This window comes from Bufo gargarizans, chromosome 2 (genome assembly GCF_014858855.1).
Source record: "Bufo gargarizans isolate SCDJY-AF-19 chromosome 2, ASM1485885v1, whole genome shotgun sequence".
NCBI lineage: Eukaryota > Metazoa > Chordata > Amphibia > Anura > Bufonidae > Bufo > Bufo gargarizans.
In genome coordinates this window covers 431936301-432008389 of record NC_058081.1, presented here as the reverse complement: position 1 = coordinate 432008389, position 72089 = coordinate 431936301, and the positions used below count along the sequence as shown (strand labels likewise).

The window sequence follows — 72089 nt, the reverse complement described above, 5'->3', positions numbered from 1 at the left end:
ATGGTGGCACCATGAATAAACAAGTAGTAGTTTGAAATCCAAATGTGTTAAAAATGCCCTGTGAAATCCTAAAGGTGCTCTTTGGAATGTGGGCCCCTTTGCCCACCTAGGCTGCGAAAAAGTGGCACACATGTGGTAACGCCGTACTCAGAAGAAGTAGGGCAATGTGTTTTGGGGTGTATTTTTACATATACCCATGCTGGGTGAGAGAAATATCTCTCTAAAAGTCAACTTTTCCCATTTTTTTTATACAAAGTTGTCATTATAGAGAGATATTTCTCTCACCCAGCATGTGTATATGTAAAAATACACCCCAAAACACATTGCCCTACTTCTTCTGAGTATGGCGATACCACATGTGTGACACTTTTTTGCAGCCTAGATGCGCAAAGGGGCCCAAATTTCTTTTTAGGAAGGCATTTTTAGACATTTGGATCCCAGACTTCTTCTCATGCTTTAGGGCCCCTAAAATGCCAGGGCAGTATAAATACCCCACATGTGACCCCATTTTGGAAAGAAGACACCCCAAGGTATTCAATGAGGGGCATGGCGAGTTCATAGAAGATTTTTTTTTGGGCACAAGTTAGCGGAAATTGATTTTATTTATTTTTTTCTCACAAAGTCTCCCTGCGCCGACTGAAGACCGCTACGGCGCAGGCACGAGATTTGGAACGCATCTTCCTTTAAAAAAAATGCCCCCTCCTCCTGTTGATTGACAGGGCCAGCGAGCGCTCTCCTCCTTCAGCTGGCCCTGTCTGCGTTCCAAATCTCGCGCCTGCGCCGTACAGGTCTTCAGTCGACGCAGGCACACCGAGAGGAGGACCTCGCTCGGCCGCTCCTTCCTCAGTGCGCCTACGCCGATGACGACACATCTACACCCGGCGCAGGCACACTGAGGAAGGAGCGGCTGAGCGAGCGCCCTCCTCTCAGTGCGCCTGCGCCAACTGAAGACCGGTACGGCGCAGGCGCGAGATATGGAGCGCAGACAGGGCCAGCCGAAGGAGGAGAGCGCTCACTGGCTCTGTCAATCAACAGGAGGAGGGGGCGTTTTTTTTAAAGGAGGATGCGGCGGCTACCAGCAAGCAACCGCCCTACTTGCTGGTAGCCAGGTAATTTGGAAATTTTGTTGAAATTTTGAAAAATTACTTCTAAAATTCTAAGCCTTCTAACGTCTTAAAAAAATAAAATGACATTTACAAAGGGATGCCAATATAAAGTAGACATATGGGGAATGTTAAGTAATACATATTTTATGAGGTATCACTTTCTATTTTAAAAGCGGAGAAATGTAAATTTTGAATAGCAAAATTTTCCAAATTTTTTGTAAATTTTTGATTTTTTCATATATAAAAGGTGAAATATATTGACGCAAATTTTTGAATGTCATGAAGTACAATTTGTCACGAGCCATTCTCAGAATGGCTTGGATAAGTAAAAGTGTTCCAAAGTTATTACCACATAACGTGACATATGTCAGATTTTCAAAAACTCTATTTGATCTTTCAGGTTCATTATTGTTATGTTGGCCTGAAAGGCCTGTAACATACTGTTCTTCCATTATTATGTTGGCCTGAAAGGCCTGTAACATACTGTTCTTCCATTATTATGTTGGCCTGAAAGGCCTGTAACATACTGTTCTTCCATTATTATGTTGGCCTGAAAGGCCTGTCACATACTGTCCTTCCATTATTATGTTGGCCTGAAAGGCCTGTCACATACTGTCCTTCCATTATTATGTTGGCCTGAAAGGCCTGCAACATACTGTTCTTCCATTATTATGTTGGCCTGAAAGGCCTGTCACATACTGTTCTTCCATTATTATGTTGGCCTGAAAGGCCTGTAGCATACTGTCCTTCCATTGTTATGTTGGCCTGTAAGGCCTGTAACATACTGTTCTTCCATTATTATGTTGGCCTGAAAGGCCTGTAACATACTGTTCTTCCAATATTATGTTGGTCTGAAAGGCCTGTAACATACTGTTCTTCCATTGTTATGTTGGCCTGTAACATACTGTTCTATTATTATGTTGGCCTGGAAGGCCTGTAACATACTGTTCTTCCATTATTATGTTGGCCTGAAAGGCCTGTAACATACTGTTCTTCCAATATTATGTTGGTCTGAAAGGCCTGTAGCATACTGTCCTTCCATTGTTATGTTGGCCTGTAAGGCCTGTAACATACTGTTCTTCCATTATTATGTTGGCCTGAAAGGCCTGTCACATACTGTTATTCTATTATTATGTTGGCCTGAAAGGCCTGTAACATACTGTTCTTCAAATATTATGTTGGCCTGAAAGGTCTGTAACATACTGTTCCTCCATTATTATGTTGGCCTGAAAGGCCTGTAACATACTGTTCTTCCATTGTTATTTTGGCCTGGAAGGCCTGTAACATACTGTTCTTCCATTATTATGTTGGCCTGAAAGGCCTGTAACATACTGTCCTTCCATTGTTATGTTGGCCTGAAAGGCCTACTGTTCTTCCATTATTATGTTGGCCTGAAAGGCCTGTAACACACTGTTTTTACATTGTTATGTTGGCCTGAAAGGCCTGTAACATACTGTTCTTTCATTGTTATGTCGGCCTGAAAGGCCTGTAACATACTGTCCTTCCATTGTTATGTTGGCCTGAAAGGCCTGTCACATACTGTTCTCCCATTATCATGTTGGCCTGAAAGGCCTGTTAAATACTGTTCTTCCATTGTTATGTTGGCCTGAAAGGCCTGTAACATACTGTTCTATTATTATGTTGGCCTGGAAGGCCTGTAACATACTGTCCTTCCATTGTTATGTTGGCCTGGAAGGCCTGTAACATACTGTTCTTCTATTACTATGTTGGCCTGAAAGGCCTGTAACATACTGTTCTTCCAATATTATGTTGGTCTGAAAGGCCTGTAACATACTGTTCTTCCAATATTATGTTGGTCTGAAAGGCCTGTAACATACTGTTCTTCCAGTATTATGTTGGCCTGAAAGGCCTGTAACATACTGTTCTTCTATTATTATGTTGGCCTGAAAGGCCTGTCACATACTGTTATTCTATTATTTTGTTGGCCTGAAAGGCCTGTTACATACTGTTCTTCAAATATTATGTTGGCCTGAAAGGCCTGTAACATACTGTTCTTCCATTGCTATGTTGGCCTGAAAGGCCTGTAACATACTGTTCTTCCATTGTTATGTTGGTCTGAAAGGCATCTAACATACTGTTCTTCCAATATTATGTTGGTCTGAAAGGCCTGTAACATACTGTTCTTCCAGTATTATGTTGGCCTGAAAGGCCTGTAACATACTGTTCTTCTATTATTATGTTGGCCTGAAAGGCCTGTAACATACTGTTCTTCAAATATTATGTTGGCCTGAAAGGCCTGTAAACATACTGTTTTTCCATTGCTATGTTGGCCTGAAAGGCCTGTAACATACTGTTCTTCCATTGTTATGTTGGTCTGAAAGGCCTCTAACATACTGTTCTTCCAGTATTATGTTGGCCTGAAAGGCCTGTAACATACTGTTCTTCTATTATTATGTTGGCCTGAAAGGCCTGTAACATACTGTTCTTCTATTATTATGTTGGCCTAAAAGGCCTGTTACATACTGTTCTTCCATTATTATGTTGGCCTGGAAGGCCTGTAACATACTGTTATTCAAATATTATGTTGGCCTGAAAGGCCTGTCACATACTGTTCTCACATTGCTATGTTGGCCTGAAAGGCCTGTAACATACTGTTCTTCCATTGTTATGTTGGCCTGGAAGGCCTGTAACATACTGTTCTTCCATTATTATGTTGGCCTGGAAGGCCTGTAACATACTGTCCTTCCATTGGTATGTTGGCCTGAAAGGCCTACTGTTCTTCCATTATTATGTTGGCCTGAAAGGCCTGTAACATACTGTTCTTACATTGTTATGTTGGCCTGAAAGGCCTGTAACATACTGTTCTTTCATTGTTATGTTGGCCTGAAAGGCCTGTAACATACTGTTCTTCCATTACTATGTTGGCCTGAAAGGCCTGTAACATACTGTTCTTGCAATATTATGTTGGTCTGAAAGGCCTGTAACATACTGTTCTTCCATTATTATGTTGGCCTGAAAGGCCTGTAACATACTGTTCTTCTATTATTTTGTTGGCCTGAAAGGCCTGTTACAGGGGCGTAGCTATAGGGGGTGCAGAGGTAGCAGTCGCTACTGGGCCCAGGAGCCTGAAGGGGCCCAAAGACCCTTGTGCCACATAAAAATTCACTGGCATGATAGAAAGTGCATGCTGGTCAAGTTACACCTCTGGCTGGAGGGAAGGGGTTAGGCCAATAATTTGGCATGGCGGGGGTGGGGGTGAGGTTTTTGCCTCAGGCAGCACGAAGGCTATGTGCTTCCCTGCCCCTTACCACAAAGCACTGATGGAAGGGGGGGCCCAAGCTGAACTCTAGCACCAGGGCCCATGAGCCCATAGCTACGCCCCTGGCCTGTGACATACTGCTCTTCCATTGCTATGTTGGCCTGAAAGGCCTATAACATACTGTTCTTCCATTGTTATGTTGGCCTGGAAGGCCTGTAACATACTGTTCTTCCATTATTATGTTGGCCTGGAAGGCCTGTAACATACTGTCCTTCCAATGTTATGTTGGCCTGAAAGGCCTACTGTCCTTCCATTGTTATGTTGGCCTGTAAGGCTTGTAACATACTATACATACTGTTCTCCCATTATTATGTTGGCCTGGAAGGCCTGTAACATACTGTTCTTCCATTGATATGTTGGCCTGAAAGGCCTGTAGCATACTGTCCTTCCATTATTATGTTGGCTTGAAAGGCCTGTTAAATACTGTTCTTCCATTATTATGTTGGCCTGAAAGGCCTGTAACATACTGTTCTATTATTATGTTGGCCTGGAAGGCCTGTAACATACTGTCCTTCCATTGTTATGTTGGCCTGTAAGGCCTGTAACATACTGTTCTTCTATTGCTATGTTGGCCTGAAAGGCCTGTAACATACTGTTCTTCCAATATTATGTTGGTCTGAAAGCCCTGCAACATACTGTTCTTCCAATATTATGTTGGTCTGAAAGGCCTGTAACATACTGTTCTTCCAGTATTATGTTGGCCTGAAAGGCCTGTAACATACTGTTCTTCTATTATTATGTTGGCCTGAAAGGCCTGTAACATACTGTTCTTCTATTATTATGTTGGCCTGAAAGGCCTGTAACATACTGTTCTATTATTTTGTTGGCCTGAAAGGCCTGTTACATACTGTTCTTCCATTATTATGTTGGCCTGGAAGGCCTGTAACATACTGTCCTTCCATTGTTATGTTGGCCTGAAAGGCCTACTGTTCTTCCATTATTATGTTGGCCTGAAAGGCCTGTAACATACTGTTCTTACATTGTTATGTTGGCCTGAAAGGCCTGTAACATACTGTTCTTTCATTGTTATGTCGGCCTGAAAGGCCTCTAATATACTGTCCTTCCATTGTTATGTTGGCCTGGAAGGCCTGTAACATACTGTCCTTCCATTGTTATGTTGGCCTGAAAGGCCTGTAACATACTGTTCTTCCATTACTATGTTGGCCTGAAAGGCCTGTAACATACCGTTCTTCCAATATTATGTTGGTCTGAAAGGCCTGTAACATACTGTTCTTCCATTATTATGTTGGCCTGAAAGGCCTGTAACATACTGTTCTTCTATTATTATGTTGGCCTGAAAGGCCTGTAACATACTGTTCTTCTATTATTTTGTTGGCCTGAAAGGCCTGTTACAGGGGCGTAGCTATAGGGGGTGCAGAGGTAGCAGTCGTTACTGGGCCCAGGAGCCTGAAGGGGCCCAAAGACCCTTGTGCCACATACAAATTCACTGGCATGATGGAAAGTGCATGCTGGTCAAGTTACACCTCTGGCTGGAGGGAAGGGGTTAGGCCAATAATTTGGCATGGCGGGGGTGGGGGTGAGGTTTTTGCCTCAGGCAGCACGAAGGCTATGTGCTTCCCTGCCCCTTACCACAAAGCACTGATGGAAGGGGGGGCCCAAGCTGAACTCTAGCACCAGGGCCCATGAGCCCATAGCTACGCCCCTGGCCTGTTACATACTGTTCTTCCATTGCTATGTTGGCCTGAAAGGCCTATAACATACTGTTCTTTCATTGTTATGTTGGCCTGGAAGGCCTGTAACATACTGTTCTTCCATTATTATGTTGGCCTGGAAGGCCTGTAACATACTGTCCTTCCAATGTTATGTTGGCCTGAAAGGCCTACTGTCCTTCCATTGTTATGTTGGCCTGAAAGGCCTGTAACATACTGTCCTTCGATTGTTACGTTGGCCTGTAAGGCTTGTAACATACTATACATACTGTTCTCCCATTATTATGTTGGCCTGGAAGGCCTGTAACATACTGTTCTTCCATTGATATGTTGGCCTGAAAGGCCTGTAGCATACTGTCCTTCCATTATTATGTTGGCTTGAAAGGCCTGTAACATACTATTCTACCATTGTTATTTTGGCCTGAAAGGCCTGTAACATACTGTTCTTCCATTGTTTCAGCTTATTATTCAGTTTTATTATTCTTCTCCGCCCCCCCCCCCCCCCTTTTCTATACGCTACTCCTACAGTTTTGGGGTTACAAACTCCAAACTTTCCACACTTCTTCGACCTAAAGTAAGGTAAGTTGCTTGTGCTGTAATAAGTGATTCCACCCTCCTGGCCCCTGCGGCGGAGCACCGAGGACCCCTTTTTTGCCTTTGATTTTGACAGGGAAAATTTTCAAATCGCTCCCACTCGCACAGTTTTGAAGCTACACTCCCCAAACTCGGACAACATAATGTTGGTGTCAACCAGAATAAAAGGGTAAATTTAGAGGGGACACCCCAAAGTGGGTGGAGCTAGCAATGGCCAATGAAAATTTAGCTATTTTCTATACGCTACTCCTCCCACAGTTTTAGGAGTACAATTACCAAACTTTGCACACTTGTTCGAACACATACCCGAATAGGTTGCTTGTGCTTTGTTAACCGATCCCACCCTCTTAGCCCCTGGGGAGGCCCCCTGAAGACCCCACTTTTTGTCATAGACTAATTGGAAAATTGTAAACTTTTGCCACTCGTACAGCTTTGAAGTTAAACTCACAAAACTTGGGTCACTTAGTCATGGAGCCAGCCTGAAAATTTCTGTTACATTTTTTTACAAGGACTCTAAAAAGTGGGCTGGGCCACAAACAACCAATCAAATTTTCCCTATTGACTTAAAAAAGAAAATTTAAGTTGCTGTCATTCTCACAGTATTTAAGCCAGAATACCCAAACTTGGCACTGTGGGTCACTGGGTGACTGGGGTTAAAATTTATAAAAAGTGGGTGCAATCTACAACGATTTATTTAAATGGGAAAATTTAAAACTGCCGCTGCACTTAGACTGTTAATGGCAGGGTCCTTAAACTTGGCACAGTTGGTTCACTGGAGGATTGAGATTAAAATTCTGAATAGTGGGCGGGGCCAAAAAAACAGATTTAGTTGATTGATTTTAACCTCTTCAGGACACAGGGCGTACTGGTTACACCCTGATGTCATGGTACTTAAGGACACAGGGCATACGGGTACATCCTGTGTATTTACGATCACAGCCGTCTGGCGGGTGGTGATCGGGAACCGGTGCCTGCTCAAATCATTGAGCAGGCACCTTGGCTAAATGCGCGGGGGGTCCCGTGACCCCCTCCGTGTCGGCGATCGCCGCAAACCGCAGGTCAATTCAGACCTGCGGTTTCCGGCTTTACCTGCGGTTTGTGGCGGCGATCGGCGGTGCCATCAGGTCCCCATGCGGCTGTAGGGGGGACCTGGATCTCACAGGCCAGAAGCTGTATGAGTAATACACACAGTATTACTCATACAGCCAATGCATTCCAATACAGAAGTATTGGAATGCATTGTAAAGGATTAGACCCCCAATAGTTCAAGTCTTAAAGTGGGACAAAAAATAAAGTGTAAAAAAAGTTGCAAAAATAAAGTTTTCCCCTAAAAACATTAAACGTTTCAAGTAAAAATAAACAAAAAATTCATTTCCCCCAAATAAAGTTGAAAAAAATTGGTAAAAAATAGGGGAGGGGGGGGAGTATACATATTAGGTATCGCCGCGTCCGTATCGACCGGCTCTATAAAAATATCACATGACATAGCCCCTCAGATGAACACCATAAAAAAATAAAAACGGTGAAAAAAAAAGCAATTTTTTGTCACCTTACATCACAAAACGTGTAATAGCAAGCGATCAAAAAGTCACACACACCCAAAATGAGTGCCAATAAAACAGTCATCTCATCCCGCTAAAATCATACCCTAACCAAGGTAATCGCCCAAAAACTGAAAAAATTATGGCTCTCAGACTATTGAAACACTAAAACATGATTTTTTTTTGCTTCAAAAATCAAATCCTTGTGTAAAACTTACATAAATAAAAAAAAGTATACATATTAGATATCGCAGTGTCCGTAATAACTTGCTCTATAAAAATATCACATGACCTAACCCCTCAGGTGAATACCGTAAAAAATAAAAACGGTGTAAAAAAAGCAATTTTTTTTTCACCTTACATCACAAAAAGTGTAATAGCAAGCGATCAAAAAGTCACATGCACCCCAAAATAGTGCCAATAAAACCGTCATCTCATCCCTCAAAAATCATACCCTACCCAAGGTAATCAATCGCCCAAAAACTGAAAAAATTATGGCTCTCAGACTATGAAACACTAAAATATGATTTTTTTTTTGTATAAAAAAAGAAATCATTGTGTAAAACTTACATAAATAAAAAAAAGTATACATATTAGGTATTGCCTCATCCGTGACAACCTGGTCTATAAAAATATCACATGATCTAAATGATCTGGAAGGCCTGTAACATACTGTCCTTCCATTGTTATGTTGGCCTGTAAGGCCTGTAACATACTGTTCTTCTATTGCTATGTTGGCCTGAAAGGCCTGTAACATACTGTTCTTCCAATATTATGTTGGTCTGAAAGCCCTGCAACATACTGTTCTTCCAATATTATGTTGGTCTGAAAGGCCTGTAACATACTGTTCTTCCAGTATTATGTTGGCCTGAAAGGCCTGTAACATACTGTTCTTCTATTATTATGTTGGCCTGAAAGGCCTGTAACATACTGTTCTATTATTTTGTTGGCCTGAAAGGCCTGTTACATACTGTTCTTCCATTATTATGTTGGCCTGGAAGGCCTGTAACATACTGTCCTTCCATTGTTATGTTGGCCTGAAAGGCCTACTGTTCTTCCATTATTATGTTGGCCTGAAAGGCCTGTAACATACTGTTCTTACATTGTTATGTTGGCCTGAAAGGCCTGTAACATACTGTTCTTTCATTGTTATGTCGGCCTGAAAGGCCTCTAATATACTGTCCTTCCATTGTTATGTTGGCCTGGAAGGCCTGTAACATACTGTCCTTCCATTGTTATGTTGGCCTGAAAGGCCTGTAACATACTGTTCTTCCATTACTATGTTGGCCTGAAAGGCCTGTAACATACCGTTCTTCCAATATTATGTTGGTCTGAAAGGCCTGTAACATACTGTTCTTCCATTATTATGTTGGCCTGAAAGGCCTGTAACATACTGTTCTTCTATTATTATGTTGGCCTGAAAGGCCTGTAACATACTGTTCTTCTATTATTTTGTTGGCCTGAAAGGCCTGTTACAGGGGCGTAGCTATAGGGGGTGCAGAGGTAGCAGTCGTTACTGGGCCCAGGAGCCTGAAGGGGCCCAAAGACCCTTGTGCCACATACAAATTCACTGGCATGATGGAAAGTGCATGCTGGTCAAGTTACACCTCTGGCTGGAGGGAAGGGGTTAGGCCAATAATTTGGCATGGCGGGGGTGGGGGTGAGGTTTTTGCCTCAGGCAGCACGAAGGCTATGTGCTTCCCTGCCCCTTACCACAAAGCACTGATGGAAGGGGGGGCCCAAGCTGAACTCTAGCACCAGGGCCCATGAGCCCATAGCTACGCCCCTGGCCTGTTACATACTGTTCTTCCATTGCTATGTTGGCCTGAAAGGCCTATAACATACTGTTCTTTCATTGTTATGTTGGCCTGGAAGGCCTGTAACATACTGTTCTTCCATTATTATGTTGGCCTGGAAGGCCTGTAACATACTGTCCTTCCAATGTTATGTTGGCCTGAAAGGCCTACTGTCCTTCCATTGTTATGTTGGCCTGAAAGGCCTGTAACATACTGTCCTTCGATTGTTACGTTGGCCTGTAAGGCTTGTAACATACTATACATACTGTTCTCCCATTATTATGTTGGCCTGGAAGGCCTGTAACATACTGTTCTTCCATTGATATGTTGGCCTGAAAGGCCTGTAGCATACTGTCCTTCCATTATTATGTTGGCTTGAAAGGCCTGTAACATACTATTCTACCATTGTTATTTTGGCCTGAAAGGCCTGTAACATACTGTTCTTCCATTGTTTCAGCTTATTATTCAGTTTTATTATTCTTCTCCGCCCCCCCCCCCCCCCCCCTTTTCTATACGCTACTCCTACAGTTTTGGGGTTACAAACTCCAAACTTTCCACACTTCTTCGACCTAAAGTAAGGTAAGTTGCTTGTGCTGTAATAAGTGATTCCACCCTCCTGGCCCCTGCGGCGGAGCACCGAGGACCCCTTTTTTGCCTTTGATTTTGACAGGGAAAATTTTCAAATCGCTCCCACTCGCACAGTTTTGAAGCTACACTCCCCAAACTCGGACAACATAATGTTGGTGTCAACCAGAATAAAAGGGTAAATTTAGAGGGGACACCCCAAAGTGGGTGGAGCTAGCAATGGCCAATGAAAATTTAGCTATTTTCTATACGCTACTCCTCCCACAGTTTTAGGAGTACAATTACCAAACTTTGCACACTTGTTCGAACACATACCCGAATAGGTTGCTTGTGCTTTGTTAACCGATCCCACCCTCTTAGCCCCTGGGGAGGCCCCCTGAAGACCCCACTTTTTGTCATAGACTAATTGGAAAATTGTAAACTTTTGCCACTCGTACAGCTTTGAAGTTAAACTCACAAAACTTGGGTCACTTAGTCATGGAGCCAGCCTGAAAATTTCTGTTACATTTTTTTACAAGGACTCTAAAAAGTGGGCTGGGCCACAAACAACCAATCAAATTTTCCCTATTGACTTAAAAAAGAAAATTTAAGTTGCTGTCATTCTCACAGTATTTAAGCCAGAATACCCAAACTTGGCACTGTGGGTCACTGGGTGACTGGGGTTAAAATTTATAAAAAGTGGGTGCAATCTACAACGATTTATTTAAATGGGAAAATTTAAAACTGCCGCTGCACTTAGACTGTTAATGGCAGGGTCCTTAAACTTGGCACAGTTGGTTCACTGGAGGATTGAGATTAAAATTCTGAATAGTGGGCGGGGCCAAAAAAACAGATTTAGTTGATTGATTTTAACCTCTTCAGGACACAGGGCGTACTGGTTACACCCTGATGTCATGGTACTTAAGGACACAGGGCATACGGGTACATCCTGTGTATTTACGATCACAGCCGTCTGGCGGGTGGTGATCGGGAACCGGTGCCTGCTCAAATCATTGAGCAGGCACCTTGGCTAAATGCGCGGGGGGTCCCGTGACCCCCTCCGTGTCGGCGATCGCCGCAAACCGCACCGGCTTTACCTGCGGTTTGTGGCGGCGATCGGCGGTGCCATCAGGTCCCCATGCGGCTGTAGGGGGGACCTGGATCTCACAGGCCAGAAGCTGTATGAGTAATACACACAGTATTACTCATACAGCCAATGCATTCCAATACAGAAGTATTGGAATGCATTGTAAAGGATTAGACCCCCAATAGTTCAAGTCTTAAAGTGGGACAAAAAATAAAGTGTAAAAAAAGTTGCAAAAATAAAGTTTTCCCCTAAAAACATTAAACGTTTCAAGTAAAAATAAACAAAAAATTCATTTCCCCCAAATAAAGTTGAAAAAAATTGGTAAAAAATAGGGGAGGGGGGGGAGTATACATATTAGGTATCGCCGCGTCCGTATCGACCGGCTCTATAAAAATATCACATGACATAGCCCCTCAGATGAACACCATAAAAAAATAAAAACGGTGAAAAAAAAAGCAATTTTTTGTCACCTTACATCACAAAACGTGTAATAGCAAGCGATCAAAAAGTCACACACACCCAAAATGAGTGCCAATAAAACAGTCATCTCATCCCGCTAAAATCATACCCTAACCAAGGTAATCGCCCAAAAACTGAAAAAATTATGGCTCTCAGACTATTGAAACACTAAAACATGATTTTTTTTTGCTTCAAAAATCAAATCCTTGTGTAAAACTTACATAAATAAAAAAAAGTATACATATTAGATATCGCAGTGTCCGTAATAACTTGCTCTATAAAAATATCACATGACCTAACCCCTCAGGTGAATACCGTAAAAAATAAAAACGGTGTAAAAAAAGCAATTTTTTTTTCACCTTACATCACAAAAAGTGTAATAGCAAGCGATCAAAAAGTCACATGCACCCCAAAATAGTGCCAATAAAACCGTCATCTCATCCCTCAAAAATCATACCCTACCCAAGGCAATCAATCGCCCAAAAACTGAAAAAATTATGGCTCTCAGACTATGAAACACTAAAATATGATTTTTTTTTTGTATAAAAAAAGAAATCATTGTGTAAAACTTACATAAATAAAAAAAAGTATACATATTAGGTATTGCCTCATCCGTGACAACCTGGTCTATAAAAATATCACATGATCTAACCTGTCAGATGAATGTTATAAATAACAAAAAATAAAAACAGTGCAAAACAGCTATTTCTTGTTCCCTTGCCTCACAAAAAGTGTAATATAGAGCAACCAAAAATCATATGTACCCTAAACTAGTACCAACAATATTGCCACCCTATCCCGTAGTTTCTAAAATGGGGTCACTTTTTTGGAGTTTCTACTCTAGGGTTGCATCCGGGGGATCTTCAAATGGGACATGGTGTCAAAAAAAACAGCCCAGTAAAATCTGCCTTCCAAAAACCGTATGGCATTCCTTTCCTTCTGCGCCCTGACGTGTGCCCTTACAGCGGTTTACGACCACATATGGAGTGTTTCTGTAAACTACAGATTCAGGGCCATAAATGAGTTTGGTTTGGCTGTTAACCCTTGCTTTGTAACTGGAAAAAAATATATTAACCACTTCAACCCCCCTAGCTGAAACACCCTTAATGACCAGGCCACTTTTTACACTTCTGCACTACACTACTTTCACCGTTTATTGCTCGGTCATACAACTTACCACCCAAATGAATTTTACCTCATTTTCTTCTCACTAATAGAGCTTGGTGGTATTTCATTGCTGCTGACATTTTTACTTTTTTTGTTATTAATCGAAATTTAACGATTTTTTTTGCAAATACAATGACATTTTTCACTTTCAGTTGTAAAATTTTGCAAAAAAAAAACGACATCCATATATAAATTTTTATATAAAAGAAGACACCCGAAGGTATTCCGTGAGGGGCATGGCGAGTTCCTAAATTTTTTTATTTTTTGTCACAAGTTAGTGGAATATGAGACTTTGTAAGAAAAAAAATAAAAAAAAATAATCATTTTCCGCTAACTTGTGACAAAAAATAAAAAAATTCTAGAAACTCGCCATGCCCCTCACGGAATACCTTGGGGTGTCTTCTTTCCAAAATGGGGTCACTTGTGGGGTAGTTATACTGCCCTGGCATTCTAGGGGCCCTAATGTGTGGTAAGTAGTTTGAAATCAAAATGTGTAAAAAATGACCTGTGAAATCCTAAAGGTGCTCTTTGGAATGTGTGCCCCTTTGCCCACATAGGCGGCAACAAAAGTGTCACACTTGTGGTATCGCCATACTCAGAAGAAGTTGGGGAATGTGTTTTGGGGTGTCATCTTACATATACCCATGCTGGGTGAGATAAATATCTTGGTCAAATGCCAACTTTGTATAAAAAAATGGGAAAAGTTGTCTTTTGCCAAGATATTTCTCTCACCCAGCATGGGTATATGTAAAATGACACCCCAAAACACATTCCCCAACTTCTCCTGAGTACGGCGATACCACATGTGTGACACTTTTTTGCAGCCTAGATGCGCAAAGCGGGCCAAATTCCTTTTAGGAGGGCATTTTTAGACATTTGGATCCCAGACTTCTTCTCACGCTTTCGGGCCCCTAAAATGCCAGGGCAGTATAAATACCCCTCATGTGACCCCATTTTGGAAAGAAGACACCCCAAGGTATTCAATGAGGGGCATGGCGAGTTCATAGAAATTTTTTTTTTTGGGCACAAGTTAGCGGAAATTGATTTTTTTTTTGTATTTTCTCACAAAGTCTCCCTTTCCGCTAACTTGGGACAAAAATTTCAATCTTTCATGGACTCAATATGCCCCTCACGGAATACCTTGGGGTGTCTTCTTTCCGAAATGGGGTCACATGTGGGGTATTTATACTGCCCTGGCATTATAGGGGCCCTAAAGCGTGAGAAGAAGTCTGGAATATAAATGTCTAAAAAATTTTACGCATTTGTATTCCGTGAGGGGTATGGTGAGTTCATGTGAGATTTTATTTTTTTGACACAAGTTAGTGGAATATGAGACTTTGTAAGAAAAATAAATAAAAAGAAAATATCTATTTCCGCTAACTTGTGCCCAAAAAAATGTCTAAATGGAGCCTTACAGGGGGTGATCAATGACAGCGGGGTGATCAGGGAGTCTGTATGGGGTGATCACCTCCCTGTCATTGATCACCCCCCTGTAAGGCTCCATTCAGATGTCCGTATGTGTTTTGCGGATCCGATCCATGTATCCGTGGATCCGTAAAAAACATACGGACGTCTGAATGGAGCCTTACAGGGGGGTGATCAATGACAGGGGGGTGATCAGGGAGTCTATATGGGTGATCACCCCTCTGTAAGGCTCCATTCAGATGTCCATATGTGTTTTGCGGATCCGATCCATGTATCCGTGGATCCGTAAAAAACATACGGACGTCTGAATGGAGCCTTACAGGGGGGGTGATCAATGACAGGGGGGTGATCAATGACAGGGGGGTGATCATTGAATCTATATGGGTGATCACCCGCCTGTCATTGATCACCCCCCTGTAAGGCTCCATTCAGACGTCCGTATGTGTTTTGCGGATCCGATCCATGTATCCGTGGATCCGTAAAAATCATACGGACGTCTGAATGGAGCCTTACAGGGGGGTGATCAATGACAGGGGGGTGATCAGGGAGTCTATATGGGGTGATCATGGGTGATCAGGGGTTCATAAGTGACAGGGGGGTGTAGTGTAGTGGTGTTTTGTGGTACTTTACTGAGCTACCTGTGTCCTCTGGTGGTCGATCCAAGCAAAAGGGACCACCAGAGGACCAGGTAGCAGGTACATTAGATCGCCACTGGCAGGCTGGAGATCCTGTCTCTTACCTTCCGATCCTGTGAACGCGCGTGCCTGTGTGCGCGCATTCACAGGAAATCACGGCTCTCGTAAGATGACGCGTATATGCGTCACTCTGCGCAGAGCTGCCGCCTCCGGACAGCGGATCTGCGTTAGGCGGTCCGGAGGCGGTTAAAATGGAAAATCTGCCCAAAAAGTGAAATTTTTAATTGTATCTCTATTTTCCATTAATTCTTGTGGAACACCTAAAGGTTTAACAACGTTTGTAAAATCAGTTTTGAATACCTTGAGGGGTGTAGTTTCTTAGATGGGGTCACTTTTATGTAGTTTCTACTCTAGGGGTGCATCAGGGGGGCTTCAAATGGGACATGGTGTAAAAAAAAAAATCCTGCAAAACCTACTTTCCACAAACCGTATGGCATTCCTTTCCTTCTGCGCCCTGTCGTGTGCCCGTACAGCGGTTTACGCCCACATATGGGGTGTTTCTGTAAACTACAGAATCAAGGCCATAAGTATTGAGTTTGTTTTGGCTGTTAACCCTTGCTTTGTAACTGGAAAAAAATTATTAAAATGGAAAATCTGCCCAAAAAGTTAAATTTTGAAATTGTATCTCTATTTTCCATTAATTATTGTGGAACACCTAAAGGGTTAACAAAGTTTGTAAAATCAGTTTTGAATACCTTGAGGGGTTTAGTTTGTAGAATAGGGTCATTTATGGGTGGTTTCTATTATGTAAGCCTCGCAAAGTGACTTCAGACCTGAACTGGTCCTTAAAAATTGGGTTTTTGAAAATGTCAGAAAAATTTCAAGATTTGCTTCTAAACTTCTAAGCCTTGTAACATCCCCAAAAAATAAAATTTTATTCCCAAAAGGATCCATACATGAAGTAGACATATGGGGAATGTAAAGTAATAACTATTTTTAGAGGTATTACTATGTATTATAGAAGTAGAGAAATTGAAACTTGGAAATTTGCAATATTTTACAAATTTTTGGTAAATTTTGTATTTTTTTATAAATAAAAATAATTTTTTTTTTTACCAGTGTCATAAAGTACAATATGTGACGAAAAAACGTCAAAGCATTTTAAAGTTATCATCACTGAAGGTGACACTGGTCAGATTTGCAAAAAATGGCCTGGTCCTTAAGGTGAAACGAGGGGTTAAAAACGGTAAAAACTAAAAATGCTGCCATTCTCACTTTATTGATGTCATGGACCTCAAATATCACAAATGTGGTCATTGGGTGTTTCTACTTCAAAGTTAGAAAAAGTGGACGGAGCCACCAACAACCAATCAAATTTCACTCATTGATTTTCAGTACAAAAAAATTAACTGCTGCCATTTTTACACGTTAAATGCCATAATTCCCAAACCTTAAAGTGTTAGGCTACTTTCACACTAGCGCTTGATCGGATCCGTTCTGAACGGATCCGATCATATTAATGCAGATGGAGGCTCCGTTCAGTACGGATCCGTCTGCATTAATAACTTAGAAGATTTTCTAAGTGCGCAAGATGCCTGAGCGGATCCGTTCAGACTTTCAATGTAAAGTCAATGGGGGACGGATCCGCTTGAAGATTGAGCCATATGGTGACCTCTTCAAGCGGATCCGTTCCCATTGACTTACATTGTAAGTCTGAACGGATCCGTTCGCCTCCGCACGGCCAGGCGGACAGCTGAACGCTGCAAGCAGCGTTCAGCTGTCCGCCTGTCCGTGCGGAGGCGAGCGGAGCGGAGACTGAACGCCGCCAGACTGATGCAGTGTGAGCGGATCCGCATCCATTCAGACTGCATCAGGGCTGGACGGAGGCGTTCGGGTCCGCTCGTGAGCCCCTTCAAACGGAGCTCACGAGCGGACCGACGAACGCTAGTGTGAAACTAGCCTACGTCACTGGATGACTGTGGTTCACAATTAGGAGAAAAAATCTGATCAGACTTCAGCCATTGTCCTTAATGAAAAAAAGATAAACTGCTGCTATTATCACAGTTTAAAATGCCAAGTGTCCCAAACTTTGGGAAATTTGGGAAAAGCAGGTGGAGCCTAAAACAGCCAATAAGATTTTACCTATTGACTTCAATGTAAAACTTTCAAATATTGCCATTCTCAGAGTTTTAAAGCCAGAGGCCAATCTCATTTCAGCCATTCGGGAAAATTTTAATTGCCACCACTTTTAGACTGTTTTTTGTATACTAAGGTTCACACTTCAGTTATTTGGTCAGTTATTTCCATCAGTTATTATGAGCCAAAACCAGTAGTGAAGCCTACACAGAGATCAGGTGTGATTAAATTTGTACCTGTTCTGTGGTCTTGACCCGCTCCTGGTTTTGGCTCACAATAACTTTTTTTCTGTTTTGAGTCCATATCCATTCTGTTATGACACAAAACATATCCGTATGGTTTCCTTATGTGTTCCGTTTTTTGCGGATCATATACAGACGAAAGAATGAGGCAATAAAGAGTTACAATTTTTTTTCACCTTCCCTATATAAGATGGTCATGTGATTGCCTTGACAGCATTATCTTCAGCTTGTTTCAGCATTGAGAGCTTTGTTGGAATACTGTGCTTGGCTGGCATTGTTTTCTGGCTACTGCTATCTATTGGATAATGTCTGACGATTCAAAGGAAGAGGTTCTCTTGCACTGGCTTATTTCTCTGAATTTTGGACGGCAGCCAACTATGCAGACTGAGGAGGAGGCATTGGGTTCACCCAATTGTTTCTCAGTGGCGCAGGAAGGGCCACTTCCACACGCTGTACATGGATCTGCCACAGCATCCTGAGAAATGTCATGGGTTTTGTTGTATGTCTGTGAGCAGCTTTGACATTTTGTTAGCGATTCTGCATCCTGGCATCACATACACAAATATGAGGAGCTGCGTTTCACCAGAGTAACAGCTCATCATGACGTTGAGGTAAGTTTCCTACATTAGTTTGTGTATTAAATTTATGTTACCTTTTTATAGTGTTATTTTCAATATACTTCCTAATGGCTATGATATAGTCAAATGTAATTGTTTTTATGTTTAATTTTTACACTTTAAATTCCTGGCAACCGGCAATTCATTTGCTTCACTACATTTTGAGTTTCTGCTGGGCGTCACAACATGTCAAGTCATTTGGCAGCAACTCCAGGACATGGTGATGCCAGAGCCCAAGGTAGATGATTGGATGGGAATCGCTGAGGGCTTTGAACGTGATGCGCAGTTCCCAAACTGCATTGGGGCAATGGATGGCAAACACATCCATGTGAAGAAGCCGCCCCACTCAGGGTTGCGGTTCTACAATTATAAACAATATTTTTCCATAGTGCTTTTAGCTTTGGCTGACAGTACCTACAAGTTTATCATTGTTGATATCGGGGCTTATGGGAGCACTGCAGATGCCCACATTTTCGGAGCTTCTAGAATTAATTAACCCCACCAGAGCGTTTAGCTTGGGGGGAGGTATGGGGGCAATGACACCATAGGTAGTTTTAAAATTAGGGGTGTCTAGGGTCCATGTTCTTTTCCCTGTTTGTCTTTTCCCGCCCTTTTTCTATTACAGGTGAATTTACCTCAGAAAACGTCTTACCTGCAGTCTAGAAGATTCCAGCTTCTACAAGTGAAGAGCGCAGCTGATTGGTTGCTGCCTGTTGCTGGGGGAGATTTCCAGCTCCCTGATTTGTTGTTGCTTTTGTGGCGGGAATCTGTTCCCCTTTATATTTCCAGGTTCGGCAGAGCTGGCTCAGAAGTGCCTGAAGAGCTGACCAGCGTCCCACCCCCCCCCCTTCCCCTTCCCCTATTTTCGCACTGTGTCACCTGTTGCTGGGCTTTATTAGAGGGGTAGTGTCGCTCAGCTCATGCTGAGTGGATCTTGGTCTTTATATGGTTAATTTATTATTGGTCTTTTGGTATCGGTTATGATGGTATTTTAAAATGTATTTATTTATTTAACTTATGGTTGCAAAATATTTTAAGTGACCCTTTCCTCCACTATGTTGTTGGTGTCAATTATTTATTAGCGATTAAGTTAGTATTAGAGTGTGTCATTTTCCCCCATGGGTGATCGGGTTCAAGCCAACCAACTTGCCCTCCCAGAGCCCAGACGGCTGCCAGAATCTGTAGGATCACCAGCTCTGTTTGTAATAGTGGCTGATGAAAGGTTTGCTTTGACACCCCACGTCATAGGACCCTTCCCCAGATGCTACCTGGATGACAGCAAACGTATATTCAACTATTGGCTGACAAGAGCCCGTCGGTATGTTGAGTGTGCGCTCTGAATACTTACCAACAAATGAAGAGTATGATGGGGATCTGTGGATGACACTTATGTCACCCACAGATCCTCATAAGTGTCATCTACAGATCCCCCATCAGATGCATCAGTGTGGAGGGAGGAGGCGGGGACACTCATGGCGGAGCCCGGTGCAGTGACTCCACTCTAATACACCGGGCCCCGCAACTGTTAAACATTAAATCTTATCTATTTGTATAAGCTCTGTACGGTACTTACTGTAGTAAGCATTAAGACGGCGCAGACCGCCATCTCCCTCAGTCATGCGCCGCCTGCCACAGCTCCCTCCTCATGCACCGCCTGCCCCAGCTCCATCTGTCAATGCGCCACCTGCCTGCTTATCTCACTTTATGAATGAACAGGCAGGCGGCGCCGTCTTAATGCTTTACTTACGGTACTACAGTAAGTACCGTACAGAGCTTATACAAATAGATAAGATTGAATGTTTAACAGTTGCGGGGCCCGGTGTATTAGAGTAGAGTCACTGCACTGGGCCCCGCTATGAGTGTCCCCGCCTCCTCCCTCCACACTGATACTTCGCTGGCCGTGCTGTGCAGCATAGCAGCCAGCAAAGTATTCGCTTTATAAGACGCACGGCCATTCCCCCCCCCCCCCACTTTTTCAGGGAAAAAGTGCATCTTATAAAGCGAAAAATACGGTATGTGAATATATATACCCTCTAATACCTCATTAAATGTTTTAATTAAAGGGGTTGTTTGACTTCTGCAAATAACATTGATAAATACCATAAACTTCATGCAAGCCAGTTACTAAGGTATTGTTATTAACAATAGTGTTTCCTTTGATGGCAGCCTTATTTTCTACATCATATTATATGCTTGTTTCTATTGGTAACGACCAGCCACCAATCCATCAGTGGTGGTAGTACTTGAACACTAGATGAAAGAACTATGGCTCATGTGCACTCCCATGGTCCCGGCCACTAAAGACGCCTGCGCTTTATCATCTAGTGTGAAGGCACTACAAGCACTGATGGATAGCAGGGTGTTGTTTATACCTTGGAAATGAGCAATGTATAATGGTTTATAATAACCATACAGCATAGGAAGCAATAGAGCTACATACAGTCTCTTAGTAATATGCTTGTATGAACTTTATCATGTAGAAATGTTAAATTGTATACATTCTCCAGCCCCTTTAATTAGAAAAGTGTACTTATGTATGACTAATTTGTCGTATATTTTTTTTTCCAGGTCATATTGTCAGGATGCAAAGTGTATGAAGCAAACCATGGATGTCCTTGAAACCCCGGAAATGGATAGAAATATTATAATGTTTAAATGTACGATTGTATGTGCTAATAAAAGTAATGTTTTTATGTTATGAAAAGTCTCATACAATGTTTTTGTGTAAAAAAACTACTTATGTTCAATAATTACAGTAGGCAATAAAGAATTTACTGTACGCCCCTGAGGAAGCATTTGGAGTGAAACCCGGGTCGGGCATGAACAGTTGGCTGGTTTTATGTGATTTATATGCTTTTTTACATCTATGCTTGTAAGTAAAATAAATATTTATATGGTAGAGTTGCCTACAGGACTTCACTATTTGGAGCATACTTCCTTTGCAGCGGCGACTAAAGGGTGCAAAGTACAAGAGGAATAGAGAAACTGATACTCTGATTGATGTGCATGTGTTTTCTTCTACGCTTGTGAATACAACCTGTGCAAGTGTGTATGAATAGTGACCACAATACTTCACTATCAGTGCGTTTTTTTGCATTCCACAGGCCTCATAGTGTTGAAAAGACATCTGTGGGAATCAATGTTTTATCCATGTGTATAAAGTTGGATGACTCTGGGAGGAAGTGGTTACTTTTAGAGAGTGTGCGGTCCACTGAAATATATTGGCTGTTTGTGGATACGACCCACATGGCTATTGTGGGCCTGGCCTAAGAATCCACAGCACGGATCTGCAAAAAACGGATGAAATATGGTGGCGTTCCGTGTGCATTCGGTATTTTTTGCGGACCCATTGACTTGAATGGAGCCACGGACCGTGATTTGCGGACAATAATAGGACATGCACTACTTTTTTGCAGAACGGCCAAGCGGATATACGGACACGGAATGCACACTGAGTTGTTTCAGGGTTTTTTGCGGACCCATTGAAGTGAATGATTCCGCATACGGGCCGCAAAAAAAAAAAAAAAAGGAATGAAAACGGAAAGTAAATATGTTTGTGTGCATTTGCCTTTACCTACACTGTGAACAAGGTCAGAGACAGGCCAAAAGGCAACCACTGCTAAATATTCTGTGATGTTGGAAGGATAAATAAAGTGAATGAGTGTTGATTGAAGCTATATCCTTTACATAAAAAGGAGACGGATTGTGGATTACAGAGCAAAATACATTCCCAAATTCTTGTGAAATTTCTGTCATCTGCAGATACCCTACATTTTTTAGAAACCCCCTCCTGCTGATTATTGTTGCTAAACATGTGTGTATAAGGCTACATATTACACTACTGTCAGCAGTTCCATCAGATCTTATGAGAAGAATGGTGCCACATGCAGTGCTACTCTTCCCAAAAAATTAACAGACACCAGGATGGAACCTCATCTGATTCCAACAGAAGTCAATGGGTTCCATCCTGAACTGTTGGTGTCCACTGTGTGACAATCCAGCAAATGAAGCCATTATGGTAGTGTGAATACTGCCTTAATATGCGGTCATTTTTAGTTTCATGTGTGAACTGAGCCTAACTGGATACTTGGGCTGTATCCTTTAGGAACCAGCAACACTTGTATAACTTTGTTACACCAACTAAACTGATTCATGTGAAGCTAAACTGCAATATATTAACTACTTCACTGACTTAGGAAATAGTGTCCATAGATTTCTGTAAGTTTATTAGTCACGACATAGATTTCTAGGAGTTACAATTCGAGAGTAGCTACTAGATGAGTCATATTTCATACAGTCTTGCACAAGATGCAACTCCAACATGCCATCTTCAAGAGAAATCCACTACAGGCCTGTACAGTCATGGCCAAAAGTTTTGAGAATTACATAAATATTGGAAATTGGAAAAGTTGCTGCTGTTTTTATAATAGCAATTTGCATATACTCCAGAATGTTATGAAGAGTGATCAGATGAACTGCATAGTCCTTCTTTGCCATGAAAATTAACTTAATTCCAAAAAAACCTTTACACTGCATTTCATTGCTGTCATTAATGGACCAGCTGAGATCATTTCAGTAATCGTCTTGTTAACTCAGGTGAGAATGTTGACGAGCACAAGGCTGGAGATCATTATGTGAGGCTGATTGGGTTAAAATGGCAGACTTGACCTGTTAAAAAGAGGATGATGCTTGAAATCATTGTTCTTCCATTGTTAACCATGGTGACCTGCAAAGAAACGCGTGCAGCCATCATTTTGTTGCATAAAAATGGCTTCACAGGCAAGGATATTGTGGCTACTAAGATTGCACCTCAATCAACAATTTATAGGATCATCAAGAACTTCAAGGAAAGAGGTTCAATTCTTGTTAAGAAGGCTTCAGGGCGTCCAATAAAGTCCAGCAAGCGCCAGGATCGTCTCCTAAACAGGATTCAGCTGCGGGATCGGAGTGCCACCAGTGCAGAGCTTGCTCAAGAATGGCAGCAGGCAGGTGTGAGCGCATCTGCACGCACAGTGAGGCGAAGACTTTTGGAAGATGGCCTGGTGCCAAGAAGGGCAGCAAAGAAGCCACTTCTCTCCAAAATAACACCAGGGACAGATTGATATTCTGCAGAAAATATGGTGAATGGACTGCTAAGGACTGGGGCAAAGTCATATTCTCCGATGAAGCCTCTTTCCGATTGTTTGGGGCATCAGGAAAAAGGCTTGTCCGGAGAAGAAAAGGTGAGCACTACCATCAGTCCTGTGTCATGCCAACAGTAAAGCATCCTCAGTCCATTCATGTGTGGGGTTGCTTCTCATCCAAGGGAGTGGGCTCACTCGCAATTTTGTCCCAAAACACAGCCATGAATAAAGGTACCAAAACACCCTCCAACAGCAACTTCTTCCAACAATCCAACAACAGTTTGGTGAAGACAATGCATTTTCCAGCACGATGGAGCACCGTGCCATAAGGCAAAAGTGATAACCAAGTGGCTCGGGGACAAAAACGTTGACATTTTGGGTCCATGGCCTGGAAACTCCCCAGATCTTAATCCCATTGAGAACTTGTGGTCAATCCTCAAGAGGCGGGTGGACAAACAAAAACCCACTAATTCTGACAAACTGCAAGAAGTGATTATGAAAGAATGGGTTGCTATCAGTCAGGAATTGGCCCAGAAGTTGATTGAGAGCATGCCCAGTCAAATTGCAGAGGTCCTGAAAAAGAAGGGCCAACACTGCAAATACTGACTCTTTGCATAAATGTCATGTAATTGTCGATAAAAGCCTTTGAAACGTATGAAGTGCGTGTAATTATATTTCACTACATCACAGAAACAACTGAAACAAAGATCTAAAAGCAGTTTAGCAGCAAACTTTGTGAAAACTAATATTTGTGTCATTCTCAAAACTTTTGGCCACGACTGTATATTCTCTCTTACTATACTAAATATGGCAATGACAAATGTGCACAGGAAAAGGACCTATGGTGACGTCACTGTGCTCATCACATGGTCCGTCACATGATCCATCACCATGGTAAAAGATCATGTGAAGGACCATGTGATGTGCGCAGTGACGTCATCAAAGGTCCTATTCCTCAAAGAAGAAGACAGAAGAGAAGTCGGGCTGCGCGAACAAGTGGATTAAGGTGAGTTAAATTATTATTATTATTTTTTTAACTCCTCTAGCCCTATTATACTAAGCATTCTGTATTAAGAATGCTATTATTTTCCCTTATAACCATGTTATAAGGGAAAATAATACGATCTACACAGCACCGATCCCAAACCCGAACTTCTGTGAAGAAGTCCGGGTTCGGGTCTGGGTACCAAACATGCCGATTTTTCTCACGCGCGTGCAAAACACATTACAATGTTTTGCAATTGCGTGGAAAAATCGCACATTTTCCCGCGACGCACCCGCATCTTATCCAGGCTAAAAACATGACGCCCGTGTGAAAGAGGCCTAAGGGAACTTTCACACTAGCGTTTTTCTTTTCCAGCATTGTTCCGTCCTAGGGGCTCAATACCGGAAAAAAGTTTTTATCCTAATGCATTCTGAATGGAGAGCAATCCGTTCAGTATACATCAGTTCAGTCCCTCTTACGTTTTTTTGGCCGGAGAAACTACCGCAGCATGCTGCAGTTTTCTCTCCGGCCAAAAATTCTGAACACTTGCCGGAATGCCGGATCCGGCATTAATTTCTATTGAAATGCATTAATGCCGGATCCGGCCCCAAGTGTTCCGGCAAAACTGATCCGTTCTTTCCGTCCGTGCAAGCGCAAACCATTAAATCTGTGGGAAAAAAAATATCGGATTATTTTTTCCAGATGACAAACAGAAAGACAGATCCGGTATTGCAATGCATTTGTGAGACGGATCCGCCTCACAAATCCATCCGTTTGCGTCCAGATTGCCAGATCCGGGAGGCAGTTCTGGCGACGGAACTGCCTGCCGGAATCCTCTGCCGCAAGTGTGAAAGTACCCTAATGTAGCACCCATGCCAGCTTGGAGGAGTGCGGCAGCAGAGGGCACAGGCTGCCAACATAAAATAAATCCTTCCCACTCTACTACATACCCCCTTAGGCCTCTTTCACACGAGCGTGACGGATTAGGATCCGGATGTGTTTGGTGAAACTCGCACTATTTTGAAAGCAAGTTCAGTCAGTTTTGCATGCGATTGCGTTCAGTTTTTTTCACGCAGGTGCAATGCGTTTTGATGCGTTTTTCAAGTGCGTGATAAAATACTGAAGGTTTACAAACATCTCTTAGCAACCATCAGTGAAAAAACGTATTTCATCTGCACTTGCTTCCGGATGCAATGCGTTTTTCACTGAAGCCCCATTCACTTCTGTCGGGTCAGGGCTGCGTGAAAAACGCAGAATATAGAACATGCTGCGTTTTTTACGCAACGCAGAACTGATACGTGAAAAAAAAAAACGCTCATGTACACAGACCCATTGAAATGAATGGGTCAGGATTCAGTGCGGGTGCTATGCGTTCATATTTATATGGGAGACGTGGCTGACTCCTATTTTGGTCGTGCAGTCTTGTCGCCTGTTTTGCCTCACAGGCTGATTTTAATTAGCATGAGTATATAGTTTGCTCGGCATGCATGTTGGTATTTGTGGTCCCTGGATTCAATGGAGGCCATTTTGGCACCACAGAGATATAAACCAAAAGGGGCCCAGCATGCATGTGGGACCTACACTTCCTGAACTTCATGGTCGCTGTCATGGCACATAACAGGTGAACTTAGTGTTAGGACCCGTCTTACAGAGATCGCCTTGGCGTGCGTGCGGCAGACTGGCTCAAATAATTTTGTACAAAATGTATTTGCCAAGCATCTCTAGATTATTAGCATAGCATTTGCAATATAATACGTCTTTGTACCTTATTTGGTTTGTAGAGTGCTGTTGCACTGTGTTGTGCTATGCGTTCATGTCACGCATTGCACCCGCACGGAAAACTTACCCGTGTGAAAGGGGCCTTATAGATTGAAACACTACCATGCAATAGACCATTGTATACGCTATCATGCATAGTGTGTACATGACCCTTTTTTACTAAGGTAAAAGGTCTAGATAAATGCCTGCCACTAAGGAGATTGACCCCTGTATAAAGTTATTGTGGCTATGTTCTCCACACAAGCCTCATGCACAAATATCAAATTACACATGCTGATCTAGGACACCATGACCTCTACAAAAAACCCATTCTGAAGTGCTTCTGCCCCTAGTACTTGTACCACGGCTTATCTATGGAAGGAGACGCAAGGAGGACAGTGCCCTGATCACACATGGATAACATCTATTAGCTATTTATCTTTATACTATCTATTATCTGTCTATTTATTATCTAATATATCAGTCTACTACCTCTTATATATGTCTCCCTCATACTGTACCTATCTTTCTCTATCTGATCTACAGTACAGCAGTGCTATTAGGTGGGGGGGTGCTATTCCTCCTGAATAGCAGCAGATACATAACTCTAAGGCAGACCTCTTTACTGTGCAGTAAGTCATCGTATTGATGTCCCTTTTCACTATGTAGTAATTTCATGTCCCCTCTTGTAGGATTGCTTGGAAACAAGATGACATCATTAGACCATTACAGCTAAGAGCTTCAGAGGTCACACAGAAGGATGGGCTTTTTTTCTTCTCTTGCGCGCCCTCTAGTGTTTTTCCGCGGTGTTCTGTTTACAGCTGTGTGGTAACTATGGTAACAGGCTTACCCTGCCAAGTGCAGCGAACTGTTTAGCAACGTTACCAAGAAGAGGAGGTGGGAGGAGCGGTTGTTGCTAGGTAACCACTTCCCGCAGTCACTGTTTATGAGACTGGTAGACGTACTGACATGCAGAGCCTTAGTCCCTGACAAGCGATTGATTAAAGTGTACCCCCCACCTTGTGGGCTGCTTTCTCAGAGTGTACAGAAGGGTTTATATAGTCCCAACATTATGTTCTATGTCTAAAACTTTTAGTCTGGGTGACAATGCTCATGGTGCATAAAAGATGGAGGACATAGACAACAAAATTATTTTGCTAAACCACATTCTAAATATGAACGCCACTGTGGCTAACGGGTGCAAGGTGGCTCTTCACACATGTATGCACAAACGTTTTGGGGAGAGATCAATGGCTGTTGTCTCCAAAAGCCCCTCCACAGCATTCAGAACTTGGGGCACATGCCCTTCCAGTTACCCTCCCCCCGTTCATACCTCATGGGGGGGGAGTGGACACACACAGCAAGAGTAAATGCACACGGTCAGGATTTATGTGTGGACAATCCGCACCAAAATCCGTTATGTCAATCCGCATCAATTGTTGCAGATTTAAGTGCGGATTTTACTCTCACCATTGAAGAAAATCCGGTCAAAAAAAAAAAAAAAAAAAGTGTACATGCTGTGGATTTTAAAATCCACACTGAAAAAATTGTGTGCATTAGAATTTAAAATTCTCATAGAATACAATGTACATGACCCACAGTGAGGATTATCCGCACGCAGTCCTGATCGTGTGCATTTACCCTAAAGGGCCCTATGATGAATACCACACCTCGTGCCCGCTGGACGTCAGCCACGTCAAGCTCAAGAGATCTGGTATGATCACGGGTTTATCAAAAACGTGAAGTTACGCCTCCAGTGGAGCACGTAAGGTCAGCTTGGTATAGTTTACACACACACACCCCCTGTCCACGCGGGCACAGAGAGGCAACCAGCTGAGAGAGCCTTTTCACTGCCACAGTGAAAACAGAACGCCCTCAGCCCGGGTAACTGCAACCAGTCTCGTTTGATATAAGCCCGGTCCGCTAACGAGATTATATAGGGTCAGAAACCAACCCGCGGTAACTTATAACTAGGCCAAAACACGGACGTTGGGATTCATGATCGAGATACAAGATAGCACAAGATTAAATTATAGATTAAGGGCTCTTTCACACCTGCGTTCTTTTCTTCCGGCATAGAGTTCCGTCGTCGGGGCTCTATGCCGGAAGAATCCTGATCAGATTTATCCTAATGCATTCTGAATGGAGTGAAATCCGTTCAGGATGCATCAGGATGTCTTCAGTTCAGGACCGGAACGTTTTTTGGCCGGAGAAAATACCGCAGCATGCTGCGCTTTTTGCTCCGGCCAAAAATCCTGAACACTTGCCGCAAGGCCGGATCCGGAATGAATGCCCATTGAAAGGCATTAATCCGGATCCGGCCTTAAGCTAAACGTTGTTTCGGCGCATTGCCGGATCCGACGTTTAGCTTTTTCTGAATGGTTATCATGGCTGCAGGGACGCTAAAGTCCTGGCAGGCATGGTAAAGTGTAGTGGGGAGCGGGGGAGCAGCATACTTACCGTCCGTGCGGCTCCCTGGGCGCTCCAGAGTGACGTCAGGGCGCCGCACGCGCATGGATGACATGATCGCATGGCACGTCATCCATGCGCATGGGGCGCTCTGACGTCATTCTGGAGCGCCCCGGGAGCCGCACGGACTGTAAGTATACCGCTCCCCACTACTACTATGGCAACCAGGACTTTGATAGCGTCCTGGCTGCCATAGTAACACTGAAAGCATTTTAAAGACGGATCCGTCTTCAAATGCTTTCAGTTCACTTGCGTTTTTCCGGATCCGGCGTGTAATTCCGGCAAGTGGAGTACACGCCTGATCCGGACAACGCAAGTGTGAAAGAGGCCTTAATAGCCGTATGGGCACACTAGATTTAACACAATATACACAGACAATATATACAGTGGTCTGTGGTTACAGATACAGGTTATATGGTTACAACAGGGTTAAGCAGTGTAAAAGTAAAAGTCAGTTACCGAGTATGATGAAAGTTCCTTTGAGATGTTCTTTGCTGGAGTCCAAATGAAGGGCCGTGAGCTCAGCTATTTCCTGGGTCCCTCTAAACACATGTGTAGGATGTGACCCCTCTTCAGAGAAAGACCCGCCTACTTGCTGGCACCAGACTTTTAACCTTCAGCCGACCCCTCCCCTTCCTGCCTCAGGGAGGGGTCCACTCCCCCTCTTCTGGGCTGGTAGCAAATGACCCACAAAACCCTTTAGGGTTCATAGCTCCAGACCAGAGGGTCACAGGGAGATGGTTCTGGGACTAATGGACCTGCCTGGGTTCCGGCTACAAGTAGAGCCCAAACCTGGTACCGTTATGTGGTTTCTATGGGGAGATACGGGTATCTCCCTGCCCCGACCTTGTCCCAGTAAGCAAAGACCATGGGAACATACCTCGTTGCCACCAGGACACAAATATGTATCTGGTTTGTGCCTGCGATTCATAATTCCTTATGAAAGGTAGGTGCCAACAGGTCTGAGAAGTCTCATTGATCCTGGGGAAGGGCGGATACCCCATGCTGGGGGTTTTCCTGCAAGATTCAGTTGGCTCCAAACTGGTGCACGGAGGTGTGACCTTCTCCTTGAAGCCTAGACCCCCTGTGCTCTTGCCAACTGACACTCAGATGGCTGAGGAGGAGGGGGGGGGGGAAACCCATTTAGCATGTACACTGAACATGCCAAGAAGTGCATCAAATTACACTCAGGGCTGGGGCTTTGAAGCAGGGCCCTCCTGTGGAGTTCCCTACCTCTGCTATCTGTCAGCACATGGGGGGGTGTGAGGACATGGCTGACAGTAAATATTAATCCATATTCCTCACAGGCCCCGATGTAGAAATGTTTATGGGCCCTTATCTTCCCCGAAGGGTTGTTCAGGGAAGATAAGATTATTTTATAAAATGGTTAAAATAAATCATTATTTCTCATCTCGACTGATCACCTGTCACTGCTCTCCACTTCATGGTCCTGTTTTGACATACAGGAAATGGCTTACCCAATCCGCCATTGATTGGCAGCAGCAGTGACCTGACTTAGGCCTGTGTGCGCCCCGCAATGCACGAACACCGACCGTGGGGCAGCCGCAGCAGATCCATTCACTTTATTGGGTCCATGATCCGGCCGTTCCGCAAAAAGATAGGACATGTTCTATCTTTTAGCGGAACTGAAGTACAGGACGAAACCCCACGGAAGCACTCCGAAGTGCTTCCGTAGTGTTCCATTCCGCATCTCGATTGAAGTGAATGGGTCCGCATCTGTGATGCGGAATGCACATGGAACGGTGCTCGTGTATTGCGGATCCGCAAAACGGCAACGGGCAGCACACATTCATGTGCAGGAGGCCTAAACCTGAGTTTTGCCTTTTCAGGCCCTGTTCATACGGCAGTTTATGCTGGGACTCTCACCTACAAGGGGGTCCAGTGACCACCCTGTCTGGCAGTTCCCAGCCAGCACTGCCTCCATTTTAATTGATAGGTGGCTGTGCTTGTCTCCACTGAAGCCTATAGGAGTTATGAAAAAGCTGGGCATGGATCCCCCACGTTAGTGGGCTCCTTACACAAGGGCCAGATAAACATTGGTTTGCCTGTGGGAAGAAGCAGCAGACCCCAGAAGGGCACAAACACAGAACATACAGGCTCAGGACAGATGCTTCCCTTGGGTGGGTTTGAACCAGTGCTGACCCCATGTTGGTAAATGTACAGCTTCTTATAAGGCCCCTTTCACACGAGCAAATTTTCTGCGCGGGTACAATGCGTGAGGTGAATGCATAGCACCCGCACTGAATCCTGACCTATTCATTTCAATGTGTCTGTGTACATGAGCGTTTTTTACATGCATCAGTTCTGAATTGCGAGAAAAACGGTGCATGTTCTATATTCACGCAGCCCTGGCCCCATAGAAATGAATGGGGCTTCAGTGAAAAACGCATTGTATCCGGAAGCAAATGCAGATGCAGATGCAATGCGTTTTTCACTGATGGTTGCTAGGAGATGTTGTTTGTAAACCTTCCTTTTTTTTACCACGCGCGTGAAAAACGCATCAAAATGCATTGCACTGAACTAAACGCACTCGCAGATAAGGCTACTTTCAGACTTGCGTTTGGTGCGGATCCATCATGGATCTGCACAGACGGATCAGTTCAGGTACTACAAATGTCTGCATCCATTTGCATTATCTGTAACATAGCCAAGACATATCCGTCTTGAACACAATTGAAAGTCAATGGAGGACGGATCCGTTTTCTATTGTGCCAGATTGTGTCCTAGAAAACAGATCCGTCCCCATTGACTTACATTGTGTGCCAGGACGGATCTGTTTGGCTCAGTTTCGTCAGACGGACACCAAAACGCTGCAGGCAGAGTTTTGTTGTCCGCCTCCAAAGCGGAATGGAGACTGATCGGAGGCAAACTGATGTATTCTGAGCGGATCCTCATCCATTCAGAATGCATTAAGGCAAAACTGATCTGTTTTGGACCGCTTGTGAGAGCCCTGAACAGATCTCACAAACGGAAAGCCAAAACGCCAGTGTGAAAGTAGCCTAAAACTGACTGAACTTGCTTGCAAAATGGTACGAGTTTCACTGAATGCATCTGGACCTAATCGTTCATGCTCGTGTGAAAGAGGCATAACAGTCCGAAATATTATCACTAGCCATGGTGACATGTGCCTAATAAAAATGGTCTGCTCTGTAATTATATATTATCCTGCCATGTAGTCCAGATATCCCATATACAGTGCCTTGCAAATATATTCACCCCCATGACTTTTTTTGTGTTTTGTTACATTACAGCCTTAAAGGGGTTCTGCACTTTGTTTAAACTGATGATCTATCATCAGCATCTGATCGGCGGGGGTCCGATACCCAGGACCCCCGCTGATCAGCTGTTTGATAAGGCAGTGGTGCTCCAGCAGCACCGCGGCCTTCTCACTGTTTGCCGCTAGGCCCAGTGACGTCACAACTTGAATCAACTGGCCTGGGAGCGGCTAAGCTCTATTTAAGGGAACAGAGCTTAGCCCCGCCCAGGCCAGTGATACTAGTAGTGACGTCACTGGGCTAGCGGTAAACAGTGAGAAGGCCGCGGCGGGGGTCCTGGGTGTCAGACCACCCGCCGATCAGAAGCTGATGATCTATCCAGGCCCGTCTGAAGTTTGCCAATGACCATCTGGAGGATCCAGAGGAGGCATGGGAGAAAGTCATGTGGTCAGATGAGACCAAAGTAGAACTTTTTGGTCTAAACTTCACTCATCGTGTTTGGAGGAAAAAGAAGGATGAGTTGCATCCCAAGAACACCATCCCTACTGTGATGCATGAGGGTGGTAACATCATGCTTTGGGGGTGATTTTCTGCAAAGGGGACAGGACGACTGCACTGTATTAAGGAGCGGATGAATGGCGCCATTTATTGTGAGATTTTGAGCAACAACCTCCTTCCCTCAGTCAGAGCATTAAAGATGGATCGTGGCTGGGTCTTCCAACATGACAACGACTCGAAGCACACAGCCAGGATAACCAAGGAGTGGCTCTGTAAGAATTATATCAAGGTTCTGGAGTGGCCTAGCCAGTCTCCAGACCTAAATGCAATAGAACATCTTTGAAGAGAGCTGAAACTCCGTGCTGCTCAGCAACAGCCCCAAAACCTGACAGATCTAGAGGAGATCTGTGTGGAGGAGTGGGCCAAAATCCATGTTCCAGTGTGTGCAAAAGTGGTCAAGAACTACAGGAAACATTTGACCTCTGTGATTGCAAACAAAGGCTTCGGTACCAAATATTAACACAGATTTTCTCAGGTGTTCAAATACTTAAGTTCAGCAGTGCAAGACAAATACATTCTTAAAAATCATACAATGTGATTTCAAGATTTTTTTATTTTTATTCTGTCTCTCCAAGTGGGAATGAACCTACAATGTAAATGTCAGATCCCTCCATGATTTCTATCTAAGTGGGAGAACGCTGGGCGTTCAAATACTTCTGTTCATCACTGTATATCAAAACCTTCTCATTCAACTGTTTTATTAAAATATATAACCACAAACCATACAAGATAGATAGAAATATGTTTAAATATAAAACTTAACAAGCATCTGTCACCATAATCACCGTACTAAAGCGTTCATACTGCCTGGTAGAATTTATCATGGGGAAGTATCCGGGAATTTATATTCATGAGCTATCGTCTGGATAGGTCATTAATATCAGATCAGTGGGGGTCCGACACCTGGGACAATCAGCTGTTAAGAGTGGCCGGCAGTCCATGAGCAGCCTCTTCCTAGGCCAGTGACATCACTGTACATCAGTCACATGGCCTAGTCGCAGCCCAGCCTCATTCAAGTCATGGGACTGAGCTGCAATACCACACACTGCCACTGTACGACGTATGGTGATGTGACTGGAGAGCTGCCAGGGCGCTGAAACATCGGACTGGTGGGAGTACTGGGACTCAATGCTGGTAATTAGTGATGAGCGAACTTCTGTTTTAAGTTCGGCGTCTAAAGTTCGGCTTCCGGTTAGCGGAGAATCCCGATATGGTTCCCGATATGGATTCCGACTTCCGTTGTGGTCCGTGGTAGCGGAATCAATAATGGCCGATTATTGATTCTGCTACCACGGACCACAACGGAAGCCGGAATCCATATCGGGAACCATATCGGGATTCTCCGCTAACCGGAAGCCGAACTTTAGACGCCGAACTTAAAACAGAAGTTCGCTCATCACTACTGGTAATATAATACTGGAGGGGAAGTTTATCAGATTCACCGACCATTTCTCCAAGCTCTCGAGCAGCGGGGGGCGCTGTAACAATGCTGAGTGTTCATAGGCTGGAGGGAAAAATAGACTTCATTAATAAAGATTAAAACAGAAAAAGTCACAATCATCTGAGACTTATGAACACAGCTTTAGGCCTCATGCACACAAAAGTATGTATTTTGTGGTCAGCAAAAAACGGATCTGCAAAAAATACAGATGATATCCGTGTGCATTCCGTATTTTGCAGAACGGAACAGGTGGCCCCTAATAGAACAGTACTATCCTTGTCTGTAATGCGGACAATAATAGGACATGTTCTATTTTTTTGCGGAACAGAAATACCGACATACGGAAACGGAATGAACACGGAGTATAAGGCATGAGGCCTTATACTGATCTAGAGCGACTCCACTTTATGGGCCACCCCAACATTCAGTCTCATTCATCATTCCCCACCAACCTGCTACAAAACACAGTCCCATGTAAAAAGAAACATCAATAACCTGCCTTTAGCCTTTCCAACATACAGTCCCATGTAAAAATCACTCCCCTGCCTTCACCTAGGGTTGGGCAATATAAAAAACATATTCCCAATATTAAGAAATGTATTGCGATAACGATATATATCGCAATAAATACACAAGGAGGAAAAAAAACGCACATACATCTCTACAAAACATACAGGGTATTACAGCACCACATTCCATACCCATAGAGGTTCTCTTTCCTCATCATCTCAATTCAGAGATCAGACCGCTATGATAACTTCTTCCAGCCATGTCTCGTCTGCAGCGTTTGACACAGACATCTTAGATTCCTCACATCATCTCCCTCGTGGTGCCCCAACAATGTCATCCTGCTGCTACCCCTAATACTGGGCTGTGCTCCCTAATGCCCGCAAACACAATACTGTAGAAATAATAGTGCTAAATAGATAGTTCCCCCTGCCCTCCATATTGTGCCCAATAAAGCCCCTACAGTACCCTCAATATTAATAATGCCCCCATGGGGAACCAAACAGTAACAAGGTCCCCTTATAAGGCAGCCCTTTAGAGCCCTCAGAAGTAATAAAAATCCATAGCGTCCCCAGTAGTTATAATGCCCCCTGTAGTAGCCCCAGTATTTATAAAGCCATGATGCAATGTCCATGTGGTTATAATGACCCCCTGTATTATGGCCCCTGTAGTGCTCTGCCTTGTATTATAATGTTCTCCCCCTCTAGTATAATGCTCCATATATAATGCTCTCCCCCTCTAGTATAATGCCTCATATATAATGTTCTCCCCCTCTAGTAAAATGCCCCCATATATAATGTTCTCCCCCTCTAGTATAATGCCTCATATATAATGTTCTCCCCCTCTAGTATAATGCCTCATATATAATGTTCTCCCCCTCTAGTATAATGCCACCATATATAATGCTCTTCCCCTCTAGTATAATGCTCCATATATAATGCCTCATATAAAATGCTCTGCCCTGTAGTATAATGCCCCATATATAACGCTTTGCCCTCTAGTATAATGCCCAATATATAATACTCTCCCCCTCTATTATACTGCTCCATATATAATGCTCCCATATATAATGCTCTCCCCCTCTATTATAATGCCCAATATATAATGCTCTTCCCCTCTATTATAATGCCTCATATATAATGCTCTCCCCCTCTATTATAATGCTCTCCCCCTCTATTATAATGCCCCATATATAATGCTCTCCCCCTCTATTATAATGCCTCATATATAATGGTTCATATATAATGATCTCCCCCTCTACTATAATGCCCCATATATAATGCTCTCCCCCCTTTATTATAATGCTCTCCCCCCCTAGTATAATGCCCCATATATAATGCTCTCCACCTCTAGTATAATGCCCCATATATAATGGTCTCCCCCTCTAGTATAATGCCCCCATATATAATGCTCTCCCCCTCTACTATAATGCCCCCATATATAATGCTCTCCCCCTCTACTATAATGCCCCCATATATAATACTCTCCCCCTCTAGTATAATGCCCCATATACAATGCTCTCCCTCTCTAGTATAATGCCCCATATACAATGCTCTCCACCTCTAGTATAATGCTCCATATATAATGCTCTCCCCTTCTAGTATAATGCTCCATATATAATGCTCTCCCCTTCTAGTATAATGCTCCATATATAATGCTCTCCCCTTCTAGTATAATGCTCCATATATAATGCTCTCCCCTTCTAGTATAATGCTCCATATATAATGGTCTCCCCCCCTAGTATAATGCCCCATATACAATGCTCTCCCCTTCTAGTATAATGCTCCATATATAATGCTCTCCCCCTCTACTATAATGCTCCATATATAATGCTCTCCCCCTCTACTATAATGCTCCATATATAATGCTCTCCCCCTCTACTATAATGCTCCATATATAATGCTCTCCCCCTCTACTATAATGCTCCATATATAATGCTCTCCCCCTCTACTATAATGCTCCATATATAATGATCTCCCCCTCTACTATAATGCTCCATATATAATGCTCTCCCCCTCTACTATAATGCTCCATATATAATGCTCTCCCCCTCTACTATAATGCTCCATATATAATGCTCTCCCCCTCTACTATAATGCCCCATATATAATGCTCTCCCCCTCTAGTATAATGCCCCCATATATAATGCTCTCCCCCTCTACTATAATGCCCCCATATATAATGCTCTCCCCCTCTACTATAATGCCCCCATATATATACTCTCCCCCTCTAGTATAATGCCCCATATACAATGCTCTCCCTCTCTAGTATAATGCCCCATATACAATGCTCTCCACCTCTAGTATAATGCTCCATATATAATGCTCTCCCCTTCTAGTATAATGCTCCATATATAATGCTCTCCCCTTCTAGTATAATGCTCCATATATAATGCTCTCCCCTTCTAGTATAATGCTCCATATATAATGGTCTCCCCCCCTAGTATAATGCCCCATATACAATGCTCTCCCCTTCTAGTATAATGCTCCATATATAATGCTCTCCCCCTCTACTATAATGCTCCATATATAATGCTCTCCCCCTCTACTATAATGCTCCATATATAATGCTCTCCCCCTCTACTATAATGCTCCATATATAATGCTCTCCCCCTCTACTATAATGCTCCATATATAATGCTCTCCCCCTCTACTATAATGCTCCATATATAATGATCTCCCCCTCTACTATAATGCTCCATATATAATGCTCTCCCCTCTACTATAATTGCTCCCCCCTCTACTATAATGCTCCATATATAATGCCTCTCCCCTCTACTATAATGCCCCATATATAATGCTCTCCCCCTCTAGTATAATGCCCCATATATAATGCTCTCCCCCTCTAGTATAATGCTCCATATTTAATGCTCTCCCCCTCTACTATAATGCTCCATATATAATGCTCTCCCCCTCTACTATAATGCTCCATATATAATGCTCTCCCCCTCTACTATAATGCCCCATATATAATGCTCTCCCCCTCTACTATAATGCCCCATATATAATGCTCTCCCCCTCTACTATAATGCTCCATATATAATGCTCTCCCCCTCTAGTTTAATGCTCCATATATAATGTTCTCCCCCTCTAGTATAATGCTTCATATATAATGCTCTCCCCCTCTAGTATAATGCCCCATATATAATGCTCTCCCCCTCTAGTATAATGCCCCATATATAATGCTCCTCCCCCTCTAGTATAATGCCCCATATATAATGCTCTCCCCCTCTAGTATAATGCCCCATATATAATGCTCTCCCCCTCTAGTATAATGCCCCATATATAATGCTCTCCCCCTCTAGTATAATGCCCCATATATAATGCTCTCCCCCTCTAGTATAATGCTCCATATATAATGCTCTCCCCCTCTACTATAATGCCCCATATATAATGCTCTCCCCCTCTACTATAATGCCCCATATATAATGCTCTCCCCCTCTACTATAATGCCCCATATATAATGCTCACCCCCTCTAGTATAATGCTCCATATATAATGCTCTCCCCCTCTACTATAATGCTCCATATATAATGCTCTCCCCCTCTACTATAATGCTCCATATATAATGCTCTCCCCCTCTACTATAATGCTCCATATATAATGCTCTCCCCCTCTACTATAATGCTCCATATATAATGCTCTCCCCCTCTACTATAATGCTCCATATATAATGCTCTCCCCCTCTACTATAATGCCCCATATATAATGCTCTCCCCCTCTAGTATAATGCCCCATATATAATGCTCTCCCCCTCTAGTATAATGCCCCATATATAATGCTCCATATATAATGCTCTCCCCCTCTACTATAATGCCCCATATATAATGCTCTCCCCCTCTACTATAATGCTCCATATATAATGCTCTCCCCTCTACTATAATGCCCCATATATAATGCTCTCCCCCTCTACTATAATGCCCCATATATAATGCTCTCCCCCTCTACTATAATGCTCCATATATAATGCTCTCCCCCTCTACTATAATGCCCCATATATAATGCTCTCCCCTCTACTATAATGCCCCATATATAATGCTCACCCCCTCTAGTATAATGCTCCATATATAATGCTCTCCTCCTCTACTATAATGCTCCATATATAATGCTCTCCCCCTCTAGTATAATGCTCCATATATAATGCTCTCCCCCTCTAGTATAATGCTCCATATATAATGCTCTCCCCCTCTAGTAGAATGCCCCATATACAATGCTCTCCCCCTCTAGTATAATGCCCCATATATAATGCTCTCCCCCTCTACTATAATGCCCCATATATAATGCTCTCCCCCTCTACTATAATGCCCCATATATAATGCTCTCCCCCTCTACTATAATGCCCCATATATAATGCTCTCCCCCTCTACTATAATGCCCCATATATAATGCTCTCCCCCTCTACTATAATGCTCCATATATAATGCTCTCCCCCTCTACTATAATGCCCCATATATAATGCTCTCCCCCTCTACTATAATGCCCCATATATAATGCTCACCCCCTCTAGTATAATGCTCCATATATAATGCTCTCCCCCTCTAGTATAATGCTCCATATATAATGCTCTCCCCCTCTACTATAATGCTCCATATATAATGCTCTCCCCCTCTACTATAATGCTCCATATATAATGCTCTCCCCCTCTAGTATAATGCTCCATATATAATGCTCTCCCCCTCTAGTATAATGCCCCATATACAATGCTCTCCCCCTCTAGTATAATGCCCCATATATAATGCTCTCCCCCTCTACTATAATGCTCCATATATAATGCTCTCCCCCTCTAGTATAATGCCTACCATATATTAATGCTCTCCCCCTCTAGTATAATGCCCCATATATAATGCTCTCCCCCTCTACTATAATGCTCCATATATAATGCTCTCCCCCTCTACTATAATGCTCCATATATAATGCTCTCCCCCTCTAGTATAATGCTCCATATATAATGCTCTCCCCCTCTAGTATAATGCCCCATATACAATGCTCTCCCCCTCTAGTATAATGAGCAAAAACATTATACTCACCTGTATCCATCTGCGATTCATGCACTACCTGGTGCAGGCAGTCGCAACAACATCACCCCAACCTCCTGCACCAGGTAACAGGTGGCATGACCTGTCGCCAGCTCCTCCGCATACAGTCCCATGTAAAATACATCACTCCCCTGTCGTCAGCTCCTCAGCATACAGTCCCATGCAAAATACATCACTCCCCTGTTGCCAGCTCCTCAGCATACAGTCCCATGCAAAATACATCACTCCCCTGTCGTCAGCTCCTCAGCATACAGTCCCACGTAAGATACATCACTCCCCCCTGCCTTCAGCCCCTCCAAGCTCCAGCATACAGTCCCATGTAAATAATATCAGCCCCTCTGTTTAGACCCCTCTAACATACAGACTCCAGTACAAGGCTCACGCCTCCTCCCGCATAAAGCCCCCAAGTTAAAATAACATTTTTCCCATCCACACAGCGACCCGACCTGCAGCCTCCGCTCCTCTCTCCCACGACCCACAACCCGCTCTGGAGAAACTCCTGCAAATCCTGAGGCCCCGCCCCATGGCTGGCGAGACTCCGCCTCTTCCCATGACATCATACCTGCCAGGAGCGACTCCATTCTAGTCACTACCCACGGTGAAACGTCATCGAAGCTTGTTTGTGCCAGGGCTGCAGAGCGAGCGGCGGCCGGGCCTGGGCTCCCGACACCCGCGCTCCCTCTTCTGTTCCTCCGTCTGCCTTAGCGAAGGCCATGTCAACCCCGGCCAGGAGGAGGCTTATGAGGGACTTCAAGAGGTGAGTAGGGCACACTCTACCCCCGCCCAGGGGGGACCCTTCAACTTTCTCTGTGTGTGCCCCAGGCCTGGAGGGTGGGGAGGCACCATGAATACCCTAGTGGCAGACGTACGGCTCCAGCTCCCATGTGTGGGAATAAAGGGGCAGCCAGCACCTGGCAGTATCCGGTGGTGAGGGCTCTGTGCCCCCAGTGCTGCTATATACACAGGAGTTTGGAAGGGTACTCTCCGTGCCCTGGTTTGTGACTTCTGCCCGGTGTCCATGCTGTACAGCAGGAGGGTAGCTAAAGGCTTATGGGCCCCCTTCCCTCAGTGGAGTCACAAGGGTCTTTGGGCCCCCTCAGGCTCCTGGGCCTGGTAGTGACTGCTGGCCCCCATGTGGAGCAGTACCCACGGGATCAGGGATAAGTGTTTGGCAGCAGCTTTCTTCTCTATGCCCGCTGACAACTCATTCGATGGCGTCCTACACGCTGCATACAGTCACTGGCCTCTGTGGGCACCTGGAGTCGGTGGGTATATCATCGCTGCGATGCCTGACTTCCCCTTGTGACTGCTGAGGCCAGTGATTGGCTGCAGTGATCGCATGGTGTAGTTGGGGTAGTATGGCTTATCTTTTATAACTGTACTTCGGCCTCGGTTTTCATCCATATTTTTGGGGGCTCCGGTTATCACAGTATTTTTGTGCCTGTAGTTTTTGGTACCCTTTTGTGGTTAAAACCCCAGCTCCATAGTTATCTGAAGGCCCAGGAAATATGAAATGCCAGAAAAGAGGTGTTTTTTTTAAATTGCTAATGATGTTGTTTGTCTTTCTTCCTTTTTTTCTAGAGTATAGATTTATTTTTTCTATTCTATTTCCTGAACATGAATTTGGAGGCTGCCATCTTGTCTGAGCATTTAGAGAATTGTGTTACAGCAGCCATCGTGGGCCATAGACACAATGGACCGGAGGGATTTGTAGGCATGCCCTGTGCCGAGGTCAGGAGGGAGTAGATAAGGCTACTTTCACACTCGTGTTTGGTGCGGATCCGTCTTATATCTGCACAGACGGATCCGCACCGCTAGATAATGCAAACGCTTGTATCCGTTCAGAACGGATCCGTTTGCATTATTCTTTCATAAAAAAGTTTAAGTCAAAACTGATCCTTCCTGACTTACATTGAAAGTCAATGGGGGACAGATCCATTTTCAGTTGCACCATATTGTGTCAGTGAAAAATGGATCCGATTGGCTCCGCGTCATCAGACGAACACCAAGATGCTGCAAGCTGCGTTTTTGTGACCGTCTAAAAAACATAACGGAGACCAAACGCAGCCAAACTGATGCATCCTGAACGGATCCTTATCCATTCAGAATGCATTGGGGCTAAACTGATCCGTTTGGGGCCGCTTGTGAGAGCCCTGAAATGTATCTCACAGGCGGACCCAGAAACGCCAGTGTGAATGTAGCCTAAGCTGTGATATCAGCTATTGTGAATGGTGGATCCTGTGTTATCTATTCTAACCCTGCCTGTAATGATCAGCAGATAACTGCAGTAAAGTGATCTGTATAGACCAGGGAGCGGCAGCCTTCGTCATTCCAGCTGCTTGGAAACTACAACACCCAGCATGTACACTTGCTTAGCTCTTCTTCTAAGGCCTCCTGCACACGACCGTATGGCTTTTTCAGTGTTTTGCGGTCCATTTTTCACGGATCCATTCCGTTTTTTGTTTCCGTTTTTCCGTTCCGTTTTTCCATTTGGCATATACAGTAATTACATAGATAAAATTGGGCTGGGCATACCATTTTCAATAGATGGTTCCACAAAAAACGGAACGGAAATGGAAGACATACGGATGCATTTCCGTATGTGTTCCTTTTTTTGCTGACCCATTGACTTGAATGGAGCCACGGAACGTGATTTGCGGTCAATAATAGGACATGTTCTATCTCTAAACGGAACAGAAATACGGAAACGGAATGCATACGGAGTACATTAAGTTTTTTTTTGTGGAACCATTTAAATGAATGGTTCCGTATACGGAATGCAAAAAACAGCCAGTAAACGGGATGGGGGGAGGGGGGGAACGGTTGTGTGCATGAGGGCTAACTGTCATAAAAACATGATTTAGGGTACTTTCACACTTGCGGCATGACGGATCCAACAGGCTGTTCACCCTGTCGGATCCGTCCTTCCGCTATTTCGCCGGACCTCCGCTCTGCCCTGCCCCGATTGACTATAATGGGGATGGGGCGGAGCTCTGGCGCAGTTCACAGACATGCAGGCCGTGCTGCGCTGGAGCTCCGCCCCCGTTCCCATTATAGCTAATGGGGGCGGCACGGCGAAATAGTGGGAGGACCGATCTGACAGTGTGAACAGCCTGTCGGATCCGTCCTGCCGCAAGTGTGACAGTAGCCTTAATCAGCAGTTCACTTTCTGATGACAGATTCCCGTTAAATCTTTTGTTCTAGGGAAAAATGCCAGAAAAAACGCAGTTCACGCGGACATTTAGAAAGATCAGACCTTTTATGAGCGTATTCTTCCTTTTTTTTTCTTTTTGTTTTTCAACACTAAAGAAAGAGAAAAAAAAAGAAAACGCCAGATGAGAAAATCTTGGACTTTTGGATGGGTGTGACTTGTGACAACCACAAGGACTCCGGTCATGTTGACTGTTTTCCCATGAGAAAGCTATAGGGCAAATAAAAGTGCTCAGATTGAGCCCAAATTGTGGTGTAGGTCATGTTTATGGGGACCAGGGCATGGCGTCCCTGAAATGGGGCAATGCTCCACTGTATGCCAAGCCTAGTAGACCAATCGGTAGGCGATGTCTTACAGGATAGACCGTTCACACCAGTGTCAGTGAATCTCAGGCCACAGAAGGCCATGCCCACTTTTAGCACAGATTTCCCATATGCCATGATTTGTGACCTTTTATGCCATAAAAGTGGTGGAAAGCAACCCTGAATCTGCCCACACAATTGAAATAGATTTGCTCCATTGTGTTTGGTTGCAAATTGCGGTAATGCCAAGTCAGAAGTCTGTGTGGAACATCCCATCCAGTAATATCGCCAATTGTCTCAGCCAATCACTTTGCAGCTTTCATTTCATACTCTGCTTCTGGGAAATGAAAGCTGTGCTGTGATTGGTTTCTATGGGCACCAAAGACTGTTGCATATATCTGCCATAGTTGTACCTCCAAAAATTGCTGCTTGTGCCTCTTTTTTGGCCACTTTCTGTCTACTGAAATGTTATGGTCTGGCCACTAAAGTTAACAGCATTATGTACTGTAAGGCTGGGTTCACACCTGAGCGTTTTACAGCGCGTTCCTACGCGCTGTAAAACGCTCAACAAGGAGAAACCAATGCTTCCCTATGGGAATGATTCTCACCTGGGCGTTTTACAGCACGTACGATCGCGCTGTAAAACGCCCGACGCTCAAAAAAGTTCTTGAGCTTCTTTGGGGCGTTTTGTCACGCGTTACCGTACATAGACTTTCGGGAACGCGCGACAATGGGCGTTCGCTTGACTCTGTATGCGCGATTGTAAACGCCGGTACAATCGTGCATACAGAGCACTCCTTTCAGAACGCTCAGGTGTGAACCCAGGGTAAGGGTTAAATGGAAACTAAACATAACATTTCTTGCGTGACATTTTCTCTGTACGTCCGCTGGCTGGGCTTTCATTAAGAGGCAGAAACAAGCAGTTTGGCCTTCTTCATCTTCACTTTGACACGGCCCAGTCAGCGAGGCTTAGAACTCATTGGGCCTGATTTCACAAAACTGTCTAACAGTAAGGCCCCATTCACGTGACTGCATTTTTGCTCCACATCCGATTTGCATAGGGCGGCCGTGTGTGTTTTGCACACAGCTGGTATCCATGCAATTTTTGTAAACCTCAAAACACATTTGGTCGTCTGAATGTAGCTTAAAAAGCGGTGCAGACTGGCGCCTCTAGGCTTTTTACACTTTTTCCAACATGCTCAACAAGGGGGAGGAGCCTAAGATGCACAGTTTTGCACCACAATTCTGGCTTAAAGGGAATTTCTCATCTAAGACAATGGAGGGACCTGCACCTTTTATCGAGAGCAGAGCCCCGAAAATGAAGGAGAGCGCATGCGCAGCCACCCTCTATTCATTTCTATGGGCCCACCGAAAATAGCCGAGCGCGGCACGCTCCCATTCACTTCTATGGGAGAGGCGGGGATTAGCCACCGTGGTGGACTGACCCCGGGAAAATCTGGGGTCCTCCAGCCACAGCCCTCCCCGCTCCAGTTATTTTTCATTTAACACTAAAACCAAAAATCCTGCCGTTTTTGCACTGGTGGCTATGTCTAATAATTGGCGCCACTTCTTGGTTTATACAGATCATTTTACTGTAATTAACTCATTGTAATCCTGCCTGTAATGATATCACCTCTGTGTACAGATAAGACAGGATCCACCATTCACAATAGGCAATTGTTAAAGGGAAGCTCAAGAACTTGTTTATGCGCCGGGCGTTTTTCAGCGCGTTCGAACGCGCTGTAAAACGCGAAAATGTGAGCCAGTCCCATAGGGAAGCATTGGTTATGCGTTTTACAGCGCGTTCGAACGCGCTGTAAAACGCGTCAGTGTGAACTTAGGGTTAGTGCTTTGTAAATGCTGTTAAGAACAGTTCAGGCAAGATGACCGCCCCCATAGTTCAGAAAACAGAATTTAAAAAAATCTGTAATCAGAAAATGAAAAAAGGTTAGAAAAGGGAGATGTTACCATCTGGTTTTAACGGACAGATAACATTTTTGGGGAGGTATTTCCTTTAAAAAGAGTCTCTCCCTGCACCAGATTTGCTATCCAGCCTGGTCCACTGTGATAAATCTAGTCATACTTCTGCCATCTTTAGGATTAGTAAAACCGGGCCATAGTGTGCAACTATTTCATACAAGGGCAACATAGTCTGTGCTTATCATTGCAAATGTTTCTCCTAGTCTCCCCCGTTCAGCTGGTATTGGTGCAATTAGTTTCGGCACTCAGTACCAGGTTGGCAGTCCCCTCCTCTCCATGTCTGTGGACTCTCAGCCACCATCCAGCCGATAGTTCAGTTGGTACCAAAACCAATGGCCCAAATATCATCTGAATACTAGAGGCTAGAAGAAAAATAAAGGTATGCAGCAGGTAGCAGTTCCTCTGTAACCCCTTAATATAGGCACATCATGGTGGATGTCATAAGCATCAAGGGGTTGTATGGAGTTTGCTCCATATGTGGTGGGTTCAGGTCCTTTACAGTCAATAGGGACTGCAGCATGGGTGGGGATAGCCAGAGAAATGGAGTTCTCTCTGCTCGCATATCGGAGTCTCCGCAACAAAATCACCGGTCTCTGATTGGTTGCTATCACGGTCTGGTGCCTTGTGAAGGCTCCCAGACCTGTCATAATAAGCTGCCTGCGACGTGGAGTCTGAGGCATGGCTTCACAGGCAGCCTGTCAGAATCCCCTAGACTTCAATAGGGTCCATTCACACGTCCGTAAGTGTTTTGCGCCACTCTCTCGTAGAAAATGCCTTTTCTTGTCTGCAATTACAGACAAGAATAGGACATGTTCTATTTTTTGTGCGGTTCCGCAAATGCACTTTCCGGCCCCATTGAAAATGAATGGGTCCGCACCGGAACAGATGCGGATCCATTTTGCAACCATGTGAAATAGTGACTAAAGTACATGCCTAGTTTGGTATCCAGCATGCTGTGGTTTTATCTCCGTCCAAAATTCCGGAACACTTGCCGTCATTTTTATCCTATTGAAATGCATTAAGGCCCCGAGTGTTTTGGCAAAACGGATACGGCATTGCTGTCTGCGGATGTTCAGACCGCAAAAAAATTTGAAAAAATAAACTCTGGATCCGTTTCACCAGATGACACCGGAGAGACGGAGACGAAATTCCAATGGATCAGGATCCGTCTGACAAATGTCATCAGTATGCATGCGTTTTGAGGGATCCAGCAGGCAGTTCCGGGGACGCAACTGCCTGCCGGAATCCTCTACTGCAAGTGTGAAAGTAGCCTTACCAAATATGCCTACTTATGCAGCGATATGGGGGAATTATTACAACATAATTAGGCAGATCTACCCTTAACCCCTTAGGAACCAGGACAATTTTTGGGGTTTTGTATTCTCATTTTTTCTTCCCCCACATTCCAATAGCCATATGAGGGCTTAAGTTTTGCAGGATTAGGACTCGTGCACTCGACCATATGTCGTTTGCGGTCCTCAAAAAATGGATTCGCAAACAATACGGATGACGTCTGTGTGCACATTGTATTTTGCGGAACGGAACAGCTGGGCCCTAATAGAAAAATTCTATCCTTGTCCCTAATCCGGACAATAATGGGTTATGTTCTATTATTTTTTGCGGAATGGTTATACAGAAACTAAATGCACACAGTCACTTCCGTGTTTATTTATATATTTTTATTTTGTATCACTGTTTTGTTTTAAAAAAAAAATTTGGAGGGGGAGAAGGTGACAAAAAAATGGCAGTGTGCGTTTTTATTTTCGTTACGACATTCACTGCACAGGAAACATTTACAAATATTTTAATAGTTAAAGGGGTTGTCTCATCATGGGTAATGGGTCATATCGCTAGGATATGCCCTCATTATCTTATAGGGACCCGCACCTCGGAGCCCCTCAAGGTGCTGGCTGGAGGACTTCAGTCCGGCCACCACCAAGCTGGCTCCTATAGAAGTGAATGGGAGCATCCTGTGCATGCGTTGCTTCCATTCATTTCTAAGTGGCCGACGGAAATGGCAGAGCCAGTGCTTGGCTATTTTCGGCGGCTCCATAGAAATTAATGGAGGGGGGCTCCGTTCTCAATATAGGTGCAGGTCCCTGCAGTGTGACCCCACGCCTATAAGACAATGTCCTAGCGATATGCCCCAATTATCCATGATGAGACAACCCCATTAAGACATTTTTCAGACATAGTGATACCTGATATGTTCATATTTTTTATTGTTTATATATTTTTAGATGTAAAACCGGGAAAGGGATATTTAAAAAAAAAAAAAAAAAAAAGTTTGTCTACTTTTAGAACAACTTTTAACTCCCTCGCTGCAAGAACCTGGGATCTTTTGATCCGTTGTCCCGTTCACCCGAATAGAGATCGATTAGGGTGACTGGCATACCGACTCGCTCCCTGCTGAACCATGTCAGGACTGGGAAGCTTCTAGGAATCGGAGCCCCGAAATTTCACTGCGGGGACCACATCCCTCTGGCTTACCTGACAGATGCTGTTGATCACAGCATCTGCTGGGTTAAATGACAGGGTTCAGCGTGATCACTGTTCCCCGTCATTGCGGCTCGGGTGCCTGCTGTACCTGTATATGTGGCTGAAGGGGTTATGGAGCTGTGGAAAGCTGGGTGATTCCCCTTGTAGAACTGTGGTGGAGGCCACAATCTGAAGTTACCCACACAGCAAATAACAGTACAAATTGTGTGAATTTGCAGCAAAGTCTGCTTGTATGCATGCTGTTTTTTACTGTGGAATTGCATTAAGAGCAACGCCATGGAAATTCTGGTACGTGTGGACTCGGGTGTAGATGCCTGTGCCTGATACAGGAGTATTGAAGGGGATCTGTCGCCAGGTTTCTGCTGCTAGGTCCTGACGGCTCCAGCACGTGCCCTGATATCTATGAGCTTCTGGCTTTCTCTGCCTCCTGGCTTAGTCTCCTCCTTGTTCGGGTCTCATTCCGCCAGATCTGTGGTAGCCTCTTGGGCGGAGAGAGCGGATGCTTCCCTGGCCCAGATATGCAGAGCTGCTACTCGGAGCTCTCTCCATACCTTTTTCCCGACATTACGGGCTGCATCTTGACTCAGATGCAGCCTTTGGGAGAAAAGTGCTACAAGCTGTAGTTATAGTTTATTCTCGCATGGGTGCTGGTAATTGTTTTTCTTGAAATCCATGACGGCACCCCAAAAATGTTTCTCCCTACAAAAAAAATAAAATAAAAATATGTGTAGAGTTACTTTCCTAGAAGAGATCTAATTTACCACATTGGTTCTCTTCTTTACCACTTTGTGTGTTGGTTTCTTGGTGGTTGGCACGCCTCTGGAGGTCTGTTTATTAGAATCGCTGAGGTGTGGAGGGGGTGTGAACCATTTTCTCTTCAGGTTTCTTATCCCGGATGGGAGGTCCTAGTCGCATGGGTGCCGTCATGGGTTTCAAGAAAAACAATTACTGATAAGAGTAATTATTGTTTTCTAATTGGATTAAAAAATAAAATAAAAATAGCTTTTTCTTTTTGGCTTCTGAAGCTGCATTTTATATGCACTACCTGGGATTTTGACACTGACCTAGGGCACTCAGGATAGGTCATCAATATCTGATAGGTGGGTGTCCTATACCCAGGACCCCCAACGATCAGCTGTGGTGCTCCCGTGAGTCCTGCGGCCTTCGCACAGCGCCGCACATTGTATAGTGGATGGGGTTGGTATCGCAGCTCAGCCCCATTCAATACCAAGCGCATGCACTATACAATGTACGGCACTGCTCTTGGTGAGCTGTGAGAAGGCTGCGGCGCTCGCGCTTTCTCATACAGCTGATCGGCTGAGTGCTTCTGAGCTTGCTTCAGTGATTGATGGGGGTCCCAGCACCTGGACCCCAGCTGATGAACATCACTATGACACGAACAGTTTTACTGTATACACATGACTGTCTTTTATTCTCAGTGGACACTAGCTGAATAAATTCTACTGACTAAATCCCTAACAGGCTACAAGAAGATCCCCCTGTTGGAGTCAGTGGTGCGCCGTCTGAGAACAATATTATGGTCTGGAACGCAGTCATATTTGGGTAAGTGTAGAGATGTAGGAGGAATAATGTGGCTATCTAGGTGTATACATTCTTTACAGTACAGTAACTGCTGGAATGCTCATTGCTAACCTAATGAATGGATATTCGCATGAATTATTGGCCGGAAATGAAAGACGGTATGACAGCAGGATAACACTACACAGGGTAGCTAGTCTGTAACCATGGAAACCCATAGATCTGCATAGGACCCCGGACACAAAACAAAACATTTTTATTGCATTTTATAAGTTTGGATCATCGCCCTAAGCTGACGTTGTGTTCTCTTTTAGGCCTGAAGGAACTCCATTCGAGGATGGTACGTTTTATTTTAATACATTTCATGGCGTATCTTTAAAGTGTTGCCTCCTGTACTGTCTAGTTTCAGACACTTGCACAGTACTGTAGGATTTATTAAAACTCCACCTCCACAGTACAAGTGTCATATACAACCAACACCCTTCAATTGGTCATGGCCATGACGAAGATCATTTCGATCGAAATGCGGCGGCTGTAAATGAACTGTAGAGATGGAGTTTTAATACTTTCTACAGTAAAGCTCAAGATTTTATTCGGGTGTTGCAATTGTCTTCTTTAAAATTGTATTCTACAAGTTGGAAGCGCACGGACAGCATTTCAGATAGTGTTGGCGTAAGTCCCACCTCTACTTGCATAGTGGACATTTGGCCTGAATATATCAGAAAATATTTGCATATCCCTGAGACCTGTTTTTCTAATGGCTCCCCACTTCAATCAGTAGGACCATGATGTGCATGCCTCGTTAGTCTCACTACACATCAAGAGGTTGTCAACCATGATGTCCTGGCAATAAAGGTGCTACATACAATCCACCGTAGTTTTAATATATATAATTAGACTCTGGAACTGGCTGACTTGGAAATGCCAATCTGCAGATTTGTTGTAGAAATGTCTATTGAAAATCTGTTCCATACTAATTGACAGGGTTGTTTTCTAGCATGTGTGTGGATTTCTGCATACAGGATGCATAGGTGTTCATACACATCTGGTAAATGTCGGCCAAACACTGCAATTTCTGCAGGATCAGCCAACCATCTAAGGCAGTGATGGCTAACCTTGGCACTCCAGCTGTGGTGAAACTACGACTCCCAGCATGCTCCATTTATTTCTACAGAGTTCTGAGAGCAGCCAAGCAAGGGGGGCATCTTGGGAGTTGTAGTTTTGCCACAGCTGGAGTGCCAAGGTTAGCCATCACTGATCAAAGGTGTAGGACAGGCATGGCCAACCTGGGGCTCTCCAGCTGTTGTAAAACTACAATTCCCACCATGCCCTGCTGTAGGCTGAGAGCTGTTGGCAGTCTGGGCATGCTGGGAGTTGTAGTTTTGCCACATCCGGAGAGCCTCAGGTTGGCCATCCCTGGGGGAGGAGGGAGACTATTAGGCATGTGTCTGGCAGCAGCTTATTTTAATCGCCCTAATAAAAAAATAAAAATATGTGCATCTGAAGTCTTTAAAGGGAATCTGTCACCAGTTTTAGGCCTCATGCACTGGCCGTGTGGTCACTGCATCACTGATGCGGACGCATTCTGTTGAATGGGTCCGCAATCCGGAAGGTGCAGTGCTGGCGCGGAAGCACTACGGAGGGCTTCTGTGGGGTTTCTCTGTGCCTCTGCATCGGGGGTGGGAGGTAAGTGAACTGTGGTGCGGAGGCCTTATGCTGCTAGGTTCTAACAGCTCCAGTGCCTGCCAAAGGGTCCCCATATTCATGAGCTCACAGCTCTCCCCTGCCTCTGACAGTTTTTTCCATAAGAATCGGCAGCAGGTGGGTGGGGACAGCCAGGAGCTCATGAATAAGAGGACACATTTGGCATGCGCTGGAACAGTTTAACACAGATTTTAGTAAAATAGCTGGGTCAGTTAAAGCTGGCAGTGATCTGCAGAAAATATCTGTATATACATGTCTATGGCCAACTTCCTGTAGTAACTGTAGTAACTTTGATTTTGGAGGTGGATTTAAATACAATGGGGTTATATCAGTGGCCTCTCTGCATCCCTATTCCCTTGCATTATAATGTAATTTTGATACTGATGACCTATCCTGAGGATCAGGATATCAATACCAGATGGGCAGGGGTCCAATACCCACCACCCCCGCCGATCAGCTGGGTGAATAGAAGCTGCTCCGTGCCAGCGCAACCCTCTTTGTTTACCTGCTCGCTGTTGCAACAGCAGCGGAGAGCAGGTGCACCTACCCGAAGCCGGCCCATTCATTTCATGACTAACAGAAATAAGAAAAAAAATATCTAAATGGGGTTCTGTGTATGCTTGAGGTATAAAAGTGTGTCTGCCCAATTTAGACCTCCACTCAAAATTACATTGAAAGATGGTCTTCTCAAAGAAGATGGCCAATGTACATAATATATGGCGAAATCTGGTCTCGAAAAAGGCGCGGTCCTCAGGAGGTTTCACTGTATACAAATTTGTATGGAATGCTCCATTTTACTAAATGTTTGCATTTTTCAATTTCTTCTTGTCTTCTTTAGGTACATTTAAACTTGTGATAGAATTTTCTGAAGAATATCCAAATAAACCTCCAACTGTTAGATTTGTCAGCAAAATGTTTCATCCGAACGGTGAGTATATGTAATAAAATGGTTTGGCCACGATTTGAATCATTCACGAGCAATAATACTTGTGATGGTACTGTCCTGCTGTATAGAGAAGTGGTAAAATAATCTCCTGGGAGTTGGAGGACTGCAGGGTGGGATTACTGAAGTTCCATATGGGGATAATAAGCCTTGATGAGCTGTCAGGAATTCAGACAAAAGGGCTACACGTGAGCCGTCAGGGTTTCTGACGGGACTTAGGCTGGGTTCACACCTGAGCGTTTTACAGCGCCCCAAGAAGTACAGGAGCTTGTTTGGGGCATAATGTCGCTCGTTCCCGCACATAGACTTCCGGGAACGCGCGACAATGGGTATTTGCTTGTTTCCGGAGCCGCGTATGTAAACGCCCGATACACACGCTCATACAGAGCGCAACAGAGTACGCCTAGGTGTGAACCCAGCGTTACTGTGAACAGAAGGCCTGCTACTCTGCAAATACACAGAGACTATCTGTACAGAGAAAAGAGTGTACAATTTTTAATAAAGACAATAGAAAAAATGATTTGTAGCTCAAAATGACTAGTATGCAATAATTAAAAAAAAATGCTCCCAAAGATGTCCATAGCCTTTTAAGGGGTTCCAGCAATGCTCTTCTGCTTTTTGCACCTATAAATCTGTCAGGTGGCATTCACATTAATCTGTTAGGAGCAGAACAACGAAAACGGCAGATGTGCCGGATTCACTATGTAGCTGACCTGAACCGATCATAATGGCTTCCGTTCGGTTTACATTTTGGGATTCTAGTGTATTTTAATGAAACCTGCGATGGGGGCAGATGGGAACTTCTCTTTAGGTGTATGTGCATTGGTCAGCTTTTATCTCTTTAGTGTTAGTGATAACACAGTAATCTTTTTCTCCTGTAGTTTATGCTGATGGCAGCATATGTTTAGACATCCTTCAGAACCGCTGGAGTCCAACTTATGATGTCTCTTCCATATTAACATCAATTCAGGTAAGACCCTGCAGGATTCTAGGGAGTGGTCTGAGAAAACCCATTTAAGCCACTACATTGTGTCATAGCCTTATCACATGTTTGTGCTGCATTTAATAATTTCCATGGAACAGCTGACCTAACATTTTTTTTTTTTTTTTTTTTTTTTTTTTTTGTCCCATTAAAGGGACACTGACAGCCCCAATTAGGTATATATACGTGAGTACAGGTCTTATAAAGTCTATTAAAATGATCTAAGTATCCCCCCTGTCCACCTTATAAGTACCAATATATAAAGTTATATAACCTGCTTGTCCGGTCACCAATCTGCCCAAGGGGCGGCGTTTCATCACAAATTGCGCCCAGCCAGCCGCTCCCAACTGCCAGTCTGAAGCGCCGCCCAGCTCATCAATATTCACTTAGCTGGGCGGCGGCTACAACTCTCCCGACTCAAGTGCTGCAGCCTCTGCTTTATGCGCATGCGCCGGGCACTTGAGTCGGGAGAGTTGTAGCCGCCGCCCAGCGAAGTGAATATTGATGAGCTGGGCGGGGCTTCAGAACGGCAGTTAGGAGCGGCTGGCTGGGCGCATTTTGTGATGAAACGCCGCCCCTTGGGCAGATTGGTGACCGGACAAGCAGGTTATATAACTTTATATATTGGTACTTATAAGGTGGACAGGGGGGATACTTAGATCATTTTAATAGACTTTATAAGACCTGTACTCACGTGTGTATATATACCTAAATATGCAAAAAAAAATTTACATTGAAAGTCAATGGGGGACGGATCCGTTTGAAAATTGAGCCATACTGTGTCAACTTCAAACGGACCCACCCCCATTGACTTACATTGTAAGTCTGGACGGATCCGTTTGCCTCCGCACGGCCAGGCGGACACCCGAACGCTGCAAGCAGCGTTCAGGTGTCCGCCTGCTGAGCGGAGCGGAGGCCAAACGGTGCCAGACTGATGCATTCTGAGCGGATCCGCATCCACTCAGAATGCATTAGGGCTGGACGGATCCGTTCGGGGCCGCTTGTGAGAGCCTTCAAACGGAACTCACAAGCGGAGCCCCGAACGCAAGTGTGAAAGTAGCCTAAGAAATGCAGTAAAAATTGTGACACCATTAGATGACAGCTCTAGAGTTACAAGACAATCTAAATATCAAAAGTAAACTAAAAATAAAGTTGCTTTCAAGACTGGGACAATTTTCATATTTAGTTTTCCTCCCTTCCTTCTAAGAGCCATAACTTGCTATTGGTTGTAGAATCTTTTGAATCTTGGTCAATATCTTTTTGAGGGTCTGATCCCCTTTACAATGCATTACAATACTTCTGTATTGTGATGCATTGGCAGTAAGTGTAATACACTTACAGCCTGCTTGCCTGTGAGATCCAGGGGGCTGGAACTCGCAGGCTCTCCTGGAAGGCATCGTGCTGCCTTCCATGCCATCGGGGTCCCCGTCACAGCAGTGCGGGGACCCAATGGCTGCTTCCTCCCTGCATGGACATCGCACTTGCTGCGGTCAGGGCTGACCGTGGCCGTGCAGGGGTTTAAGCACTGGCATCAGTGATTTCACCGATGCCAGCGCATTCAGCAGGGGTCCGGCTATCAGTGACTGCTGGACCCCTGCCGTGGATCGGGCGGGCGCAGCTCCTGCACCCGCCCATTCAGCGTGCCGTACATGTATGGCGCTGGGCGTTAAGGGGTTAAAGGAGTTCTCTGGGAAACAAAAAAAAACTGAACATGTTTTTTCAGTATTGCCTTTATTAATTTATAATGACTTGTTTACACATGCTGCCCTGCTGTCATCAGGACGGATTCCATGTGAAGGAATCTGACAGCGGCCATTTTAATTTCTCCAACTGATCACCCCCTAGACAAAACGAACCATTGAAAATTATTAAAGGAATTTCCAGCACAATATTTATACAACACGCATACTGTAATTTTCAAGTTTAGGCAACTGAAAATTAGAAAAAAATAATTTCTACTTATTAAACCTTCCCTGGTGGTTTCCTAAAGTGGAGGGATTAAGGGCATTAAAGGGTTTGTCCCACAAAAAATATTCTACAGTTTTCAAACCAGTGCCTGGAACTGAATACTTTTGTAATTACATGTAAGTAAACCTTTAGCATAGCCACTGAGTTATTAAATAAAATATGTCTGTCTGTATAGTGCCACCCGCTTTATTTTATTTTTTCCCTTTCTCTGTCCTTATTTGACCTGCTCACTGAGAAGGCCGAACATGCTCAGCTTCATCTTTCAACTGCCTCCTGAGCTGTGATGGGGAGAGCTGAGACACGCCTCCTGAGCTGTGATGGGGAGAGCTGAGACAGGCTCCTGAGCGGTGATGGGGAGAGCTGAGACACGCCTCCTGAGCGGTGATGGGGAGAGCTGAGACACGCCTCCTGAGCGGTGATGGGGAGAGCTGAGACACGCCTCCTGAGCGGTGATGGGGAGAGCTGAGACACGCCTCCTGAGCGGTGATGGGGAGAGCTGAGACACGCCTCCTGAGCGGTGATGGGGAGAGCTGAGACACGCCTCCTGAGCGGTGATGGGGAGAGCTGAGACACGCCTCCTGAGCGGTGATGGGGAGAGCTGAGACACGCCTCCTGAGCGGTGATGGGGAGAGCTGAGACACGCCTCCTGAGCGGTGATGGGGAGAGCTGAGACACGCCTCCTGAGCGGTGATGGGGAGAGCTGAGACACGCCTCCTGAGCGGTGATGGGGAGAGCTGAGACACGCCTCCTGAGCGGTGATGGGGAGAGCTGAGACACGCCTCCTGAGCGGTGATGGGGAGAGCTGAGACACGCCTCCTGAGCGGTGATGGGGAGAGCTGAGACACGCCTCCTGAGCGGTGATGGGGAGAGCTGAGACACGCCTCCTGAGCGGTGATGGGGAGAGCTGAGACACGCCTCCTGAGCGGTGATGGGGAGAGCTGAGACACGCCTCCTGAGCGGTGATGGGGAGAGCTGAGACACGCCTCCTGAGCGGTGATGGGGAGAGCTGAGACACGCCTCCTGAGCGGTGATGGGGAGAGCTGAGACACGCCTCCTGAGCGGTGATGGGGAGAGCTGAGACACGCCTCCTGAGCGGTGATGGGGAGAGCTGAGACACGCCTCCTGAGCGGTGATGGGGAGAGCTGAGACACGCCTCCTGAGCGGTGATGGGGAGAGCTGACAAACGCCTCCTGAGCTGTGATGGGGAGAGCTGACAAACGCCTCCTGAGCTGTGATGGGGAGAGCTGACAAACGCCTCCTGAGCGGTGATGGGGAGAGCTGACAAACGCCTCCTGAGCGGTGATGGGGAGAGCTGACAAACGCCTCCTGAGCGGTGATGGGGAGAGCTGACAAACGCCTCCTGAGCGGTGATGGGGAGAGCTGAGACACGCCTCCTGAGCGGTGATGGGGAGAGCTGAGACACGCCTCCTGAGCTGTAATGGGGAGAGCTGAGACACGCCTCCTGAGCTGTGATGGGGAGAGCTGAGACACACCCCCTTAGCTGTGATGGGGAGAGCTGACAAACGCCTCCTGAGCTGTGATGGGGAGAGCTGACAAACGCCTCCTGAGCTGTGATGGGGAGAGCTGACAAACGCCTCCTGAGCGGTGATGGGGAGAGCTGAGACACGCCTCCTGAGCTGTGATGGGGAGAGCTGAGACACGCCTCCTGAGCTGTGATGGGGAGAGCTGAGACACGCCTCCTGAGCTGTGATGGGGAGAGCTGAGACACGCCTCCTGAGCTGTGATGGGGAGAGCTGACAAACTCCTCCTGAGCTGTGATGGGGAGAGCTGACAAACTCCTCCTGAGCTGTGATGGGGAGAGCTGACAAACGCCTCCTGAGCTGTGATGGGGAGAGCTGACAAACGCCTCCTGAGCTGTGATGGGGAGAGCTGACAAACGCCTCCTGAGCTGTGATGGGGAGAGCTGACAAACGCCTCCTGAGCTGTGATGGGGAGAGCTGAGACACGCCTCCTGAGCTGTGATGGGGAGAGCTGAGACACGCCTCCTGAGCTGTGATGGGGAGAGCTGAGACACGCCTCCTGAGCTGTGATGGGGAGAGCTGAGACACGCCTCCTGAGCTGTGATGGGGAGAGCTGAGACACGCCTCCTGAGCTGTGATGGGGAGAGCTGAGACACGCCTCCTGAGCTGTGATGGGGAGAGCTGACAAACTCCTCCTGAGCTGTGATGGGGAGAGCTGACAAACGCCTCCTGAGCTGTGATGGGGAGAGCTGAGACACGCCTCCTGAGCTGTGATGGGGAGAGCTGAGACACGCCTCCTGAGCTGTGATGGGGAGAGCTGACAAACGCCTCCTGAGCTGTGATGGGGAGAGCTGAGACACGCCTCCTGAGCGGTGATGGGGAGAGCTGAGACACGCCTCCTGAGCTGTGATGGGGAGAGCTGACAAGACACTCCCCTTCAGCTTGATAGAAATCTAGCAGAACAATGAATGGGGAGATCTCTGGGTCATGTGAGGTACAGGGCTGGTTCTAGCTTTGTTAGAAAGAGATTGGCATGTACTGTATTATGTCCTATTTTCATTTTTTACATTAGTCATGGGATAACCCCTTGTAACTGGGGTTTAAAATAGAGGGGGGTTAATCGTTTTGTTGTGGTCACCTCATGTAAGGTCTTATGCACACAACAGTTTTTTGCAATCATGTCTAAACCGCATTTTGCAAACCACACATGTGTGCTGTCCGTTCTATAAATTATAGCACGTCACATTGTTCGTATTGTGGACAAGAATAGTTACTTGGGCCTCCTGCACACAAACATTATATAATTATATATATATATGTATAAATTTTTTTTGTTTATGGGCTGTTTTTTGCGTTCCATATATGGAACCATTCATTTCAATGGTTCCGCAAAAAAACGGAATGTACTCCGTTTGCATTCCGTTTCCGTTCAGTTGAAAGATAGAACAAGTCCTAATATTGCCTGCAAATCACTTTCCGTGGCTCCATTCAAGTCAATGGTACTCCGTATCCGTTCCGTTTTTTGCTGAACAATCTATTCAGAATGTTATGCCCAACCCAATTTCTTCTATGTAATTACTGTATATGCCATATGGAAACGCAACGGATCCGTAAAAAACAAACTGCAAAACACTGAAAAAGCCATACGGTCGTGTGCAGGAGGCCTTATAGTGATGGAAGTTAGAAAAATTAGGATTACACATGGAAGGTATCTATACCGCTGGGACCCGCACCTATATCGAGAATGGAGCCAGGCAAGGTGGTGGCTGGACAACTCCGATCCGGCCACCACCAAGACAGCTCCCCATAGAAGTGATTGGGAGCGTACCGCGCATGCGGGGCCCCCGCTCCCATTAATTTCTATGAGGCAGACGGAAATGGCACCTATATGACAATGGGGGCATATCCTAGCCATATGCCCCCATTGTCCATGATGAGACAACCCCTTTTAACCCCTTACGGACCAGCGCTGTACATGTATGGCGGGCTGATCAGGCGGGTGCAGGTGCTGCGCCCGCCCGATCAGCAGCAGAGGTTCGGCTGTCACTGATAGCCAGACCCCTGCTGTATGCGTGTGTTTTTACCGATGCAGGCGCATTAACTCTTGTACTGCCGCAATCGGCATAGTTGACCCCCCCCCCAATAACTTTTTTGAAGTCATGTGTACGGGGCTGTGTGAGGGCTAATTTTTTTGTGTGATGATCTGTTCTTTTTAGTGAGGCCAACTTGAAGTGTGTGTGACTTTTTGCTCACTTTATAAAAAAATTATTGGGTAGTTGAAGTGACGAAATATGTCAAACTGGCAGTTTTTTTCCCCCCTGTTATGCCATTTTCCGTATGCCCGTGATGTGATGAGAGATAGAGAGGACCTTTCACCTGGATATCTATAATCTAATTATTATACTACCTTATAGTGCGTCCCCCAGTGATGTCTTGTCAAATATATATATATATATATATATATATAATATTTTTTTTTTTAAAGAACCCCCTGTTCGTCCACTGGTCACCGTATCTCTTGGCGCCTCATATGCTAATGAAGAGACTTGGGTATACTAGGCGTGGACTTGAAGTTCTCCTGGGCGCGGTTGTCTTCTCCCTGGCTGCGAGCGCATTCAATCAGAGCGCCCCGCTCTTAGCCAGGGAGAAGGAGCTTATGTTCTCATGAGAATCTCTTGCGAGAACTTGAGCTCTTTCTCCCTGGCTGATTGGATGTGCTTGCAGCCAGGGAGAAGATAACCGTGCCCAGGAAAACTTCAAGTCCACGCCTAGTATAACCAAGTCTCTTCACTAGCATATGAGGCACCAAAAAAGATACGGTGGGTTCTTTAGAAAAAATTGCCAAGACATCACTGGGGAACGCACTAAGGTAGTATAATGATTAGATTATAGATATCCATGCGCAGTTCGCTCCCTGAGGCTGATGCCAGCACAGGGAAGGAACACTATGCCGACACTGACATGCCGCGTACTCTCGCATGCGTGAGATTACGGCACTCTAACTTGGTGACCTTGGGGAGCAAGGAGGAGATCTAAATTGTGTGTTTTTTTTTTTTTTTTTTTTTTTTGTCTAAATAAAAGCACTCACAGCTATGGGGAATCTTGGGCGTGTTCACTGCAGCACAGAGTGTTTCATATCAGTATTGCAACATGTGCATTAGGGCTGCACGATATGGGAATTTTGTGCGATTGCGATAACGGTATGCGATGCAATATTTTAAGGGAATTGTGCTATGGTCTATTTGCTTGGATTTTCAAGGCAAAAGCACACAAATTACTGATCATGCTGAAATGTAGTTATGCTTAACTCAAGAACTGAAATGCACTGTGTTTTTCAAAATAAGGCTACTTTCACACTAGCGTTCGATCGGATCCGATCATATTAATGCAGACGGAGGCTCCGTTCAGTACGGATCCGTCTGCATTAATAACTTAGAAAAAATTCTAAGTGTGAAAGTAGCCTGAGCGGATCCGTTCAGACTTTCAATGTAAAGTCAATGGGGGACGGATCCGCTTGAAGATTGAGCCATATGGTGACATCTTCAAGCGGATCCGTTCCCATTGACTTGCATTGTAAGTCTGAACGGATCCGCTCGCCTCCGCACGGCCAGGCGGACAGCTGAACGCTGCAAGCAGCGTTCAGCTGTCCGCCTGTCTGTGCGGAGGCGAGCGGAGCGGAGGCTGAACGCCGCCAGACTGATGCAGTCTGAGCGGATCCGCTCCATTCAGACTGCATCAGGGCTGGACGGAGGCGTTCGGGTCCGCTCGTGAGCTCCTTCAAACAGAGCTCACGAACGGACCTATGAACGCTAGTGTGAAAGTAGCCTTAAGCATCTTTTACTAAATTAAATAACATATTTGCATTACTGCAAAAGTACAAAATACAAAACTTGCCATTTTCTTAATAGCACTGCACAGAACAGATACATAAAATAGAATAGATAAAAGAACATTTTGTTCATTAAAATAATGACTTGTCTCCAGCCCCTCCTCCCTCCCCGCACTGTAACTGATGTATCGCCAGCCGCGCTGTGCAGCGTAGCGGCCGGCGATACATCCGTGTCAACCATCACTTTATAAGGCGCACTGACATTTTCCCCCCACTTTTGGGGGGGAAAAAAGTTTGTCTTATAAAGCGAAAAATATGGTAATATAATTGCAGCATTTTTGGGTCGGCCAATTGGCGATTGCGATATAGCGATTTAATTGCGATTGCTTTGGCGATATATTGTGCAGGCCTAATGTGCATTAGGCCTCATGCGCATGAACATTATATTCTTTCCATGTCCTTCTTTTGAAATTTTTTATTTTTATTTTTATTTTTTTATATTAATGACCTATCCCCAGGATAGATCATAGATATCAGACTGACGGGGGTCCGACAAGAGCTCTCTACCACTCAGCTGTTAGAGGCGGGGCGCTCAATGAGCTCCATGGCCTCTTCCCAGGCAGTGTCACTGTACATCAGTCACTTGACCTATTTGCAGTTTAGCCCCACTCAAGTAAATGGGGCTGATCTGCAATACCAAGCACTGCTGCTATACAATGTGCTTTGTAAGCACCCAGAAGGCTGCAGTGCTCACTAGAGCTCCAGTCAGCGTTGCAGCTTCTTAGAACACTTTATCGATGTGGGTCCTGGGATTTGGACCCCTGCCGATGTGATATTGATGCTATTACCCCGATAACCCCTTTAACATAGAATGCTACTGTGTAAATGGCAAGTTCACCAATTATCTGTTCTGTGTAGATATCAAACCTTCATTCATACATGTATGTATTTTTAATTTATATATATATATATATATATATATATATATATATATATATATATTATATCAATTTTTTTTTTTTTTTTTTTATTTTTTTTTATTTTTTTTGCAGTCTCTACTTGATGAACCAAATCCAAACAGCCCTGCGAACAGCCAAGCAGCACAACTTTATCAGGAAAATAAACGTGAATATGAAAAGAGGGTATCTGCTATTGTTGAGCAAAGTTGGAACGATTCCTAAGCTTCTCTCTGACACTTCTCTATGTACATCTTAACATCCTAAGAGACAGGATTGAGAATTACCAATGCCTCATGGTTCAAAGAATTGCAGTTGATGGCAGACTTGGTTCTCTCACCCCATTATACTCCTGTTTGGAAAGTGTAAAAGCTTGTGTATCTTAGTGTATTTTTTATTGCATGTTGTGCATGGTTTGAGAATAAGTTATTGCTACATTTGTAATATATCCTGTTTGTATTACCCCTACTGGATAATGTTGGCATGGAGTTTTCATGCAAATACACATTTTGTAAATCCGTACACATTTTCTTTTCTCGAAGAAATTTGAATGCTTCAGTTTGACTTTTTTTTTTTTAAAGAAGGAGAGCACTTGCAGATTTGTTTTCTTTATTTTCTTTTTTTTTAAACATTTTAAGGTAAGCTGTTAAACTGTTCACAATAGAGTTGAATAATTCAACTATTTCTGTGTGTTTTTTGTTTGTGTTTTTATCTATGAGGATTGTTTTTTAAGGTCTATTTTAACCCCTAGATGACTAAAGCCTTATAATCGCCAGCATCGGTGAAAACTCCAGTGCTGGTGGGTTAACCGATTTGGATGATGCAGTCAATAACAACCATGACAACTAAGGGGTTTACAGAGGGAGGAGGCTTCAGCTCTGAACCAATCTTTTCTCCGTGATGCGATACTGGGTTGCTGATGGCTGCTGAGGTGACCCAAGGCCTTACAAAGACATCAGGGCCTGACCACTTCTGAGGCCCAGACCCCAGGCTGGGTCTCAACACTGAACTGTCAGAGTGTGTGTGACAGATCAGTGCAGTACAATACAGCATGTATTGTACTGCATTGGAAAAAGGATCAGACCTTTAAAAGGTTAAGTCCAATAGCGGGACAAAAATAAAAAATAATTAAAAAAAAATTAAATTAAAACTACCATTTCCCCTCAATCCATTTACAGTTTAAAAAAATAGGCATTTGTAACACATCCACCACCCTTCTTGCCTCTACAGGAACAGCCCCACTCCACTGCTGCAAGCAAGATTTCTCTCCACCTGGAAGGGACAGGAAGACATTAAGGAGGATCAAATTTATTCCTCCTGTCCATACCTGGTTGGAGAAGGGTCATCTCTCACTTTAATGCCATCGTGGAGGAATACATGGAAAAACCTATTTTATATGGTTTTATAGAGAGATGGATACACACACACAGTACAGACCAAAAGTTTGGACGCACCTTCTCATTCAAAGAGTTTTCTTTATTTTCATGACTATGAAAATTGTAGATTCACTCTGAAGGCATCAAAACTATAAATTAACACATGTGGAACTATATACATAACAAAATAGTGGGAAACAACTGAAAATATGTCATATTCTAGGTTCTTCAAAGTAGACACCTTTTGCTTTGATTACTGCTTTGCACACTCTTGGCATTCTCTTGAAGAGCTTCAAGAGGTAGTCACCTGAAATGGTCTTCCAACAGTCTTGAAGGAGTTCCCAGAGATGCTTAGCACTTGTTGGCCCTTTTGCCTTCACTCTGTGGTCCAGCTCACCCCAAACCATCTCGATTGGGTTCAGGTCCGGTGACTGTGGAGGCCAGGTCCTCTGGCGCAGCACCCCATCACTCTCCTTCATGGTCAAATAGCCCTTACACATCCTGGAGTTGTGTTTTGGGGTCATTGTCCTGTTGAAAAATAAATGATGGTCCAGCTAAATGCAAACCGGATGGCATAGCATGCCGCTGCAAGATGCTGTGGTAGCCATGCTGGTTCAGTATGCCTTCAATTTTGAATAAATCCCCAACATTGTCACCAGCAAAGCACCATCACACCTCCTCATCCATGCTTCACAGTGGGAACAAGGCATGTAGAGTCCATCCGTTCACCTTTTCTGCGTCGCACAAAGACACGGTGGTTGGAACCAAAGATCTCAAATTTGGACTCATCAGACCAAAGCACAGATTTCCACTGGTCTAATGTCCATTCCTTGTGTTTTGTTTGGGCTAAAAAAAAAAAAAAGTCTCTTCTGCTTGTTGCCTGTCCTTAGCAGTGGTTTCCTAGCAGATATTCTACCATGAAGGCCTGATTCACACAGTCTCCTCCTAACAGTTGTTCTAGAGATGTCTGCTGCTAGAACTCTGTGTGGCATTGACCTGGTCTCTAATCTGAGCTGCTGTTCTTCCTCCCCTCCCTATTATTCTTTGATTGTACTGTATCGGCTGTATTCTTTTATTGGCGCCCTGATAGGGCAATCGACGAGTGTACGACCCAACTGTTGTAAAACCAATAAAAATAATTTTAAAACATAATCTGAGCTGCTGTTAACCTGCAATTTCTGAGGCTGGTGAACTTATCCTCCGCAGCAGAGGTGACTCTTGGTCTTCTTTTCCTGGGGCGGTCCACATGTGAGCCAGTTTCTTTGTAGTGCTTGATGGTTGTTGTGACTGCACTTGGGGACACTTTTAAAGTTTTCCCAATTTTTCTGACTGACCTTCATTTCTTAAAGTAATGATGGCCACTTGTTTTTCTTTACTTAGCTGCTTTTTTCTTGCCATAATACAAATTCTAACAGTCTATTCAGTAGGACTATCAGCTGTGTATCCACCTGACTTCTCCACAACACAGCTGATGGTCCCAACCCCATTTATAAGGCAAGAAATCCCACTTATTAAACCTGACAGGGCACACCTGTGAAGTGAAAACCATTTCAGGTGACTACCTCTTGAAGCTCATCAAGAGAATGCCAAGAGTGTGCAAAATAGTAATCAAAGCAAAAGGTGGCTACTTTGAAGAACCTAGAATACAACATATTTTTAGTTTCACACTTTTTTTTGTTATGTATATAATTCCACATGTGTTAATTCATAGTTTTGATGCCTTCAGTGTGAATCTACAATTTTCATAGTCATGAAAATAAAGAAAACCCTTTGAATGAGAAGGTGTGTCCAAACTTTTGGTCTGTACTGTATATATATTTTAATTTTTTTACATTTTGACACTTTTACGCAATAAAAGCAATTTTGAAAAACAATCATTTTTGTTTTGCCCTTTTTTTTGAGAGCCATATTTTATTTTTCTGGCAATGATCTTAAGGTTGAGGCTTGCTTTTTGCGAGATGAGGTTATGTTTTCATTGGTAACATATTGTGGTACATACAACTTTTTGATCACTCAATATTATGCTTTTTATGAAGATAAGGTGACCCAAAAATTGCTTTTCTGGAACCTTTTTTTTTTTTTTTTTTTAACTGCATTCACCTGATGGGAAGATCATGCAATATTTTTAAAGAATCGGTCATTATGGACACGGCGATACCTAATGTCTTTTTTTTTTTTCACATAGTCAGAAGGCAGTAGCTAAGTCCCTAGTTCAGGGGTAGGCAACTTCTGGCACTCCAGATGTTGTAAAACTACAACTCCCAGCATGCATACTTCCTCTGCTCTTCTCAGAGCTCTTACAGAACTGATGGGTGTTGACCAAGATGGTGGAAAGATGATGAATTCTGTTTTTATCCAGGTTACATTTTAGAAAGCATGAGGAGAATATGGAAGATAGGCATTGTGGGATTCTGGATAGTAAGGTGGTGATGTCTGGACCAGAGCGGTAGATTTGTGTGTCATCCGCATAAAAGTGATACTGAAAGCAATGGGACGCTATGAGCTGTCCTAGGCTGAAAGTGTAGATTGAGAAGAGCAGGAGTCCTAGGACAGAGCCTTGCAGGACACCAACAGAGAGGGAATGAGACAAGGAGGTGGTGTAAGAGTGGGATACACTAAACCTCTAACCTGTGAGGTATGATGTGATCCAGGAGAGGGCCAGGTCAGTGATGCCAAGAGATGAGTTTGTAACGGCAGGGAGTAGTCAACAGTGTCAAAGGCAGAGGACAGGTCAAGGAGAAGGAAGATTTTTTTTGTTGTTTTGGCTGTTAGTAGGTTATTGGTGATTTGGTGAGGGCAGTCTCAGTTGAGTGGTGGGCTCGGAAGCCATATTGTAGCTGGTCAAAGATGGAGCAGGAGGAGAGATGAGGACAGTTCAGATTGGACATGTTGCTCAAGTAGCTTTTGAGGCATATGGAAGAAGTATATGGGGGCGATAACTGGACAAAAGATGTGTCAAGTAAAGGCTTTTTGAAGATGGGTGTAATGGTAGCATGTTTAAAACCTGAGGTAAAGACACCAGATGTTAATGATAGGTTGAAGAGATGAGTTAGGACTGGGATAAACACTGATGAGGTGGGATGAGATTGGGTCAAGTGCACAGGTGGTGAGATGTGATCTGGAGAGTAGAGTGGAGAGTTTTTCTTCTGTAATGGTGGAGAAGCGGGTTTTGGGAGAAGAGGACTGAGCAGTTGTGCAGAGGGACTGCACTGAAGCTTTCTCTGATGTTGACCATCTTTTGTTTGAAGTATGTGGCAAAGCCCTCAGCTGAGGTGGGGGATTGAGAAGGGAGTTAAGTGTTAAAAAGTTGTTTAAGGCTGTGGGACAGGGAAGATATGAGATGAGAAGTAGGCCTGTTTTGCATCAGCGCAATTTGAAAATGAGGGATTATCTTGTATGTGGTGAAGGGATCCTTATGCCTCATTCACACGGCAGTGTTTGGTCAGTGATTTAGAGCCAAAACCAGGTGCGGCTCTAAACATAGAACAGGTGCAGATCTTTCCCTTATACCTTATGTCTGTGGAGGCTCCAATCCTGGTTTAGGCTCACAATCACTGATGGAAATCACTGACTGTGTGAATGAGGTTTTAGAGTGGAATTTCTTCCATCGCCGCTCAGCAGCCCTGGAAGCTTGTCTGAGTTTTTTGGTGAGGTTGGTGTGCCAGGGTTTTGTTGTGTGTGTGTGTGAGGGGGGCAACCATGTCCATAGCTGTACTTTATTGTGGCGTGTTAGTGTTCTGGCAGTATCTGGGTTTTGGAGGTAACAAATGGTAGAGTTTGGCAGAAGAGAGTCAGAAAGCAAGCAAAAGATGAGATATTTAAAGTGCTCGGGGGGGGGGGGGGGGGGTGTTAGTGTGTGGACCATGGGAGCAGTAGAAGAGACCAGTGAGTAGATGTTGAGTAGGTTGTGGTCAGAGGGGGGAGAGGCAGGTAAAGATGAGATCCAGAGTGTGACCATCTCTGTGGGTGGGAGCAGAAGACCACTGTGGCCGAAGGAGGAAGAGAGTGATAGTTTAGAAGCGGCTGAGTGGCAGATGTCAATAGGGATGTTGAAGTCACCCATGATGATAGTGGGGATGTCGGCAGAAAAAGTGTAGGAGCCAGGTGTTAAGGTGGTCAAGAAAGATGGTGTCTGGAGGGGGGAAAGATGGTGTCTGACAGCTACTTGGAGGTTGGAGATGCGAGCAGAGTGTACTTCAAATGAAGTAAGTGTAATGGAGGGTAGCAGTGGAATTGGGCTCCACCATGTTTGCTACCGGGGCGGGGGTGTGTGAGTGAAATTAAATCTGCTATAAGAGAGTGCAGCAGGGGAGGCATTGTCAGAGAGTGTCAGCCATGTTCCTGTGAGACCCAGAAAGGAAAATTTTCGAGAGATGACGAGGTCATGAATATATTAGTCTGTTACAGACAGAGCGTGCATTCCATAATGCTCCTGCAAGAGGAACCAAAGTAGCAGGGATCAGAGGAATGGTTATTAGGTTTAAGTAGTTGCAGAAATTTGTAGAAGATTCCTAGTAGGAGGTAGAGGTGATGGGGGGGCCTGGATTTGGAGAGATCACCAGCAATAAGGAGAAGCAGAGAAAGTGTTAATAGGTGAGAATAAGAGAGGGCATGAGGTATCTGTGCGTTTTGGGAAGGAAGTGTTTTATGTTGCCAAACAGGTTTGTGCAAGCAGTCAGATGAGAAGGTAAGATGGAGGGAGAGATGAATAGTTCCGTGCTGGGTGAATAGATGTGGGTGTATTTTAGGAGGTTTAGGAAAAGTGGGAAGAGTAAGATGAAAGATTTGAAACATTGCATTAACTTTCTGTATTTACCTTTTAGTCCCCTTCTGGTATAATTTGGTATGTGCACTTGAAAGATGTTGCATTGGAAAGACCTAAGGACTTAAATTTGTACCACTCAGTGTTCAATCAGCTGTGATCAAGAGGGCAGGGGGCTACATTTGCCATAATTAAGGGAGGACCAGATACAGGGGTGAAATAGTCAATGTAAACAAATACTCAATAAATCCAGCAGAGAAAGAGACCTTAATAGTTCAATGCAGACATACTAGGGGATGGGAAGGAAAGATGAGGTGTGTTTACATCATCAGACTCTGGAAAAGTTGGGATCAATGTAGACATGCCTGAAAAGGAGAGAACTGGGTGATGGTCAGTAGACGGTAATGACTAAGTGGATTCCTTATCCATAATATTACATTCTGGTATAATTCGGTATCTGCACTTAGAGTTGCACTTGAAAGATGTTGCATTGAAAAGACCAAGAAATGAATGGTTCCGTATATGGTCTGCAAAAAACCCTGAAATTGAATGAAAATATGTTTGTGTGCAAGAGGCCTTTAAAAAGGTATTTGTTATTTTAACCCCTTCCCGACTGCAATCCGTATATATACGTGATAGCTGCACATACCCCGTGCAGCGAACATGTGTATAGACGTCATGGCAGGTCTTTAATCCAAGCGCTGCAAAGCATTTGGATTAAAGTTTCTGCCCCCTGTCCTGCTGCTGTTACTGACAGCATACACTTCAGTAATGCCGGCAAGGGACCAATCCGAGTGGCCCCTTGCCGACAATCGATCCGAGTCTGTGCAGACTAACTAATCTGATTACAGCAGTGAAAAAATGCCGGTTTCAGGCTCTGATCTGCGCTCTGCAGATCAGAGCCTGAAATCAGATAGTGTCCTCGTGGCGCCCCCTCCACCATCGGGCTCCCTCTCCACCATCGGGCTGCTGCGCTGCGATGGCAGCACCCGATGGTTGCCATGGCAACCGGACGCTTTGCAAAAGCGTCTGCTGTTGCCACCTACAGGGCATCTGATTGCATTGCAAAGTATAGTACAGCCATCAGCCCCACTGGATCTTCAAGATCCAAGAGGGACTTGATAAAAGTAAAAATGTAAAATTAAAAAAATTGCCTTTTCTTATGAAAAAATAAAAACTACACATATTGGGTATCACCGTGTCTGTAACGACCGTCTCTATAACTGTAAAAAAAAAGCCCCTTTTGTCACCTTCCATCACAAAAAGTGCAACAGCAAGCGATCAAAAAGGCTTATGACCCCCAAAATAGTACCAATCAAACCATCACCTCATCCCGCAAAAAATGATACCCTATTTAAGACAATCGCCCATATAAAACTGTGACATGACCTAACCCCTCAGATAAACGCTGTAAAAATAAATAAATAAAAACAGTTCCAAAACAGCCAATTTTTTGGTCACCTTGCCCCATAAAGTGTAATAATGAATGATCAAAAAATCCTATGTACCCAAAAATGGTCCCAATAAAAACCTCAACTTTTCCTGCAAAAAACGAGCCCCTGCACAAGACGATTGGCAGGAAAATAAAAAACATGGCGTTCAGAAATTTACACACAAAAACATAATTTCTTTTTCAAAATTGCTTTATTATGTAAAACTGAAACAAAGTAGACATATTTGATATCATTGCGTCCGTAACACCCTGCTCTATAAAAATAGCACATGATCTACCTTGACAGATGAATCTTGTAAAAAAAAAAACTGCCAAAACAGCCATTTTTCAGTTACCTTGCCTCACAAAAAACTTAATATAGAGCAATTAAAAATCATATGTACCCCAAAATAGTACAATAAAACTGGCACCTTATCCCCTAGTTTCCAAAATAGGGTCACTTTTTGGGAGTTTCCACTGTATGGGTGCATCAGGGGGGCTTTAAATGGGACATGGCATCTAAAACCAGTTTAGCAAAATCTGCCTTCCAAAAACCATACGGTGTTCCTTTCCTTCTGCGCCCTGCCGTGCGCACTTACATCAGTTTACGACCACATGTGGGGTTTTTCTGTAAACCGCAGATTCAGGGTAATAAATGTTGAGTTTTGTTTGGTTGTTAACCCTCAATGTGTTAAAGAATTTTTTTTAATAAAATGGAAAATCTGCCCAAAAAGTTAAATTTAGAGATTTCATCTCCATTTTCCTTTAATTCTTGTGGAACACCTAAACGGTTAACAAAGTTTGTAAAATCAGTTTTGAGTAACTTGAGGGGTTTAGTTTCTACAATGGGGTCATTTATGGGGGGTTTCCACTATGTAAGCCCCACAAAGTGACTTCAGACCTGAACTGGTCCTTAAAAAGTGGGTTTTGGAAATTTTCTTAAAAATTTTAAGAATTGTTTCTAAACTTCTAAGCCTTCTAACGTCATAAAAAATTAAAATGACATTTCCAAAATGATGCCAACATAAAGTAGACATATGGGGAATGTTAAGTAATAAATATTTTATTAGGTATGATTTTCTGTTTTAGAAGCAGAGAAATTGAAATTTAGAAAATTGTGAATTTTTCAAAATTTTTGATAAATTTGGGATTTTTTCATAAATAAAGGTGAAATATATTGACTCAAATTTATGACTATCATGAAGTACAATGTGTCATGAGAAAACAATCTCATAATGGCTTGGATAAATAAGTGTTCCAAAGCAATTACCACATAAAGTGATGCATGTCAGATTTGTAAATTTTGACCTGGACACTGGAGTATCAATGACCCTTGGTCATGAAAGGGTTAATCAAGGCTTGTTAGAGTCACCATGAAATTAAATTATAACAAATAAATCCTCACACAGCTCATTCAACAAAAACATGTAAAGAAGAAAAAAAAAACGATGGCCCTTAAAAACAGTTAGAAAATCCTGATGCCGCTCCTTTCCCTTCTGAACTCTGCTGTGACCCCAAACACGATGACATGTGCGGTGTTACTGTATTTAGGAAAAATGCATAACAAATTGTAGGGTGCATTATCGCTGGTTGCGCCTTATGAAAATGAAAAATTTGGAACTAAAAAGTGTTTCTAAATTCTATGAGACGCTTGTTGGGTCAAAGTATTTATTTCACTCCAACCCTTGATTAATTGTCGAATCGCCTAAAGTTTGTCGAATACGTTTTGAATAGCTTGAGGGGTGTAGTTTCTAAAATGTGGTCATTTTGGGTGGTATGCAGACATACCAGGGGATGAGAATGAAAGACCTAACGACTTAGACCACAGTCACTTCAAAACTGAATTGGTCCTTAAAAACATGGTTTTAAAATTTTTCTTGAAAATGTCAAAAATTGCTTCCAAGATTCTAACAACCTAAAAAAATAAAATGAAATTTACAAAATTCTGCCAACATAGTAGATGAATGGGGAATGTTAACTATTTTGCAAGGGATCACTACACCACGCAACACAAAAAATACTTTTCATCTGCTACTGGGCAAAACCCACTTGTCCTATACTAAATCGAGTCTGCGGATTACAAATCCGAAGTCAGAATTGCTGTAACACGTCACAACAATTTTGCTATGCATAAGTTTGCCTAAATGAATTAAGGACTTGGAAAGCATTGAATAATTTTGAACAGAACGAGTTTTACTCCAACAAATACCTGATCTACATCTACCTACAAGGAATAATGCAAGTCACCCGTACTTATTAAATGGTAAAACACTCGGTAACACTGACATGGAAAAAGATCTAGGAATTTTAATAAACAGCAAACTAAGCTGCAAAAAACAGTGTCAGGCAGCTGCTGCCAAGGCCAATAAGATAATGGGTTGCATCAAAAGGGGCATAGATGCCCGTGATGAGAACATGGTCCTACCACTTTACAAATCACTAGTCAGACCACACATGGAGTACTGTGTACAGTTCTGGGCTCCAGTGAACAAAGCAGACATAGCAGAGCTGGAGAGGGTCCAGAGGAGGGCAACTAAAGTAATAACTGGAATGGGGCAACTACAGTACCCTGAAAGATTATCAAAATTAGGGTTAATCACTTTAGAAAAAAGACGACTGAGAGGAGATCTAATTAATATGTATAAATATATCAGGGGTCAGTACAGAGATCTATCCCGTTATCTATTTATTCCCAGGACGGTGACTGTGACGAGGGGACATCCTATGCGTCTGGAGGAAAGAAGGTTTGTACACAAACATAGAAGAGGATTCTTTACGGTAAGAGCAGTGAGACTATGGAACTCTCTGCCTGAGGAGGTGGTGATGGTGAGTACAATAAAGGAATTCAAGAGGGGCCTGGATGTATTTCTGGAGTGTAATAATATTACAGGCTATAGCTACTAGAGAGAGATCGTTGATCCAGGGAGTTATTCTGATTGCCTGATTGGAGTCGGGAAGGAATTTTTATTCCCCTAAAGTGAGGAAAATTGGCTTCTACCTCACAGGTTTTTTTTGCCTTCCTCTGGATCAACTTGCAGGATGACAGGCCGAACTGGATGGACAAATGTCTTTTTTCGGCCTTATGTACTATGTTATGTCACATCAAAGTTTGCGTATAGTGTATGAAAATGTAATGGAATAACAGTTTCAAAAAGTCTTATTTTTCAGTTTAAAAGTCTTACTTTAGCAAGGCCCAGTACTGTTAAAAGTGCTTCAGGCATCTGCTTTTGCATTTGTGAACGGTCATATTTTCCTGTTGCAAAAACCAGCAGTAGTCCCCCAATCATGTTGGGATTCCAGCGGCCTTGATACCTGTTCTCCATTGTAGAAATATCTTTATGGAACTGCTCTGCATGTTCGTCACTTACGTGTCCCAAATTGGGTGGGAAAAAGTCAAGATGTGAATGTAAGAAATGCACTTTTAATGGCATTCAGCAGCCAAGTTGTTCATATGCTGTAAGCGTGTTGTCTACTAATTCAGCATAGTTTTCAGCTCGTTCTGCACTACTAGCACAAATGCATCCCAAGCTGCAAGTTCCACAGGGTTGAGTTTTGTTCTGAATGTGTCATCATGCATTAGTTTGTTGATTTCACGGCCAATAAAAATGTTGCCCTTTTTATTTTAGCATCTGTTTTCAGTGTGCTAAACTTCTTCAAATACTGGAAACAATTTCCATCACGATCAAGTGTAATT

General features: G+C 44.1%; 1 protein-coding gene and 2 long non-coding RNA genes across 3 annotated transcripts in view; all 3 read left to right on the top strand.

Annotated features, from left to right (window-relative positions):
- The first annotated feature begins 18138 nt into the window (after positions 1-18138).
- Positions 18139-21218, top strand: LOC122927374. Its single transcript, XR_006387781.1, has 2 exons — positions 18139-18313; positions 20888-21218. It is a non-coding gene; the product is annotated as an uncharacterized LOC122927374 (long non-coding RNA).
- An 18782-nt stretch (positions 21219-40000) lies between these two features.
- Positions 40001-61509, top strand: UBE2B (ubiquitin conjugating enzyme E2 B). The gene is made up of 6 exons (XM_044277804.1): positions 40001-40188; positions 48906-48986; positions 49277-49302; positions 51505-51594; positions 52491-52579; positions 60922-61509. Exons 1-6 carry the CDS (start codon positions 40145-40147, stop codon positions 61048-61050), a joined length of 459 nt encoding a protein of 152 aa, XP_044133739.1. The 5' UTR covers positions 40001-40144; the 3' UTR covers positions 61051-61509.
- Positions 61510-71818: 10309 nt separating this feature from the next.
- Positions 71819-72089, top strand: part of LOC122926427 — an 11660-nt gene continuing 11389 nt past the window's right edge. The window contains exon 1 of the long non-coding RNA XR_006387670.1: positions 71819-72089. This exon is cut by the window's right edge and continues 802 nt beyond it. This is a non-coding gene — a long non-coding RNA (uncharacterized LOC122926427).

Excerpts from the sequence above, each read along its gene's own strand:
- UBE2B (XM_044277804.1), top strand. The coding sequence starts at position 40,145 with ATGTCAACCCCGGCCAGGAGGAGGCTTATGAGGGACTTCAAGAG. Across the intron at positions 49,303-51,504 it reads AGGAACTCCATTCGAGGATG|GTACATTTAAACTTGTGATA; the intron begins GTACGTTTTATT and ends TGTCTTCTTTAG. Across the intron at positions 52,580-60,921 it reads CCATATTAACATCAATTCAG|TCTCTACTTGATGAACCAAA; the intron begins GTAAGACCCTGC and ends TTTTTTTTGCAG.